Below are 72,089 nucleotides of genomic sequence, written 5' to 3'. Positions count from 1 at the left end.
GCACTGCTTACAACCTCAGGGGGCGGCACCATGCATTGCACGCTGGAAGGGAGACCCAGCTACTAATGCAGATAGATTGTCTGCGTGCTCCAGCCGAAAAATGACAAGAAGTTTGATGGAGTATGGGCGGTCACTGCGTGAATGGAACTCAGCCAAAAAAATAAAATAAAATCAGCTTTATTAAACGATAGTGCTGTACATCACAGAGAGACCGCTGACGCGTTTCGTCCCGTCGTGGGACTTTATCAAAGAGTGAAAGAACTCTCTACAGAGGCATCTTAAGTAGGCAAGCCCTTCCTTTCTATTGGCTGAAATTTTTTAACTCAATGGTAGACAATCAGTCAATCAGATTGAAAAGCCACATGTGGGAATTGAATTTGCCTACAAGATGACCTGTGTAATAACAAGTAGCAAAGTGACAAATATATATACAACAAAGGAAACAAAAACATTAAAATAATAAAAACAACTGCAAGTGATGTAAAGCAACAATAATATAAAATAATGAAGAAATGCACTAATGTTATCTTAACCCATTGGAGAAGTATCTAAAATTAGTGAAAATATATCTAAAGAAAATTTATTTTTATATATCTAATATATGCATTATATGTTCACACACTGCCAAATAATGACAATGTATAAAATAAAATACAGGTAAGTAATAGTATAATATCATATCAATACAATGAATTGACCATATTAAGAAAATGCACATAACCAAGGATACAATTTATACAGAAAATATATCTCCAAATATAATGTAAGGATAGCCGAGCATACAGCACAACAGTGTTTAATATATAGTATGTGCTATGATGTAAGGAGACACACTCCCAAGACTCCCCAACCATTAACCCTGAAGGAAGTGTTTTAACTCCCAATCAAGGTTAATACCATATGGGTGGAGAGTGTTGAGAGTGTATATCCAATACATCTCTTGTTTGTTGAGAACTTTCTCTCTATTGCCACCTCTAGGGTGGCAAGGTATATGCTCTATTGCTGAAAAGGAAAAGTTGTTAATACCACGTTTGAAACATTGTGCGAAATGTCTAGCCACTGGATGATTTAAATCTCTCTTTTTAATCAAACATACATGCTCGGCTATCCTCACTCTGAGGGGTCTTGTGGTGCGACCCACATATCTATGACCACAACCACAAAAAAGAACATAAATAACTAAACTAATATTACAATTAAGAAAATTCCTAATATAATACTTTCTAAGGTTGTCATTGTATGTAATGTATTTGGTTTGGAATGTATACTGGCACATAGAACATCTGCCACATCTAAAAAAGCCTTTTGGAATGCTTTTAATGTTAGGGAAATTAGATTTGGAATTAAACATACTAGGAGATAAGTGAAAGGCCAATGTTTTGGCCTTACGCTAAGAAAATCTTGGTCCATGTTGTACAATAGTACGAATGTCTTTGTCTAACAACAATGTGTGCCAATGTTTGGATATAATATTACAAATTTGTTAAGATTGAGAATTGAATGTGGTAATAAAGAATGGACTCTTACTATTGTCAGAGCATAATGATAACTCTCTCTCTCTTTTAGAATGATATTTTCTCGTTTTCTTATGAACAAGTGTGCGTCTGTCTATAGTATCTGCCTTAACAAATGCTGCTGATATGTCTTTGGCCGAGTAGCCTCTGGCCAGAAATCTGTCCGACATCTCCGTGGCTCGAGACAAGAACACTTCATTGTCTGAACAAAGTTTTTTTAATCTGATGAATTGAGCCTCTGGAATGTTTTTGATTAAAGAACGTGGATGAGAACTGTGTGCGCATAAAAGCGTATTTCTGAAATTCTGCTTCTTGTAAATGTCAGTTTGTATTGTCATGTTGCCGTCAATATACAGGAATAAATCTAAAAAATTAATGTGATTAATATTGTGCTAAAAGTAAACTTTATATTGTGCGTATTAGTGTTAAGATGATCAATGAAAGAAAATAGTGAAATTTCATCACCCTTCCAAATAAAGATCAAATCGTCAATACAGTATATCTCTTATAATAGACGATATTGTGACGATATGAGTTATTACTGTGATAAATAAAACGTGATTCCCATAACCCCATAAATAAATTCGCATAAGATGGTGCAAAACTCGTGCCCATTGCAGTGCCTAATTTCTGTAAGTAAAACAGTGAATCGAATAAAAAATAATCGTGCGTGAGTAAAAAAGATATAGATTCTAATAAAAAAGTGCAATGTGAAATAGATAGAGTGGATAAATCAAGAAAGTGCTCAATGGCCTCAAGGCCGTGCTGGTGTTCAATAATGGAATACAGGGAGGTCACGTCCATTGTGACCCACCTGTATTCCTGGTGCCAAGGAAATTCCTGTACGCTTTTATGCGCACAAAGTTCTCATCCACGTTCTTTAATCAAAAACATTCCAGGGGCTCAATTCATCAGATTAAAAAAACTTTGTTCAGACAATGAAGTGTTCTTGTCTCGAGCCAAGGAGATGTCGGACAGATTTCTGGCCAGAGGCTACTCGGCCAAAGACATATCAGCAGCATTTGTTAAGGCGGATACTATAGACAGACGCACACTTGTTCATAAGAAAAAGAGAAAATATAATTCTAAAAGAGAGAGAGAGAGTTATCATTATGCTCTGACAATAGTAAGAGTCCATTCTTTATTACCACATTCAATTCTCAATCTCAACAAATTTGTAATATTATATCCAAACATTGGCACACATTGTTGTTAGACAAAGACATTCGTACTATTGTACAACATGGACCAAGATTTTCTTAGCGTAAGGCCAAAACATTGGCCTTTCACTTATCTCCTAGTATGTTTAATTCCAAATCTAATTTCCCCAACATTAAAAGCATTCCAAAAGGCTTTTTTAGATGTGGCAGATGTTCTATGTGCCAGTATACATTCCAAACCAAATACATTACATACAATGACAACCTTAGAAAGTATTAAATTAGGAATTTTCTTAATTGTAATATTAGTTTTGTTATTTATATTCTTTTTTGTGGTTGTGGTCATAGATATGTGGGTCGCACCACAAGACCCCTCAGAGTGAGGATAGCCGAGCATGTGCGTTTGATTAAAAAGAGAGATTTAAATCATCCAGTGGCTAGACATTTCGCACAATGTTTCGAAAGGTGGTATTAACAACTTTTCCTTTTCAGCAATAGAGCATATACTTTGCCACCCTAGAGGTGGCAATAGAGAGAATGTTCTCAACAAACAAGAGATGTATTGGATATACACTCTCAACACTCTCCACCCATATGGTATTAACCTTGATTGGGAGTTAAAACACTTCCTTCAGGGTTAATGGTTGGGGAGTCTTGGGAGTGTGTCTCCTTACATCATAGCACATACAATATATTAAACACTGTTGTGCTGTATGCTCGGCTATCCTTACATTATATTTGGAGATATATTTTCTGTATAAATTGTATCCTTGGTTATGTGCATTTTCTTAATATGGTCAATTCATTGTATTGATATGATATTATACTATTACTTACCTGTATTGTATTTTATACATTGTCATTATTTGGCAGTGTGTGAACATATAATGCATATATTAGATATATAAAAATACATTTTCTTTAGATATATTTTCACTAATTTTAGATACTTCTCCAATGGGTTAAGATAACATTAGTGCATTTCTTCATTATTTTATATTATTGTTGCTTTACATCACTTGCAGTTGTTTTTATTATTTTAATGTTTTTGTTTCCTTTGTTGTATATATATTTGTCACTTTGCTACTTGTTATTACACAGGTCATCTTGTAGGCAAATTCGATTCCCACATGTGGCTTTTCAATCTGATTGACTGATTGCCTACCATTGAGTTAAAATTTTTCAGCCAATAGAAAGGAAGGGCTTGCCTACTTAAGATGCCTCTGTAGAGAGTTCTTTTACTCTTTGATAAAGTCCCATGACGGGACGAAACACGTCAGATGTCTCTCGGATGTACAGCACTATCGTTTAATAAAGCTGATTTTATTTTATTTTTTTGGCTGAGTTCCATTCACGCAGTGACCGCCCATACTCCATCAAACTAAATCTTGTATCACTCCGGTGCAACAGATTTGTGGCCTAGAGATTCCCAAGCTGGAAAAGCCTGTCCTACCAGAAGTGTATGCCAAATTTCTTGATGTCTTTGACAAGGTCCATTCTTAGGTCTTGCCCCCTCATTGCCCTTTTGATTGTCCGATCGATTATTGCCCAGAGCTGTTCTTCCCAGAACTAGATCCTATCCTCTTTCTCTCCCTGAGACCAAAGCAATGTCAGAATACATTCAAGAAAACCTAAAGAAGGGGTTTATCCGTAATTATTCTTCCCCAGCTGGGGCTGGTTTTGTCTTTGTCAAAAAGAAGGACAGGTCCCTTTGCCCCTGCATAGATTACAGAGGGTTAAACAAAATCACTTTGAAGAACTGTTACCCCTACCACTCATTTCTGAGCTTTTGGACCACTTGCAATGTTCCACCATTTTTTCTAAACTTGATCTCCAAGGGGCATATAATCTGATACGCATCCGTCAGGGTAATGAATGGAAGACGGCCTTCAATACATGTGATGGCCACTACACACATCTAGTTGTGCTAGATATATTATTTCTGATTCTGGATTTTCCATGGACCCTGACAAACTCAAGGCGGTATTGGAATGACCACAACCTACATCTCTCAAGGCTATTCAACGTTTTTTAGGGTTCTCTAATTATTACTGCAAATTTATTCGAAACTTTTCTCCTACAGTGGCTCCTATCACTGCTCTTACTAAAAAAGGAGCTGATACCTCTTCCTGGTCTCCTGCGGCTCTTCAAGCCTTCGACTCACTCAAGAAAGCTTTCGTGTCTGCTCCCATCTTACGCCATCCAGATCCCAAACTTCCTTTCACTCTGGAAGTGGAGGCATCGGATGTCGGGGCCTGGGCTATTCTCTCACAGAGGCAAACACCTCAAGGCAAGCTATACCCTTGTTGTTTCTTTTCTAAAAAGTTTTCTTCTGCAGAGCAAAACTATGACGTCGGCAACCAAGAACTCCTGGCTATTAAGCCTGCAATTCAAGAATGGAGACATCTTTTGGAAGGCACCGAGAATCCCATCTCAATCCTTACGGATCATAAAAACTTGCTTTACATTGAAAGTGTTCCTCACCTCGATGCTCGTCAAGCCCGCTGGTCTCTCTTTTTCTCTAGATTCAATTATCTTATTTCTTACATTCCTGGATCTAAAAATACCAAAGCTGACGCTTTGTCCTGCCAATTCTTGGCAGAAGACAAGGCGGAAGAGGTTTCCAAGACTATTCTTCTTCCAAGTATATTATTTCCGCCAATTCTTTTGACGTCCTGGATAGAATTTTGGCTACACAGGTGCGCATTCCTGGGGGTCTTGAGCTGCCGGAGTGTTGCTTGTACGCTGCTCCACAATTTAGCAAAAATGTTTTAGAGTGGGGTCATTCGTCTAAGTCAGCCAGTCATCCCAGTACCAGAAGAACTTCAGATCTCATCAGACGAACCTTTTGGTGGCCTACAGCAGGGGGGCGCAAACTTTTTTCCCTGCGCGCCCCTGCCGGCGGTTCCCTCTCTTCCGCGCCCCCCCTAACCACCAATGACCCGCCCTCCGGCGTCATGACATCACGTTGCCATAGCAACGTGACGTCACATGACCTCGCGGCGTCATTTTGACGCCGCGTTGCCGTGGCGACGCAAGAAGGAAGCCGCCGGAGTCACGGGTAAGTATGGTTTACAGAGGCCCTGCAGCTCCCCCGGCACTTAATTTAAGTGCCTTCGGGAAGTGCGCGGGGCCTCTGTAAACCCCGCGCCCCCCACCGGCAGTCTCGCGCCCCCCCTGGGGGTCGCGCCCCACAGTTTGCGCACCGCTGGCCTACAGTAATATGTTCAAAGACATTGAAGAATTCATCAAATCATGCTCTACATGCGCTCGGAACAAGACCACTTGCAGCAAGCCACCTGGTCTTTTACGCCCTCTTCTCATACCGGATCGTCTCTGGAGACATCTTGGAAAAGAATTCAAAGGTCTCTTGGGGAGGTTGTGCGCAGACAGAAGTCACAGGCTGATCGTCATCGCCATAAGGCACCCAACTTCAAACCTGGGGACAGAGTGTGGCTCTCATCAAAAAACATCAGGCTCAAGACACCAACGCTGAAATTCGCTCCAAGATTTCTGGGTCCATTCCCTATTTTGGAGCAGGTTAATCCGGTAGCATACCGTCTACAGCTTCCTCCTTCCATGAGAATTCTCGCTGTATTCCATGTGTCTCTCTTAAAGCCCATTTCCAGAGCTCTCAGTTTCCTGATTCTTCTTCAAGACCACCGCCCATAATCGTACAATCAATTATTGACTCTAGATGTTCCAGAGGAGCCATCCAGTACCTGGTTCACTGGAAAGGCTTTGGACCTGTGGAGAGGTCCTGTTTACCCCATCACCAGGTACATGCCCCTACCTTAAGATGCTTCCATGCCAGGTTTCCACACAAACCATATTGGAGACGTCCTGAGGCTGCTCCTCAAGGGGGGGGGGGGGTGCTGTAAGGAATCAGGGAATGCGTCCCCCGCGGCGTGTTCCCACCTTACCTGCTGCTGCACACACCACCTCTTACAGAGCACCCGCGCACACACAGCGTCTTGTTCCCAGCCACAGAAGTTGGCTCCGCTCCCCACCTGTGACACGTGCCTGTCACATGCAGGGTGCTCACATGACATTGTGCACCGCTCCCCAGCTGAGAGGCAATTATCTCCCACCTGTCCCCTGCACCATGCACCAATTTCTGTCTCCGTAGAGTTCGCGCCTCCACTCCTTCCCTCTCTCTGATTTGTCCAGCTCTCCTATTAACACCTAGCTCTCTCAGTTCCACTTTGCTGAGCATAGTTCCTGGTACATGTGTAGCAAATAAACAATTACTTAGCTCAAAGATTAACCTGGAACGACAGCGAGTCTCATGAAAATAATAAATATTGTAAAGTTTGATTGTAGTTTCAACAACAGATATGATTTGCAGGTAAGTAATATTGTGATTAACAGGTTAAAGCCAGTGCGGGTAAAGTTGGAGAAACGGAGAGAGAGGGGAGGGATGAGATATGTATGGATACACTATCTCTTAGCTGCAACACTTGGTGGGGGGTATGCACAACAGAGGAAAACGTAGAATTACCTCTGAAGCCCCCTCTCCAAGTATAGTGTTGATCCTGGCTTCCCTTCTCATCCATTGTCACGGTGCGGAGTATGGCGACTCCATGTGAGGCACCGTCTCCCCAACGTAGGGTAAACTCGAGTCCTATGTGATGTACAGCTGCAAGGCTGCTGTGCATCACACCAATCCGGAAACTAGGTGCAAAAGATCAACGTAGGATGGGCTGGATGCAAAAAACTATGTGAAAGCACTCCACAACTCACCGGGATGATGAAAAATGTAAAAAGATTTATTAAACTACATAAAAACAAATGGACATACAACAAAACAGGGATAGCACTCCCACGCGTTTCACGCTTCTACAGCACTTTCTCAAGGAGTATGCAGTAACACACAATGAAATGGATTATATAGCTCATCCTGTGTTAATTGAGACAACTGAAATCAATCACGCAATTATAAACCAACAATGAGTAAAACACATGAACCAATCACTATGTTACTTTGAATACAAAGAGTAAACAAGACAAAGACTCTATATATATAAGTGTATCAGTGATATAATAATATTATCACCAAGCATATAGGGAAAAGATCATAACCTGTGAAATGGTCAAGTAAAGGTATCTAAATATCAGAAACATCAGAAGTAGCAAAGATAAATGCATACAAGTTCTCATTATACTTTAAATCATCGTCCAGGATAGATGAAAAGATTTATATTGTCAGTGAAATACAATGTGCCAATAAGACACGATGTAATTTGTTAAGATAAAGAATTCTTACTAAGTGAAAGCAGAAGTAATGTGCTATTTGGAGGGCTGTTGTGGGGAGAAACAGGACAGGATCACAGGTTACCTTAGTTCTTGCTTGGTGCAGCACCTCCAGTCAGAATGGATCCTCTGTGATGGCAGGGGATGGCCCATACTGACACCTCTTCTTCTTTCAGCAGACAGTTAATGACATTTCTTTATATTTTCTTTATATTTCTTTATTGCATGCCGATCACATACTGTCGCGGCCAAGTTTATTAGAGCATTTGCCCGGTCTCGGCCGCGACAGTAACCGGGCGCGCGCCGGGGTGTCCCGTGCGCGCGCCGAAGCCTCGGAGGAGCGGCCCTCCGATCGGGGCTTCCCCCTCCCCTCTCTGGGTCCGCCGGGTCCCCCGGAACCCCCCACCGCCGTCCCCCACATCGCGGGACACCAGGGCTCCTTCGGGGAGCCCTGGGCACGCGCGCAGGGGGCGCAGGCACCCGATGAAGCGTGACCGCGCATCGGTGACGCGCAGCACGCCGAGGGGATTCGGCTAGCAAGCCGGGACACCTCCCGGCTTGCGGAACTAGCCGAATGCAAATAAAACGTGTCGCCTCTGTAAGAGAGCCATTACATTCTTCCTTACAAGCTGTGCCCTGACTCAGGCTTTAGTCCCAGGTCAGGCCTGTTGGACCTCTCCTCACATCTCCTTATGAAATGAAGGGCAGATGTTGCTCTCTCCACAGAGGGAGGAGAGAGAATGACAAGGACCCAGAATTTAGGAAAGTGCCAATATTTATATCCTTTGGGGAGTGGCTGCAACTCTTACTCATAACAAGCCAGATCTGGATACTGATATACCCTCACATCCAAGTCTTCAAAAGCACACAAGGCCTTATGAAGGATTTATCCCATCCACTGCCTGCACCTAACAGGGCTTACTTTGGTAGGGCCCAGGAAAAGACATAGCGGCCGGGAGGCTATGCTATACCAATATACATGTTTGCAGTTACACACCAGGAGAAACAACTTCCCTGACACGTTTTGTAACTCCCATAACTTTATCAGAGGGGAACTGATGTTTCTCATAGTCTTAGGGTTTTTTTTTATGTCTCTATTAACCCTTTTGTGCATACAGTACTTAGTAATTATGGTGGGAAATGCCTTTGCTGTATTTTTAGCACAACTACACGGAACGTACAAAGGGTTGACTTGGATTTGAACCATTGTAAAAGTCAACTTGAATTAAAAACTGGCCTGGGTATTTATTGGTCAATAAAACAAGATGTTTAGATAATAGTGAGTGTAACAATATCCAGAGTACCAGAGCTTAACCTGATTTTGTCCTTTATGACCAAACTAAACAATCTATTTATACTGTATTATGGATGTCTGAGACCCTGGTTCTAACTTCCAGGGGGGTCAAAAATCCCAACCTCCCCCCCCCCCTTTGATTAGGAGAGATGTTGACAAAAGTTCAATATTATTTTCCTTACAAATATAGAAAATATCAGATATTTACCATATGATGGGCCTCCCAAGAATGTGAAATATATATTTCTAACAAGCGCATACAGCTGTTTAAATTGCTATCAATCATTCCAAGGATATTTACTGTACGTGCATACCTCAGATACCTCTCCACTCACACAAAAGTAGAACTCACAAGTGGTAACTACACCTTCGGAATAAACATGCGAGCACACAGATGAAGGTAATAAAATGTAATAAAATGTAATAAGAACTGTCTTTGTGCTGTATTTGAACCAAGTACCTTTTAGAAAAGATTAACCGCATTTTCGGACACATTTTGCTACATTGCGTTTTTGTGTTAATTGTATTTTGTTTCAGTAGACAGGGGACCAAGAACTCCGGAGGTAAGACCTTAAATTATTCTTGGTGGTGGCGGAAGCGTAATAGAGGTTTAGTGTGAATTTTTGGGGGGAGATATTGCTAATTTTGAGGGCCCGGGGGGAGGTATATGAGTCAATACAACAGCTAGACGTATTAACCCTTTTCATATACACAAGTCACATGCTCACAGTCACACATACTGTACACAGACATGTGTAAACATACACACGAATGCATAGGCATACACTACAGACACACAGACATGCATAGGCATACAGTATAAACACGCACACAAACACACACGCATAGGCATATAAAACACACACACACACAGAGACATGCATAGGCATATAAACACACACACAAACACACACGCATAGGCATATAAAACACACACACACACACACACACACACACACACACACAGAGACATGCATAGGTATATAAACACACACACAAACACATAGGCATAGGCATATAAAACACACACACACACACACACAGAGACATGCATAGGTATATAAACACACACACACGCATAGGCATATAAAACACACACACACACACACACACACACACACACACACAGAGACATGCATAGGTATATAAACACACACACACACACACACACACACACACACACATGCATAGGCATATAAACACACACAAACACACACATGCATAGGCATATATACACACACACACACACACACACACACACACACACACACACAGAGAGAGACATGCATAGGCATATAAACACACACACACACAGAGACATGCATAGGTATATAAACACACACAAACACACAGAGACATGCATAGGTATATAAACACACACAAACACAGACATGCATAGGCATATAAACACACACACACACACACGCATAGGCATATAAAACACACACACACACACAGAGACATGCATAGGTATATAAACACACACACACACACACACATGCATAGGCATATAAACACACACAAACACAGACATGCATAGGCATATAAAACACACACACACACACACACACACACACACACACACACACACACACACACACACACACACACACAGACATGCATAGGTATATAAACACACACAAACACAGACATGCATAGGCATATAAACACACACACACACACACACACACACACACACACGCATAGGCATATAAAACACACACACACACACACACACACACACACACACACACACACACACACACACACACACACACACACACACACACACACACACACACACACACACACAGAGACATGCATAGGTATATAAACACACACACACACACACACACACACACAGAGACATGCATAGGTATATAAACACACACACACATGCATAGGCATATAAACACACACAAACACACACATGCATAGGCATATAAACACACACACACACACACACACACACACACACATGCATGCATAGGCATATAAACACACACACACACACAGGCATATATACACACACAGACATGCATAGGTATATAAACACACACACACACACAAAGGCATATAAACGCACACACAAACACACACACACAGAGACATGCATAGGTATATAAACACACACACACACACACATGCATAGGCATATAAACACACACAAACACACATGCATAGGCATATAAACACACACACACAGGCATATAAACACACACAGACATGCATAGGTATATAAACACACACACACACACAAAGGCATATAAACGCACACAGACATGCATAGGAGTATACATAGAGACATGCACAGGTATACACACATACACAGACAAACCGACACACACACAAACTGTACATAGAGAGAAACACAGACTCCCTCCCTCCGTTCTCCCTATTCCCCCTCCATCTCCTCCTCCTCCTCACCGTGTCCCTGCCAGTGGCGTGGAGCTCGGTCGCTGTGATCTCTATTATTCAGACACAACCTGGCAGTAACTGCCGGGTCACCTCTGATTGAATTGAGATCACAATGACCCAACTGCTCGGGCAGGACAGAGTAATTAGGAGAGTGTGCTGGATAATGCATCCTCCAGAGCATTTCTCCACGCCTTACACCTTTGCTGGAAACAGATGTTACATTTTATGATTAATCATACTTCTAGGGATTTTTCCAACAAGCCTGTAGCAAAGAGGGCAACAGTTTTGTTAGTTAAATGGGCTCTAAAGCATATAAAATCTTAGCACCATTTTGTTAATCTGGAGCTTAATCTATGTATATACCTGTACTGTCATGTCTGGCTAGAGAAAAGAGTTAGATTGTACCCCCGAAACGTTGCTGCTTTATCATACACCTCTCATTATATTATTAACATGGTGGTGATGCATTAACTGATTTTTTTCCCTCATATACTGTATGTGATTACATTATCCAGGGCCGCCGACATGGGGCAAAGGCGGGACAATTGTCCCGGGCCCGCTGGCCGCTGGGGGCCCAGCGTTAGAAGTTGGACCCGACCTCTGGCTAAGCCCAACTTCTTTGCCCGGTTGCTGGTCCTCTTGTTGCCGCCGGGCCCCAACTCTCCCCTGCTGCTGATGGTGTTGGTTTTTTGTATGTCTTTGGGTGGTGTTGGGTTTTTGTATGTCTTTGGGGGGTGTTTTATTTTGATGTATTTGGGCGTGTTTTTTTTAATGTATTTGTAGGGTGGGGGGTTGTATGTATTTGGGGGGTGTTATGTTTTTATTTGTATGTGTTTGGGCGGTTGTATGTATTTGGGGGATTAATCCCTGGATCAACATTCTTCCCATGTATACTTATTTGCTATATACCTGTATACTGTACCTTTCCTTTCTAAAAAGATGTCCAACCTTTTTTTTAACAAATTTATTGTATCTGCCATCACTGTCTCCGTGTTTAATGAATTCCACATTTTAACTGCCCTTACTGTAAAGAACCCTTACCTTTGTTGCTGGTGAAATCTCCATTCCTCCAACTTAAAGGGATGCCCCATGAATAGTTCTTTTGAAAGCTCCTTGTTCTGTTCCCAAATATATTTATATATAAGTATCATATCCCCTCAGACGCCTCTTTTCTAATGTAAATAAATCTAATTTAGCTAGTCTCTCCTCATAAGTTAGATTGTCCATCCCCTTTATTCATTTGGTGGCTCTTCTGTGCACTCTCAAAGTTCCAGAATGTCTTTTCTACGGAGTGGTGCCCACAATTGTACTCCATATTCAAGGTGTGGTCTTACTAATGCTTTTGTAAAGGGGCATAATTATGTTTACTTCCCTCAAGCACTTCTTGGTGGGGTAATGGCCAATATATGGGGAGTGCTCACAGTGTACACCCTAATACAGTTAGATGTGGGAGGTGTGGGGTGTTATGAAACCTGTTGATATATATTGTACTAACAACTATCCACATTCTGTAATATTGATATTATGTTTATAGGCTATTGATTGAAATTATAATAATATTTATCGCACTTTATAAGTAATATGTATATATTGTATTCATTATCTTCTGTCTAATTATAGTATTAATATTAATTATAGCACTAGTAATTTGAATAACCAGCTCTGTGTTTTTAATTTTTTCCAACATGTTCCATGTTGTTTTTTAATGATTTTGTCTAATAATATTTGTATATCTGTCTCTATGTATATGCCCACTGTCGTAGGGAGTGACGTGCTGTAGCCATTGATTTAATAATTAATTTGCAGGTGAGAGTAAAGGTCGATCCCTGTGATGATTGGAGGCTTTCACACGTCATCCCCTATATAAGGTCGGTCAATATGCATAGATAGCACTCTTTGATAAAGTCCAAGCCTGGACGAAACGCGTCAGAGTGTTCGTGCTGATGTTCGTTGCTAGTTGTCAATAAAGTTTTTTTACTATCCATGCGTTGGCTGTTGAAGATGCTGTGACCACGGAACAACCAAACTTTTTTTCTCCATGTGATGTCACTTCCGTTTGGAGCACGCTGACACCAGTAGCAGCGTGGACACAAGCTGCCAGAGGATTCTTCCTGTGCCAACGGGAACGGCTTTTGTGAGTGCAGACCGGCTGATTACCTCCATGCGGTGCACAAGGGAGACAGGTGAGGCGTTTTGGTGATCGGGCCGTGACTTACTTGGGGGCGCCCCCTGGGAGGTGTCCCCTCGTACTTCTATCCGGTTATACCATTGCCCAACTCCCTGAGTAAGTACCGGAGGTTTATTATTATTACTATATGAGCTCTTATTTACACTGGTGTCTGTCTTCAATCAAGTGGAGAAGTTATACTCTAAAGTGCCTAGTTTGTAGCCTCGGTATTTAGGGATTCACCCTATATTTTTTTCATTGTGTATACAACTACCTGATGGCTCACTGGGTGCGTATGTGATACAGTTTATGGACTATGATAAACATTTATGGAACAATCCATGATATAAGGAATCGAGCACTATACCATATTATTGAAGATTTTGGAGTATATATATACCTTTTCCACTACAGTTTCAGCCAACGCATGAGTTTTTACATTTATCATTAAACAATTTTTTATTTTTTATTGAAGATTATTGTACAAATTTGTGATGGAAGATGTGGATACGGAATTAGATCCTACAGATGTGGATACATATGTCAATGCATGCGGGGACAATGCCAAATGCTCAAAAAGAGCAGCTCATTTGTTTGATGAAAGTACAGAGGTTATTTGTGAGGAACCATCAGACCTCACACACTATTTTGTAAAGTTGGAAAGACTATTGGTGTTGAATATACGTTTATGGTGGGACATTACCTCATTGAACAACTACATTAGATGTAAAAGAATACCACGGGGTTTGCGCATCAAAAAGACACCAACATTCGGCTTTACAAATATGCAATTCGAACAGGACTGGACTGACACTTTAAATCAATGTTCCTTCAAATGGAACTAATTATTCAGCAGAAAACAAAAGAAAAAGAACTATTAATGTTAGAGATAAATGTTTTGAGGAATAACTTGAAGCCATTTACTAAAATGGATCAATTTATAAAAAACGACAAAACACTGCTGACAAATATTGAAACCATAGAGGATACAATAAGTGACAAAAAACACAACAAATTTGAGCGAGATCGCGCAGACTACATAAAAGGCCAAGTCTACTGTTGGCAAAAACCACAGACGAGAGAAAATACAGGGTCTAATATGTCAAGAGGTTTTAAATCTCAACCAAAAGCATGGTCCAAAAGTAATCCAAACAAATCTATTCTTAAGGGAAGACCAATTGATACATCAGGCGCTGAGTCTGATTATTCAGAATGTGAATTGAGGTCCCACTCTATGTCCTTTGAAGGCTCTACTGAAAGCATACGGGACAACCATGGGAGATCTAGGAGCGACAGCAGGTCCTCCATTACATCTAATGGGGCCAGAGCAAAAGTTCAAGAACAGGCTCCCTCCTCTTCTTCTTTTTTATCAACAGGAGCAAGACAATGCCGCGAACCAGACGATCGCATAGAAAACATAGAAACACGCGGGAGAACGAAGAGGAAAAAATACACATAGATGAGTGTGAAAATAACGTTATTAATCTCTCAGGAGTAGAACTATCCCATGCACAGTTGTCCTTACTTAATAAGGGATTGGGTTTTGCCCCGGTCCAGGACTTTCATCTTTTCCAGACGGTTATTGATCTCCAGAGGTTTACCTATAAATTATCCTTAAAAAAGTTTTTTTCATCTAGGGGACAATTTCAAACCATAAATCAGTCTGGTTCTGATATCAATGATATTGATTTGTCTATTGTTGTTACTAATGAAGATGATAATGACGTTATGACTAATGTTTCACTTGATACCTTTCAGGAAACCTGTGTATTATCAGACTTGGATGCATTACTCGAACAGCAAGGTGAACAAATTAATACTTTCTCCCAACCTTTTTTTGGTACCCATTCATCAGGTTTCAAAAAGAAGTCTATCTTCTGTCCAAATTCCAACAGGGGACCATATATTACGGCATTTGAAAGGTTGGTAGAAAGAGACTTGCAAATATTATCTAAAGGCTTTTCCTGCTCATCCATGCATGCCAACAATCTGACATACACAGAGGTCCAAGAACTTGACACCTTGAAGTGTAATAATGATATTATGTTTAGGAATGCGGATAAGGGTGGGGCCCTTGTGGTTTTATCCACTATCCAATATAGACAGGAGGCACTTAGACAGTTAGGGAACCAAGAACATTATAAACTCCTTAAAAAAGATCCAACAGCAGAGTTTATGTTACAATATGACGAACTTATTGAATTTGGTAAAATTTTATGTACACTAAATAAACAAGAAATTGAATATTTGAGAAACCCACATCCCGTGATTCCGGTATTCCACCATCTCCCAAAGATCCATAAGTCACTGGTCGATCCTCCGGGTCGTCCTATAGTGGCAGGCATTGGATCTTTGGGAGATGGTTTATCACGGTATGTGGATTCTTATCTAAAACCATTGGTATTTTCATTGCCATCATTTATCAAGGACTCTACGGATCTTATGGTGGATGTACAGGACCTGGTCTGGAAAAAAGAATATAGATGGGTCACGCTTGACGTGATCTCTCTTTATTCCATCATACATCACGATCACGGGTTATCAGCAATTGCACATTTTTTACAATTATCAAAACTTTCTACGTCACTTTGCACTTTTCTTTTAGAATCCATTAAGTTTTTATTAACTCACAATTATTTTTTGTTTGATTCACAATTTTATTTACAGTTATTAGGCACAGCAATGGGCACAAGTTTTGCACCTTCATATGCAAACTTATTTATGGGGTTATGGGAAGCACAACATATTTATCACAGTAATAATATATATCGTTCACAAATTATCTATTTCAAACGATTCATCGACGATCTCATCATGATATGGGATGGCGATGAACCATCACTGCTTTCATTTGTTAATACATTAAATACTAATAATGTAAACATAAAATTTACTTATGAACACAATATTAATTGTATCAACTATCTAGACTTGCTCCTGTACATCGACCATGACTTGCACATCCAAACCGACATATTTCGAAAACGCAATTCTAGGAACACACTGCTTTCAGAAAAAAGTTGCCATCCCCAGTCGTTAATTAAAAGCATTCCAAAAGCCCAATTTATTCGGCTAAGACGGATATGTTCCGATGATGACAGTTTTTATTCACAGTCAAAAGTACTGTCAGAAAGATTTCAAGCCAGGGGCTATAAACGTAAGGATATCCAGGTAGCATTTGAACATGCGATGTCCATGGATCGTACTGTACTTCTAGAAAAAAAGAAGAATAACAAACATTACAGGGGTAATGCGTAATTTCCCACAAGCTACAGCGATAAGAGTCCACTATTTGTGAGCACTTACAGTCGCCAATCAAAACTTATATGCGATATCATACATAAGCATTGGCATACGCTGTTACTTGATGGAGATATTGCAGAATTTACCAAGAATGGGCCAAAATTCACATTCCGTAAGGCCAAAACATTAGCGTCGCATCTTTCACCAAGTCATTTCCAGTCTAACTCTGAACTTAAAAATATTAAAGGAATACCTAAAGGTTTTTTTGCATGTGGAAATTGTTCCATGTGCAAATATGTCCACAGCACAAAATTCATTAAATCTGAAACGAATGGAAAAAAACACTTTATTAAACAAGTTTTAAATTGTAATACGGCCTACACTATATATCTTTTGAGGTGTGGCTGTAATAAAATGTATGTAGGACGAACAATAAGGTCAGTTAAGACTCGCATTGCAGAACATGTACGGTTGATTAAGAAAAACGATACCTCTCACCCAGTCCCTAGACACTTCTCTAGATGTCCTAGGGGAGGAATAGCTAATTTTTCCTATACTGCTATTGAACACATTCCCTGTCATGCCAGAGGCGGAAATAGGGAGGGGGTACTTAATAAACAAGAAATGTACTGGGTGTACACTCTGAACACACTCCATCCGGCCGGCATCAACCAGGAGTGGGAACTCAAGCACTTCTTGGTGGGGTAATGGCCAATATATGGGGAGTGCTCACAGTGTACACCCTAATACAGTTAGATGTGGGAGGTGTGGGGTGTTATGAAACCTGTTGATATATATTGTACTAACAACTATCCACATTCTGTAATATTGATATTATGTTTTAAGGCTATTGATTGAAATTATAATAATATTTATCGCACTTTATAAGTAATATGTATATATTGTATTCTTTATCTTCTGTCTAATTATAGTATTAATATTAATTATAGCACTAGTAATTTGAATAACCAGCTCTGTGTTTTTAATTTTTTCCAACATGTTCCATGTTGTTTTTTAATTATTTTGTCTAATAACATTTGTATATCTGTCTCTATGTATATGCCCACTGTCGTAGGGAGTGACGTGCTGTAGCCATTGATTTAATAATTAATTTGCAGGTGAGAGTGAAGGTCGATCCCTGTGATGATTGGAGGCTTTCACACGTCATCCCCTATATAAGGTCGGTCAATATGCATAGATAGCACTCTTTGATAAAGTCCAAGCCTGGACGAAACGCGTCAGAGTGTTCATGCTGATGTTCGTTGCTAGTTGTCAATAAAGTTTTTTTTACTATCCATGCGTTGGCTGTTGAAGATGCTGTGACCACGGAACAACCAAACTTTTTTTCTCCTTGGTTTTTTGTATGTCTTTGGGTGGTGTTGGTTTTTTGTATGTCTTTGGGTGGTGTTGGGTTTTTGTATGTATTTGGGTGGTGTTGGTTTTTTGTATGTCTTTGGGTGGTGTTGGGTTTTTGTATGTATTTGGGGGGTGTTTTATTTTGATGTATTTGGGCGTGTTTTTTTTAAATGTATTTGTAGGGTGGGGGGTTGTATGTATTTGGGGGGTGTTATGTTTTTATTTGTATGTGTTTAGGCGGTTGTATGTATTTGGGGGATTAATCCCTGGATCAACATTCTTCCCATGTATACTTATTTGGTATATCCCTGTATACTGTACCTTTCCTTTCTAAAAAGATGTCCAACCTTTTTTTTAACAAATTTATTGTATCTGCCATCACTGTCTCCGTGGGTAATGAATTCCACATTTTAACTGCCCTTACTGTAAAGAACCCTTACCTTTGTTGCTGTTGAAATCTCCTTTCCTCCAACTTAAAGGGATGCCCCATGAATAGTTCTTTTGAAAGCTCCTTGTACTGTTCCCAAATATATTTATATATAAGTATCATATCCCCTCTTAGACGCCTCTTTTCTAATGTAAATAAATCTAATTTAGCTAGCCTCTCCTCATAAGTTAGATTGTCCATCCCCTTTATTCATTTGGTGGCTCTTCTGTGCACTCTCAAAGTTCCAGAATGTCTTTTCTACGGAGTGGTGCCCACAATTGTACTCCATATTCAAGGTGTGGTCTTACTAATGCTTTGTAAAGGGGCATAATTATGTTTACTTCCCTTCCATCCATTGCCCGTTTAATGCAAGATAGGATCTTGTTTGCATTTGCAACTACTGCCTGACATTGGGCACTATTGCTAAGCCTGCTGTCTACAAGTACTCCTAAATCCTTCTCCATCAAGGATTCCCCCAATTTATCCCCATTTAATGTGTAAGTCGCCAGTTTATTGTTGTATCCCAAATGCATAACCTTACATGTACTGTATGCTTCCCTGTCTCCTCTGCATGACGTCACCAGGTCACACTGCCGCCCAGCAGCATCTGGTATAATCGTACCCTTAGGGTTAGAAACGGGATCTCTAGCCTACCCTACGTAGGTGTAGTGAAAGCGAGACAGGGATACAAAACGGCACAGTCCTGAAATTCCTAAAAGTGTGGGAACCATGGAGAAACTATACAGGGGATAGATTTCTCACTTGGAAAGCCATAAAACCCAACAAATTAAACATACAGTACAATTATTTAAGCAACTCAAGTGAATTGTGGTTTGAAATTGATCAATACAAACAGTGGGCCCTGAAAGGTATGTTGTATTCCACCAAGAGATTGGATTTACTGTATATTATCTAAACTCCAAAGTGTGGAAAATGTTATAAATGCAGTGAAGTTTTTTCTTTTCTCCTTTTTCTTTCTTTTATTGTGTATTTTTTGTGTTGTATTACAGTGCTGTTATTCATGTCTATACATTAAACGTGTTACATATGTAAGTACTGTATACAAATGTCTGTAAATTAAAACTTATTTTCTGTACCACCCCCATCTTTTTCGCAGAAATTTCAAACAAAGAAAAAGTAAAACATTTAAATTATAAAGAAGGTATTACAGCTAACTGGGTATCTCACTCTACCAGCACCCTTCAATGTCACATATAAGAAACCGCTTCCTGCATTTGATACAAATTGTGAGCCAGAAGAGTTTACGCCACTACAGACCTAGAAAACATGATGCATCGAATTATAACCTGTGCATCATATAACGGCCCAATTCACAAACTGACATACCTGGTGCAAAACATGGAGGAGAGACATTGATACATTGTCGCAAAGAGACACAAGATAAAATGATGCATTTTGTATCAGTTTTGCTCCAAATTTGCCGTGATACATCATCCTCAATGACTATTTTATGTTTCAGTTTTTACATTGATTTATTATTTCTGACGCTGTCCTACCTTTGTTAATTGTACTTTTAAAGAGTGGTGTAATAATTATATCACTTATTGATTTACACTTACACTAACAGCACAATTTTTTTTGAGATTTTACTTCATTTCATACTTTTTGGAGCTTACGCTCCTTGTTAGATACCGAAGACATGTAGCATTCATTTGTCTTTGCAAATTCATATATCTAAGTTGTTTATTATTTTTATTTTTCTTGGTACCACAAGAGGAGCCCCATGTTTAGAAGCTATCAACCTCTGTGTCCATCACAGAGGTCCACTGGTCAAAAATATCAATTCAGTGATTCAAAATATGCGAAACTACCCCAAATTCTGTTGCGGACAATTTTAATGATTTTTTTTTTTTTTTTTAATTCGATTCCTGGTGACATTTTGCAGAATTTTAAGGAGCTGAACATTGTTACAGACATCACAATTTCGCCAATGAATCGCTGCTCGGTCAGAGGTCTTAAGAGATTCGCCAAGAATAAGTCAATGTGCTTTGCTATCCTTTCCCCCATTGTCCAGGGCCTGCATTGTTCTTACCATATTAACTCCCTTGCCATGCTCATTGACTTCGTGCTTGCGGAATCGCCTGCAAACCTCAGAAAAGGCAAATGTCGCATGTTTTGCGACCTCGTGAAAGTGTTGCACATCTCTATCACTGATCAGTGACTTGGTTCTTCCTGATTGGCTCACCAGATTGCACCTGTCTGGTGTACATCTTGACAATTGTTAAGTGCTTCTTTCTCCAAAGTTTTTTTTTCTTCTCAGGAATCAGGAGAACTCCCAGAGTAAAAAAGGGGAGGAGGAGGAGGGGTGCTCCACCTGCTTTAAATCTATCATTAGAAATTTCACATGGACTTTTGAACAATTGGCCATAAACCATTGTTAAGTGATGTTTAAATGTTATATTGAAATGTCTTAAGTTAAGGTGTTAGTTCAAATATTGATATACTCCCTATGTTTTTGGCTTCTTGTTCTTTAGAGCATGCTTTTTGATGTACAAGCACTACATTTTGCCAAATTAAACATGCCCTATGCTATTTCTCATTTTTACATTGCTCTTTCAGTTTTTCCTATACAAAAACTCCTCCCTATGTAACTTTGGTGATGGTATATATAGCAGTCACCTGGAGGTTAGACAACGCTCTTACAAGGTTACAAACATGAAGGTGATCCTGTGTCTTGCTCTCCTTACCTGCCTGATCTTCAGGACCGAAGGGAAAAAGTATAATCGGTGTGAGCTGTACAAGATGTTCAAAAACACTGGGTTGGCTGGATATCATGGACATAGCGCTGCTGACTGTATGTATCATTATAGCTGCATATTATATATGTATTACTTGGAATGTCATTGTATGGTTATATTTTGTGTTCTTATGTACTCACAAACAACGCAAGTGATCATTCTCTCTCGCTAATATTTCCCTCTCTGTATATGTTTTGTAGTTCTTTATTTCTCTGTTTAACAAGCGTCTTTGGTTTACTCATAGATTCTTTGCTTCTTTTATCATTTAACAGGGATATGCGTAGCCAAGCATGAGAGCGACTACACTAGCACAAAAAAAACTAACCATGGTACAAGTCAGGACTATGGAATCTTTCAGATCAACAGCAAACATTGGTGCAAGGATGAGAAGCCTGCAGGGAGTCCAAATGGATGTAAAATGCGTTGTAAAAGTAAGTATTTCTACATTTAAAGTATAGTATTCAACTGCTGACACCACTGACTTAGGCTGCGGCCAGGCAGGGAACGGGCGCGCTGGCACTCCAGCGCTGCGCCCTGCTCGGCTGGGCGATTCGTGCCTGGCTAGGTGCGCGCTCGTTTGGGGGGGCGACCACGACGTCACGGAGCTGGTTCGCCCTCATTGGGCGAACCGCTCACGTGACCCGCTTGCGAGTAGCAAAATCAAATTTGCTTGCTCTAAGCGCCGAGCAGGCGCTCGCTCATGCTGGCCACACACATTGCCGCAATGTGTTTCATCGCAGCCAGCGTGAGCGCGCCCGCCCGCCCGCCCAGCGCCACCCTGGCTGAGGCCTTACTCTGAGTCCTCGAATCGCTCTAGGATGGTCAATTGAACATCTTTAAACCTTCATTCCAACCAAGTTCTATCTTGTCCATAGATCTGTACCTTTGCCCTGTTAAATTATTTGTTCCGGGGATTATGTCAGATAGGTTTTATATACTTCAACATGATAGATTGAGCTAACAAGTAATACAATGCTTGCTACTAAATCGATTGTGTAAAAATAAAATAAAGAGAAATAATAAGGTGAAGATTCCAAGTTTGAAATTAATGTGATATCTTTTGAAAACCGACTGAGTGTGATTGTGGAAGAAAAAAAAAGAAATGTACTAATAATAACACTGACAATGGAAGACAATACCACCACATCTAAAAAGAATATGAATTATTTTATAATAAATATGAAGACAATTCTTATGATATTCATCGAAAATTATTATTTCTAACTAAGGCCTGGGACATAGTAAAGACTTTTGTGCTGCTGCTCGCTGTTGCTTGCTGCCGCTCGCTCTACCAGGAGCTTTTTGCTGTCCTGGCAGAGGAGACAGCAAGCGCGCTTGGGAGGCGGGTATCACTGTGTGTGTGTGTCAGTTGGTAGCTGTCAGTGTGTGTGTGTGTGTGTCACTATGAAGTGGTCTGTGTGTTTGTGTGTCACTGGGGAACGTGTGTGTGTGTGTGTGTGTGTGTGTGAGTGTGTGTGTGTGTGTGTGTGTGTGTGTGTGTGTGTATTATATAATATTTAAAAAATTTAAAAAGACATGTTGTGAGAATAAATTATTTATTAACATTGTGCAACTTTGATAAATATATTCACACACATACATCACACACGCACGCACGCACACACACACACATACACACACACATACACAGACACATACACACACACAACACCACACACACACATATACACACCTCTGTGCTGCCTCTGTCTGGTCTGGTGGCTCTGTAGTTAAAATGCCGGGACGGCTGCAGCCCGATTGGACGGGCAAATTTCAAACTTGCCTGTCTCGGGGAAATTTCTCAGCCTCCGCACGCATCAGCACGCATGCGGAGGGAGAAACTATAGCCGTGCTGATTACAGATGCAGGGGCTTAATGCATCTGTTCAGCGCGGCTCAGCCCGCCTCAGCGACGCTGATTTCACTATGTCCTAGGCCTAAGGTATATTTCTGTAGAGCAACAACTATACATAAGAATTAATACATATAATAAATGTTTCCTCCTAACCTACTTTGGGTTCTAAATTATTGATTATTATTTCATATATTACACTTGAAATCAAAATTCACCTGAAAAAAGATGTAACATTAAAGTCTGTAAAGAAATCTCTTGCTTAATAATATCCAGAGTCTCAAAACTTTGGTGCGGTTGGTGTAGAATCCATCCCTCGGTCCTTCTATACCGGTATATTTTCAATGCCACAGTGCCTGCTACATTTCTCAAGGTTGCTCCAACCCTTAATCCCCCCCAAAAAAACAAAAATTGAAAAAAGTGTAAAAAACACTGTAGTGCATTATCCTTTTAATATATGAAATAATCAAGGAGGGAAGTAACGCTGTTACAAAAATACTTTAATAGCATGTCACCCAAAGCCTCAAAACGCCATTGCAGGCGTAAAATGCCTTGCTCCACCTCTCCAACATCTCCTCTGCAGACAGGGACCGTGAGTACCAGCACTCTCACCGCTGATGGTCTGGCCACGTCCGTTTCAGAGACAACGAGGGAGCTGGGAATGAGAGAGACTCATCCTTGTCCTGGATCCTTTTTTTTATATAAGGAGAAACTCCTCTGGTCCACAGAATCATATATTGATTAATCTTTAATAAATGGAATTAATTTTATTAAACCGTGAGGGGAGACACTACTCATATTAAAAATCCTTAAGGTTTTCTTTCTTGAGTTCAGCTGTGTTACCTCCATTTCTATTCCATTCCTTTAAATTTCACATTATGGTGGGGATTTGACAGAGCCAGTGAGTGAGCCACCTGTCCTAAAGCAAGGATATTCTTGAGGACAGGAGTTGGCTACCTCTGGCCTAGTGACACTATGGAGAGTGAAACTCTTCCTAATGTTTCCTATATGTTCTTGTAGTTGAACTTTTTATTTGGCCGGAGCTAACGCTGAATCACACATACAAAACAGAGCAATAACCCCACAAATAGATTTACGGGAGTAGTCCTAACTCGCTAGGCGCAGGATGCTGCCGAAGCTAGTTTACCCTGGATCCCGCCTCAATAGTCTGTCCCAATTACGAGAGAAGACCGAGAGAAGACCACCCCAGGTCCACGGTACAGTTTTTCTCTAGACACAGACTGCTGTCCATGTCTATAGTTTCCCGACCTCCATTTGGGTCAAGGAGGAATGGCTACCGACCAATCAACATAGTCCATTACTCTGCTGAACCTATCTGAAGTGAGAGGTCACCCAGAATAGACCAATCAGTAAAAGGAGATGGAGCCAGTGTTGGAGGACAGCCCCAAGGGGCAGCGCCTGGGAACATGGTAAATTGGAACTGACCAATGGGAAACACGATGATGGGGTTAAGACATGAATGACAGTTCCCAAGGTCAGTTCCAGACCTCCCAAATGGTTAGACGCCTCGCTGCCATGAAGAAAATAATGTTTTGGCTTTGGAGTGTGTGCTCTCCCAGAAGGAGGATGCATCCCTCCCTAGCTTCTCATTGCCCATAAGCACCTGGCCCACACAAAGGCTTGCACCCAACTCATTGCATGCTTGTTACTCAATGAATAAAAAGAAAATGTGATAAAAGCGCTAATGCTTGGAATATTAGTTAACTTAATACTAAAAGTGATTACAAAAAAACCATAAATATAAAAGGACTAGGCTGCCTGGTAACTATGATGGATACAGGTCACTAACAAAGTACACAGAACAACACAATATACCGGCGCCTAGATAATACACCCCATCCAATCCTAAGGTGATCACTGACCAATTGGTGATATTGTTCTTAGTGTCCATACAATGTCCAAAAAGATCTTGATAGAAGTCTCATTGCTTGTGGGGAGAAGCAAAAAGAAAATTCATAGTGTAACTCTGACATAAAACAGATGGACAAAAACACTGACCACAAACAGCACACAAAACAACATGAAACACAAAATAGCTGAAAAAATAAACTGGTAATCTTTAATGAAATTATAACAGACAAAATCAATGTCTAAAAAAGAAGAACACATGCTGAGGGGATCCCACCTGGAAGATGTGAAATTGGAATCCTACTCACGACAATATGATTATAAACCAGCGTGATATGCAGCTCAGTCTCTCCCTTGGTGCAAGCTCCCGAAGGGGGACTCCTCAAAGTACTTCCAAGCCCCGGACGCCGTCGTCACGTGCACTGACGCTTTGGTTCCAGTCCCGCTGATCTCGTCACATCCAGGTGACATGGCTGGAGCATGCGTCGTCGCTGATAGTCCCAGTGTAGCACTGTAGGCACGGCACTTAGCCGGAGACCTCTCAAAGCTCCACAGATGTTCAATAGTGGAATGAAAGCTGCAGAAAGTCCACACTAGTGTTCTCTATATTTGCAAAGAAACACCCTATGCGTTTCGTGACGCTAGTCACTTTGTCATGGCCAATGCACATGCCATTTTACATCAATTTAATCCATGTTATATTTCATCTCTTTAGATCTTCTGGACGAAAATATCCATGATGACATTGAATGTGCTAAGAAAGTGATAGAAGGCCCCAGTGGCATCTCAGCATGGTAACACAATATATGAGATATCTATCTATCTATCTATCTATCTATCTATCTATCTATCTATCTATCTATCTATATCTATATCTATATATATATATATATATATATATATATATATATATAAAAGTAAAAATCTGCTTGTGGGTTTGTTTGTGCGCGCTCTCATTGGCTGTCATTGGCTGTCAAGCTCTCTCATTGGCTGACTGCAGGGCGGTCCTTGGCTGTCATTGGCTCTCATGGTCTCTGAGTGCAAGGCAGGGTGATGTCATTATATACACACAGAGAGAGGGGAGATACATATATTATATACACACAGAGAGAGGGGAGATACATATATTATATACACACAGAGAGGGGAGATACATATATTATGTACACATAGAGAGAGGGGAGATACATATATTATATACACACAGAGAGAGGGGAGATACATATATTATGTACACATAGAGAGAGGGGAGATACATATCTACTATATATTTCTGGAAGCATTGTATGTATGTTTCACTGTGTTCCCTGTCCCTAGCGGCAATCTCATTGGTCCCTTGGCCCGCCCGCCCCCGCACACCTCTCATTGGCCTCACACAATCACACCACCCCCTTGGCCCGCCCCCCACACCTCTCATTGGGTTGAGGCGGAGTGACGGGCCAAAGGTCCAAAAAAAACAAACACACACACACACCTCTCTCTCTGTCCTCTCCCCCCCCATCACACTCACCTCCCCCCCTCCCCGGTGCTCCACTCCCTTCCGCTCCACTCACCTCCCTCCCGCTCCACTCACCTCACCTCCCTCCCACTGCACTCCCTCTCCACTCACCTCCCTCCACCTCCCTCACGCTCCACTCACCACCCTCCCGCTCCATTCACCTCCCGCTCCACTCACCTCCCTCCCGCTCCACTCCCTCCTGCTCCACTCAACTCCTGCTCCACTCAACTCCCTCCTGCTCCACTCACCTCCCTCCCAGGCACGGGGACAGGCAGTGGGCAGGGCAGCCTGCCGCTGCCACGCGGCACCAAAGATGGCGGCGGACTGAAGGACCCCCTTCCTCCCTCACGGACTAAGTAACATGGCGGCGGCCGGAAGGAGAGGTCCCGCTCCACTCACCTCCCTCCCGCCCCACTCACCTCCCTCCCGCTCCACTCCCTCCCGCTCCACTCACCTCCCTCCCCGGCGCGGGGACAGGCAGTGGGCAGGGCAGCCTGCCGCTGCCACGCGGCACCTAAGATGGCGGTGGACGGAAGGACCCCCTTCCTCCCTCGCGGACTAAGTAACATGGCGGCGGCCGGAAGGAGAGGTGACGTGTGTGTGTGTGTCACTGTGTGTGTGTGACACTGTGTGTGTGTGACACTGTGTGACAATGTGTGTTTGTGTGTTACACTGTGTGTGTGTGTGTGTGTGTGTGTCCACTCTCCTCCCCCTCCTGTCCACTCTCCTCCCCCTCCTGTCCACTCTCCTCCCCCTCCTGTCCACTCTCCTCCCCCTCCTGTCCACTCTCCTCCCCCTCCTGTCCACTCTCCCCCCCTCCTGTCCACTCTCCTCCCTATCCTGTCCACTGTCCCCCCCTCCTGTCCACTGTCCCCCCCATCCTGTCCACTGTCCCCCCCTCCTGTCCACTGCCCCCCCTCCTGTCCACTGTCCCCCCCCTCCTGTCCACTGTCCCCCCCCTCCTGTCCACTGTCCCCCCCCTCCTGTCCACTGTCCCCCCCCTCCTGTCCACTGTCCCCCCCCTCCTGTCCACTGTCCCCCCCCTCCTGTCCACTGTCCCCCCCCTCCTGTCCACTGTCCCCCCCCTCCTGTCCACTGTCCCCCCCCTCCTGTCCACTGTCCCCCCCCTCCTGTCCACTGTCCCCCCCTCCTGTCCACTGTCCCCCCCTCCTGTCCACTGTCCCCCGCCCCCCCCCCCCTCCTCCTGTCCACTGTCCCTCCCCCCACCTTTTCCTAGCGGCAAATTTAACTCACGTGCAATGCCGGGTCTCTCAGCTAGTATTATATACACACAGAGAGTGGGGATATACATATATTATATACACACACAGGGAGAGGGGAGATACAAATATAATAACCACACACAGAGAGGGGAGATACATATATTATATACACAGAGAGGGGAGATACATAAATTATATACACACACAGAGAGAGGGGAGATACCCCGCTGTGAAGGGGTCATGTGACCCTGCTCGCCGCTCCAAAGTCAAACTCTTTTGTCTCGCCAAGCCCCAAGCTTGGGAGAGCGTACGTGCCCGCGCATGAGCGTGCGGGCACAGCGTTAGCGTGGACGGGAGGATTACCATTCACACAGGTAACCGCGCCAAGCTCCAAGCGCAATCAGCTCTAGCGGGGACCGCCCTCAGGGGGGTTTGAGTAAATGCTCTCCAGTCTATGGAAATGCCTTTGTTTATAAAGCTGAAAGACTATTAAAATATAATAAAGAAAACCTTTTGTAAATATATTGGGACCCGCACATTATCACAAGAAATTGTTACTGATTAAATTAGCCAAGCATTCTTCTATGTTTGCGCATTAGGAAGAACATCACAAATAAAAAGCGTAAGCAGGTATTTAAATAGAAATAAAGAACATTGTGATCCACTTAGTCTATATTTACATTCAGTCTCATCCTCTCACCTATATTAACCTCTTTGAAGCCAGAGGGACAAACAAAAGATAGTAGAGAAATTATACATAAATGGGAACCCATAGCACTCAAAAAATGAAAGACTACCACACAAGTGTACGGAAAATGTCTATTTTCAAATAATGTAGTCAATAGATATACAGTACCACAGAAGATACGGAGATACAGTGTCCTATAATGCATCTAAAGAGATTACCCTAAGTGTCTGTCTGGGGTACACTGGACCCAGATGGACAATCAGGGTGATCTCTTAGAAGCAGTTGCAGTGGATGCCTTACCTCAATGGCGTGAGCTTCTGGGATTTAACATTATTTTTCTCCGTGGGTGAACTAGAGGACTCTCACAAGGAGAGTGCCACTGGAAGGTGAGAAAGGCTTGAAGGGCCTCAGTGCCCGAATTGTAGCCTCCCCTGATTGGACAGTTATTTTCCCATTGATTTGGATTCTATGTTTAAATTAATGTATTTATATAACAGTGTTTCCATTGGTGATTTATAGTCTTTGTTTCACCTTTTTGTGTTCCCTGTATACATTTCCCCATGGTTTTGATTTAGAGATTTGAGTGGGGTTAATGGGCCACTGTGCTCTCTGTATCTTACGTGGTATACTGTACCTCTTTACTTGACTACATTATTTGAAAATAGACATTTTGCGTATATACTTGTGCGAGTCTTTCATTTTTGGAGTACTGCGGGTTCCCATTTATGTATCTACAGGTAAAGAACAATTGGAGAGAAGAAGGCGGTGCAGCTGCCTACGTCAGTGAAACAGACCAGGAATCCTCTGGGTCAGCAAAATATACATTTATTGGCACATTTCAACAGCAAAAAACATTTTTTGCTGTTTAAATGTGCCAATAAATACCCAGACGATTCCCAGTCTGTTTCACTGACGTAGGCAGCTGCACCGCCTTCTTCTCTCCATTTGTTCTTTGCCAGCACCTCAGTAGGAGCACGCCGACAGCGCCAGGATCACACACACCAACAGTGAGTTATGCATTGATTTGTTCCGGTTTCTTCTTGCAAAGTGTTCCTCAGTGAGGAGGTTATAGAGGGGCAGCATACCACTGTGTTACAGAGTGTGGCTACGTGGGATTTCATTTACATTGCGTTGTATATATGTCCCAACATTGCATTTGCGCCTGATCTAGTCTGAGTAGCGTCGCTGAGGAAAATGGTGTCCCCATTTCTCCAGAAGTGTATGCACAGGTAGTCCTCGTTATCCAACGTTTCATGTTACAACGAATGGCATATCCAACGCTTTACAATGCAACCCTAAGGGCCGTTTTTCGACGCCGAAATGCGTTATCTGATGCTTACCGCCACTGATTAACATGGGACTCACTTTACAACGGTTTCACTATCCAACGCTACATCCAGAGCGGATTGCATTGGATAACCGAGGGCAGCCTGTATACTTCCGAGAATTAGGGGGGATTCTCTTACCCGCGTGCACCATTTCTAATTAAGTGCGAGTGGTTTATAGTTGTGCTGTCTGATTCCAGAGACTATTATTGACGAGCAATACTTTGCTTGTCCCCTCTGCCAGTGCAGGGCTTAACATGTTTCTATATGAACTATGCATACTGTTAGGAAAGAAGTAGCTGATTATGTCTTTTTCTGCTTCTTCTCCTCAGCTTGTAAAAACAACCGCCGATAACAGGAGTGGCCAACTCCAGTCCTCAAAGGGCACCAACAGGTCAGGTTTTAAGGATATCCCTGCTTCAGCACATTTGGCTCAGGCGTTGACTGAGCCACTGATTGAGCCAACTGTGCTGAAGCAGAGATATCCTTAAAACCTGACCTATTGGTGGCCCCTGAGGAGTGGAGTTGGCCAACCCTGGCTGAAAAACTGCCCATTAGTCAGCTGAAAATCAAAATGTCCTCAGCTTTCAGTCAATGTACTGTATTAGTATTGCAATAATTATCATTTTAACCATAATTCTGTACTCTATGTTTCATTTCTTTTTGCTACTTAGGCCTTCCTGGGAAAAGTATTGCAAAGGAAAGGATTTAAGTAAATATACTAAAGGATGCTGAAGCTGAAAACCTCAACTGAGAAGAACGCAAAGCATTGAAATCGTCTTCATGTGCACAAGCTCGCTCATAGCATACACATAGCATACACACGCTCATTAACTGTACCGCACAGGGCACTGCACTACTGCTACGTAGAATATAACATTTATCTTCAAGCAATATATGCACGGCTAATTTGCATTTACAGCAGCAAAACAGTAATAAAATATATCCTACAACCTAATAAATATGGCATTTTTATACTTTTTCCTCTATTCGAACGAAGCATACAAAATCTTACGTCTCTACTCAGTATGATGTGAAGACATTTCACCAGTGAAAGGAATGAGCTCAGCTCAATTCAAATGAACGAGATAAAAATATTTGCCAGCGTGGGATAGATGAATCACAGCATATTAGGGGGTCATGTTACATGCAAATCTAAGACTGATTTGGCATCACAATTACTGTAAATGACAAAATGAATCACTTTGTTCCAACGCCTCTGAACAAAACATCTGAGCCAACATCAGAGGCTGGGCTTGTGAGATACTTATTGATGGTTAAGTGCATATAACTTATTTACAGATGTTGTGGGCTTCAATGTTCCCTTTGGTGGAATATTGGTATTCACTGTAATGGCAGTTATGCAGGATTAAGCTCTGGTACCCCTTATCAGAGTTTAATTAATCCCCACTTATATGTCCATATGCACACATTTATACAATAGGATGGCAACTTTGGAAAACCAGATGTTTTCATGGTTCTTGTTTGCTTTTCTCTGGATTAATATAACTATAAATATGGCATGAATATCAAGTCAATTCAAATGTAATAAAGGTTGAACTTGATAGTCATATGTCTCTTTTAACCTACAGTAACCTACTATTTTGCTATGTTACTATATATAGTTTATCTTAACATACACCCTTCTTCAATGACACATCCAGTGTGTGAACAGCTTCAATTCTCAAACAAACCTGGCACCTAATATCATCCTTAAATCTTCTAGTTACATGAATTCTCAATATATATTATCATTTATTTGTAAAGCTCCAACATATTCCGCAGTGCAGTACAATGGGGGTCCAGAGTTATGTATATTACATAAACAGAATGACAGCAAATAAGGACAAACTAGTGCACACAGATACAGAAGGAGATGAGGTCGCGAGAGCTTACACTCTAAAGGGAATAAGGCCAATGTGGAAACAAAAGGTAAAGTGGCTGCTCATTGTGGGACGGAGTCTGCCTCACGAAGGTGTGTGGTCCAACCACACATCTGATCCCAATTAGGTTTGGGGTGTGTGGCTGTTAGAGTGTGTTTGTGTGGAGTTTGATCCAGCTGCACAGCAGGTCCTGTTCTGACAAGAAAATGACTTATTCAAGAGATTGATTTGGGTTGTCGATTTCAGCCACGAGTGCGAACATGAATAACGCCAACACCAGTTGTTATTAGTTAATACAATTTATTGGTTACTTAGCTTCGAGAATAAATCAGCATTCTATGGTACGCAGGATATCGCTCACATCAACCGAGCGACCTACTCCCTTCCCCCCCACCCCACATTAGTTATGGTGTATTCCTGGTAGTTGCATATTCCTGTGATCACCGCTAACTCAACCACAATTGAAGGTCTGGCCCATTTCTGTGCTGGACAAACTTATGAGGGAAACATATTCAGGCAGCCAGCCAAGAAAACGGGGGAGCCCAGATACCTTAGTGAGCTTCTCATAACATCTCTTACAGTCTAGCAGTTTTTTTCATCTCTGACTTTGGTTAATTAAAAGTTTTTTCATCTCCGTCTCACGCCTCACAACCCGTTTTTGTAGTGCTCCACTACATGTCCTGCCAACACTGCATGCAAAGACTGCAACATTCACGTGGCAAGGATCCTCTGCTGAACTCCACACAGGGACCCTCATACGTGCCCCTGTCACCTCTACATACAGGGCCTGCCACTCACACTGGCCCCTGCCTCCTCTCTCAGCAGCTGCCAGTCCATGAGTTCTCTCAAGTTATTTCAACTAGCGTTCCCATTCACAAAATGGAGTAGCTAATCCCAGACACAGATGTAGTCCAGTTTGGAGTAGGACAATGTCACAAATTTGAAATGCAAGTTCCCTCAGCAGGTGATCGACCTCTCCATGGACCTTCTTCACAATGGGCCTAACACTATCACAGTGTTCAGGTACACATAACCCAACAGACCCATACAGTTATATGCCCATACAAGGGCTTCCTCCTCCCCCTGGCAGAGCCTAATACATTTCAGTGATAAAGCTCCTTGTCAGGGAAATACCAGGCTAACCTCGGAGTGTCCACAATCTCCTGAACAATGCAGTATCACTGCTTTCACACATTGTAAAAAACAATATACAGTGGGAAGAGTGCAGTTCCATTGCATGCACCCATTTTAACATACATTACAGTATGTAACCCATGTCCCCCCCCCCCTCCAGATGCAGATATCTATCTAGGGTGTAGTGAGGGCTGGCTACATGTACTTGGGTGGTGCGTACCTGCTTGGAACAGGAGGGCCTGAGTCTCCCGCGTTGGTGATGGGGACAACAGGACCAGGCTTCTGGGGTAATCGCCTTCATTCTTTAGCAACGGTGCAGCGCCTCCATTCTCTATAATCCCCAGGGATGTGGGGTGGGACCCTTACAGAGAAAGAACCCTGGTCCCAGGGTGAATGCTCCAGAACTCACACACGCAGTCTTAGGTAAAACAGCAGCAATGTCTTTATTCTTTGGTAACACTTTGAGGTAGTACACAGCTGAACGCTCAACCTTCACAGGGTCATCTCTCTCTCAGCACTCTCAGGCTGACGGTTCTTCCACTGTAGAGAATAGACACACTGCTCTCCAGACTCTGACTCTCCAGCCAGACACTCCACTCCAACCAGTAAGCTTTCAGAACTCCTCAACCAAACTGACAAACCACACACACACAGGACAGCCCACTAAATAGAGTTCAGCCCCTCCCCTCATGATGTCAGCAGGACCTCCCCTCTGTCTAGGCCTGCACAGAGTCAGGGGGCCCCTTCTCTATCACTCCAGGCAGAGCTTGAAGGGGGAAAACCCATGGTCACTACTGGCGCCTGCCCTTACCAGGGCTTACTCCAGTAGGAGAAGGATAAGTAGCCCGTTCTTACTTACAGGGGGCTACACTCTCCCTCTGGTGGAATCCAATGGTCCCCACTTGGACCTACGTTTTGCAGCACCATCCTGCAGCGAACAAACCTGGGAACATGAACACAACATGGCAGTTTATGCATAGACAATACCCAGTGAGGTAACATCTCCGGAACACAGTTACTCCCAATGGGGAGAACCCTAATAATAATGCTTCGGATCAGGCTTCCGTATCCTTCTACCATTATGGTCAGTTATGGTCACATGATATGACTGTACCGACCCAGACTCAGGCCGGTATATAACATTGTGCATGTATATGCCCCGTCCTATACTCCAGATCCTGACCAACTCACTGATCCTTTCCTGATTATGGTAACCTGCTTTACCAAATTTCGTCCGCAAATACTCCTGTACGGCTTCTTGGAGCCAACTATCCCTGTTCTCCTCGATCTCTCGCATTATTGGTTCAGGCACATAAGGGTATTCATACCCATGGGACTGCTTATACCTAGCCACTATGGCTCTGTCTGCTCGGCTCAACTTAGTCAAGGTCTTCCGACCCGCCCTGCTTGGCAGCACCCAAAACTCCGGTTCTACAGGAGCAACATCGTCATATAATATGCTTGGTCCCTTTGGTAGAATGAGTTTCTGCTCTATCTCCCTGTACCGATGCTCTAGTTCATCCGCTACCTCCTGGGGAGTATAGGCACCTACCGCCCACCAATAATCGACTATGTTATTTCTGATGAGGACAAACCAGGTGCGGTCCATGCCTTCATGGTACCCGGTGAACAGGGGTGCCCACCACTTGTCACGGTGCTCATACTCTGTTAAGGGGCTACCGGTATCTACCTCCGACTCCACTTGCGATGAGACACCGGACGTACCCGCCTCTGTAGAGCGCGAGCAATCTATACTCCCTTTGACGTTGAAGTACCTTGTAGGGTTCATCTTGTGAACCACTTCACTTACAGGCCCAGCCTCTGCTGTGGTATGGGACCCACGGGCCCTTCCTCTAGACACGGGAGAAAAAGGTACATGTTTAGGTATACGTATCACAGCATCATATGGTACCTCCCCCTCAGAACCCTCGTCGCTCAATTCCCAATCCCTTACATCTCTGGAATATTTGGGGTACTTGCTCAATTTATCCCTGCTAGGTCCCGGTGACAACACTCATGACGGGGCAGGGGCAGTGGCCGGGGCGATGGGGCTAGGGGCTGGGGCAATGTTCAATTCAGTGTCCAGCAAGCGGGTAATACCGTGACCAGTGGACATCTTCTTGGTAGCTCTCTCCGCCGAGCCCCGTGATCTTCTGGGAGGACCATGGCCTCTCAGAGTGGCCATTGCAGCTGCCATTGCTGCTCTCCGTGGGGAGAACAATGCTCCCGGGCCTCTTTTCCAGTCGGACCCTGAAGTGATGTCATCGTCGGCGCCCGCGGAGTCTCCATCTGCTCCGTGGTCACGCACCGAAAGTGCATCGAGGACCGGAAGGGGCGGTGGTGGATCATTCGGTCCGCGGATGGTCAGGTAGGCCGCATCCCTCTTCTTCTCATCCTCTGCAGGTTCCGTCTTCGCCTGGCAGGGGTAAGGGGGTGGTGGAGTCTCCTTACTGCTCCGCTGCCGGCTGGTGATCTTTGGTTCCTCTGGAGCCGTGTCAGACGCCATCTCCGCCGCACTGGGAGTCACCACGGCCGTGGGACTTCTACGGGCCTCATGCCGCACCAGCGCTCGCCGTCGGAAGGTGTCCGGACTCGTCTGCTCCCTCTCTCCGGTAAGTGGACTGCCATCTTTGTTACAGCTGGGGTGGTTCGCCGGTAGGCGCATCGCCACCGATGGGACGCCGTCATCCTCTCCCGAAGATATTATGATCGGATCCTCCGCAAGGGAGTCACCGGGTTCTTGGGCGGTACCGCCAGTGGGTAGTGGTACAAAACGGGCTCACTCTGGTACCTCCACTGCGGTCGTGCTCTCCTCCGCCGATGGTTCTCTCGGCTCAGTAGCTGGCTGGGCCTTGGTTCCCACCGCCTGGGTGACGCGGGGAACTAGGGCAGCCTCGTCTCTTGTCTCCGCCACCTCCGTTAGTGTTCCCGGAGAGGCACCCCGCGGGGTCTCGATCAATGGCCATGGCTCGTTAGGCCACAGGTAGTACGTGCCACATTTAGGGCATCGTGCTTTCGTGCTTGGGACCGGTCCGGGTGTCCCGCAGTGGACGCACAGGCACCGGAGGTACTCGTGGTCCTCAATCTCCACTACCAGTAAGCCGCCCGGAAGCTGGTAAATCGTGGTGCTCAGTTCTGACATAGTTCAGGGGTGGAACAGTTCAATGTTTCAGCTACTTGCTCTTCTAATGTCAGACAGAAGTGAAGCTCCTCGCTCTCACTTCCTGTCCCTCCCTTCGCTGGGGAAGACTCCTCTGATTGACTCTCCTTGTGCCACCTCCCTCTGGTGGAAACAAGAGGAGGGGCACTCCTTCTCTCAGTGTGATGTGGCCTTGTCAGTTGGCCAGTCACAGCACAGGTGGGTGGGCTTTCGGCTTTCGCGCCGCTCCGCTCCTTTTCCAGGGAATCTGGGTTTGGCGCCAAACCCCTGCACATTTCCCTCCACATTTCTCTAACAGTCTCTTTGCATCATTCACGTGCGCGCTCCAGGATTGGCGGGAGTCGCCATTTTTGTTCTTTCTTGCTCCGCGGAGCACATGTAGTGACGGCCGCCATCTTTAATGAGCCCTCCAACTGTATGACTCCACTATTCTCAGTGTCTAGTGCAAACCTCGTTCCTAGACACTGACTATGCTCCACTTGCCCACTGAACACTCTCTGCATGCTTTCTCTGACTGTTGCCTACTAGTATGATGTGGCATACCCCAGGCTAGGCAGAACTCCTTCTCTGTGCACCGCACTCGCTGACGGTTCCTACAAGTGCTCTGTGGTGTGTTTTATGTGGGTGCTGGCTAGTGTACCGGGCATCTCCCTAAGTACGGGCATCTCCTACTTTTGGCCACTCATAGTGTGGGCCCTGGGCCATGGTCCCTGGACTAGTTAACAGGCTAACCCCCCCAGTTGCCTCACACTATCTGCCTCAAGGGACTAGGACAGCAATAGCCATACACCCATCTTACATCACCCATCTAGGGCACCCAGGGCGTACTGTGCGGGAGTCCACGCTCCCCTGACTACCCCTGGTATGATATGCCCTACCCTCCATAGCACTTGCACGGAAGGTGCACTTCACTCCTCCCATTCTGCTGCGCTGAAAGCCGGACCTGTTTGGGATCTCAGCAGCTCGCCTCCAAATGTAACCCATGTCCCCTCCCCCCCCAGATGCAGATGTCTATCTAGGGTGTAGTGAGGGCTGGCTACATGTACTCGGGTGGTGCGTACCTGCTTGGAACAGGAGGGCCTGAGTCTCCTGCGTTGGTGGAGGGGAACACAGGACCAGGCTTCTGGGGTAATCACCTTCATTCTTTCGCAACGGTGCAGCGCCTCCATTCTCTATAATCCCCAGGGATGTGGGGTGGGACCCTTACAGAGAAAGAACCCTGGTCCCAGGGTGAATGCTCCAGAACTCACACGCAGTCTTAGGTAAAACAGCAGCAATGTCTTTATTCTTTGGTAACACTTTGAGGTAGTACACAGCAGTTCATACACTTCAGCAGTGCTCCCAATTGTAATCCCTCCTTCTCTCCTCTCCCAGACTGTATCCCTGCAGGATTGTCTGGATCGGGCCTCAATACCCCTGCCTCCACTCCACAGGGTAGGCCCTAGGAGTGAGGCTAGATATCCTTCCCCTCACCCCCTAACCAGGGTGAGGGGCATTGGTCCACCTCTATAGTCCTGTCCGCTCTACTCAGAGGGGCTCTGAGGTCTCTTCCAAGCACGTTCTCACTCTACTGTACATGTGGTCTCTCAGTTCATTCATAGCTCTGCTGGGCCCTACTGCGCTTCAGACCAGCATGGCACTCCTAGCTCGCAGGATATCACTCCACAGACTGACAGGTTGAACGCTCAACCTTCACAGGGTCATCTCTCTCTCAGCACTCTCAGGCTGACGGTTCTTCCACTGTAGAGAACAGACACACTGCTCTCCAGACTCTGACTCTCCAGCCAGACACTCCACTCCAACCAGGAAGCTTTCAGAACTCCTCAACCAAACTGACAAACCACACACACAGGACAGCCCACCAAATAGAGTTCAGCCCCGCCCCTCATGATGTCAGCAGGACCTCCCCTCTGTCTAGGCCTGCACAGAGTCAGGGGGCCCCTCCTCTATCACTCCAGACAGGGCTTGAAGGGGGAAAACCCATGGTCACTACTGGTGCCTGCCCTTACCAGGGCTTACTCCAGTAGGAGAAGGATAAGTAGCCCGTTCTTACTTACAGGGGGCTACACTACATTGAACTACACAGAAATACATGGGCAAACCACTGAGACCCAACATTAACTCTAGGGTTACCCACAGTAACTCTGACAAGAACGGATAGCTCTGAGAATGAAAGTGTCTCTGACCTGGCCCCCTATGTCCATGGAGGTGGTACTACAGCCCCACATGTGATTTGCATATAACATGGTATCCCTTTGTTTCTCACTGAAGTTAACGGAAATGTTATAAATGCAGAATTAGTCATAAGATGTTACAAAAAGAATCTCTGAATAAACGGAAAGGGAAAGAAGAATGGGTCCTGCTCAGCTGAAAATTTAAACTTGCTGGAGTGGTGCTATCAGGGATAAGGTAAGGTTTGTGTACAAGGAAGAAAAGATCCCCTAAGATGCACTCTACTCCACTAATATTGTAGAATAAATAAATTTTATTATAATTTACATAGAAGACAAATTCAGATTAAAACCTATTACTAGCGTGAATGTTTGCAGCTATGTCCTGAGTCAACTACTCAATGGCAAATAATGTCTGTATGATATACAAAAGTTAACAAGACACAAAACCCCAGCAATCTCTTTTTGGGAACCCCTGAGCCCCCACAAAATATATATATGTATATATGTGTCAAAATGGAGTGCTATTGAGCGTGGCATATGTATACAACAGACGACAGAGAAGCCCAATGCTACATCCAACATGACAAAAATACACAGTAAAATACTTATATATTCTCTTGAAAAAGGGTAATTTAGTTTAACCCTTTGGCCAAAGCGTTGTAAGCTTGTGAGCCACGACAAGGCAGACCCTGATCGCAAGCCCTAACACTACCAGATAAAATACTAATATACCTCTATTAGGATTAAAATTCTCATTTACCTCTATTAGGAGGGAGAAGACCACATTGGATCTATATCCAATAGAATGAAAGGACCTACTAACTTGGGAAGTGGGGAGGGGCGGGCTTAAAACCTGGGAAGGAGGAGCCACTAACCTCCAACAGCTGAAACAGCTGAGAATGGGTTAACAAAACACAGAACCCCAGCAAGCTCTTTTTGGGAACCCCTGAGCCCCCACTATATATATATATATATATATATATATATATATATATATATATATATATATATATATATATATATATACACTGCAGCTTATGTCTGTGTCTATAGCTAGTTTAATAGATGTGTGCCACTTGACAGGAACCCACTAGTGTGAGAGGGAGACCCCGCACCATACTCTAAGCTATTAGACTTACCTCTGGAGACTCGAGAGCTAGTCAGCACAGCCAAGGCTTCAGACTACACTGACACACAGTGGTTGCAGTTTCATCTAACCGGGCTGTCCATGTACCGAAGTTTGTATCCACTCTGCAGTTCATAGGCAGCTTTAAAAAGATGTGGGCTGTTTGAAAGGAACCCACTAGCTAGAGAGCTGTACTCTTTGCCACATAGACTACCCTACTAATCTTATACAGATACTGGGAGGGACAGTCAGTGCAGCCAACAATGTATGACTGCATTGATACATAGTGGCTACATTGTTTCACTTACCCTGGGTGGTTTCACTTGGCAGATAGTTTATGATGTGGGCTACCTTACAGAAACCCACTAGCCAGAAGATGGGAGTACACACCTAATCTCATGTGAATAAACTCACCTTTAGGGGGTAAGTCAGGGCAATTTATACTGTGTGACAGAGTGGACATACTTAGGTTACTCTGTCTCCTTGACCTGGGAACACACTGTGGTTCTTACACCACTGTGTTTGTGAATGCTTTTTTACAGTGATTAGGGACAGCATGTCACATCTACCTTCCCTTTGACAGGACTGTACAGTAGCCCGCACCCATTCTGCAGCCAGCTTTGGAACAGGAGGCTGTTTGCTAGGTATTCACTTGCCATTTACAGGAACTACATGCTGTAGTCTATACGGTTAGGTTCATTTCCAGAGGGATAACAAGCACAGTTTACATCATACAAAAGCGCTTTTTGCGGGTACCTCGCTGTATCCTTTCTGGTTTATATTGTGGCTTATTTTGCCCCAATATACTACCACCTCTGCCTAATTGATTAATGGCTACGAGTCACATTATCAGCATTGGATTACTATATGCACAGATGCGTGAAGGATACGACATATCCAATGTGAGATAAGATTTTTCACCACATGCATAGTAGCTCTAGTAGAGCCAGAAGTCCCTCATCTTGTGTCAGATAGGCACCTTTGAATATCATAGACATTACTTGCCATTGAGTAGTTGACTAATGACATAGCTGCAAACATTCACGCTAGTAATAGGTTTTAATCTGAATTTGTTTTCTATGTAAATTATAATAACATTTATTTATTTTACAATATTAGTGGAGTAGACTAGTAGAGTGCATCTTAGGGGATCTTTTCTTCCTTGTACACAAACAAAAAGAACCTCACTATATACTGTGTTAAAGTGATTATAACACACAATCAACGCCGGTCTCAGGTATCCACCTAAAGCACGCGGTTTTTAATTCACTGTATTATAGCAAATAGCAGCATTGTTATTTTGAGGCACATAAAGTTATCATTTTAAAGGAGCATTCCAAGATTCTTCTATTTTAAACACCACCTGAGTAATTCTGCTTGTATAACATTTCCCTTATTTAGCTTCAGTAGGAAACCAAGTTCTACCATTGTATATGCAAATGAAGAGTTAAGTCAATGAAAACAAACAATAAACCCCTTACCCCAAACTAGAACTTTCTTGTCTAGAATTTAATGTAATTCTATAAACACAGTCAAGGCCAGTGCCGGATTACCCACTAAGCACGGGCCCCAAAAGTGATAGGGCCCTTGTACCTTGCGGTAGGCTGGTGCTGCAGCTCACCATGCAGCAGCCCAGCGGACACTGCCTGCTATACTCCCGCCTCCTGTTGGTGCCAGGATCCAAGCATGTGTTCGTGTCTCTAACCTCCTCCTGCAGCGGACTTCCTCCTGCAGCTTTGCGTTGTCATGGCAACCCCTACGTGATGGTGACGCGTGATGACACCACAGTAGGAGGAGGGCTACCTCCAAGAAAGGCCCACAAAGTCTTGATGCCTAGGGAACCCAGAGGGTCTTAAATTGGCCCCTGGTCAACGCACTTGTAATGATCAGTAATAACTAGCAAATAGCATGACCCCGTGTAAAATAACAACGTTTTCCACAGCAGGAGGACAGAACATCAATAAACTACAGTGTTTTTATTCTTGAATATTCCTTTTATCCTGATAAAACAACAACTGGGGAGAACCAAACCAAACAGATGCAAGAGTTATTTACACCTGCAGCCAATCCACTTTACACTCGCCTAAACGCCTCTGTGCTATACTAATTCAAGAGGAGAAGAAAATCAATTAACTAAATGTTGTCCTTCATGGGTGATGTTGGCAATACCCATCTGCATGAAGGAGTGGCGGCATCTAACCCCTACCTTCACATGCAAGCCAAATGTTATGCCAACATGCCAGCGTAACCCTTCACCCTTCACATATAATGTGTCATCTTTTCTCTATGGAGTGAAGGAAATACAAAGGACAGTAAAAATAATAATAATTGGTAGTGTAGGAATCTGCTGAAAGGGTTTTTCTTGGCATGGTTTCAGGCTCAATTTGTTTTGGCTAAAAAGATTGAACTCAAAATGACCAATATGTATGACATATAGACATGAATCCAACAATTGCCATAGCGGATGTGCATTGGGGCTTCTTTGGTTAATGATTTATATTTGAAGAAATGTCCCCAGTAGCACATTGGGACAATTGCATATAGAAATATATACTACTGTGGGACTTCGGGTTGAACTTGCTAATATTGTGTATGTAATTGTAAATTGTTTGGCGGTAATGTGGCCCCAACTGTTAAATTAAGCTCACCCATCCCAACTCCATTTAATCACCAGGTCCAAATAAGTACACACAGGTAATTATAGCTCTCTCTTGCCCCAGGAGAAAGGTGGAGATGGCCTGGAGAGGAGAGAAACTGTGATCCTTAATCTAATGGTGGTGTTTAAATGTCCCACATCTCGTAGGTCAATAGGAAGCCGTGACATCATCCGGTGCGGCTTCCTAATGGCCCACGTGACCTTGACCTTTAAACTTCACAGAGATACCAGCACCCCCTATCTAGACTTGAATGAACAAAGCAAAGTCCCGTATCATGCAAGTTTGCATACAATCAGCAGTCAGACACTTAGCTGGTATTGAGAAGGAAGTAGAGACAAAATCAGCTGCTGCAGGATAGCGAGCTGTCCTCCTGTCCATGTCTTCTCCCAGAACCTCTCCTACACAAGCACTTTGACGGGATTCGCAGTGGACGCACCCTATCCTGCAGCAGCTGATTTTGTCCCTACTTGCTTCTCAATACCGGCTATGGATCCGACTGCCGATTGTATGCAAACTTGCAAATCTACATACTTGCATGATACGGGACTTTGCTTTGTTCATTCAAGCCTGAGAGTTGTTCATTTGACCTCTCAATAGTGGGGACACTATTCATATCCACAGCTGGCTTTGTCTGTTTTTATGTCTATGCATTAGTACAGGGGTGCGCAATGTGGTGGGCGCAAGATTTTTCGGGGGGGGGGGGAAACACGGCGGTTAGAGGTCCCGCGCTCTTCCCCACAGCATTTAAATTAAACGCCAGGGGATCACGCGAGGCCTCTGCAATGTCTCCTACCTTGTCTTCGGTCACGTGATGCCACTGTTCAGGTGAGGGATTTCTTGTTCCACCATTTAGTTACTGCATTGACCGGCTAATTACTGCCTCGCCCCTCCCTGTTTCTATATACAGTGACTACTATTAGAGAATTACTTATGCTCCCGGACATTACCTTTTGTCAATTGTGCTGTATAGTAGGAGGTTTAGTCATTTGGTTCGGAGGGATTGTTTTAATGTTTTTAGTGATGTAGTGTAATTAATAAATGTATAATTCTTTTGTACACCAGAGTGCTTCTTGAGGGATATTTTCTGTGTGTGTGTGTGTGTGTGTGTGTGTATATATATATAATATATATATAATATATATATATATATATATATATATATCTCAAAGACAACACAAAAATTAAGTAGCGCTAAAGAGGATGTGAAATAACCCTAATAAATGATAAATTATAATAACATATTTAAAATATTAAAATAAATTAAAATTACCACAATTTAACCTAATAATATCTACAAACCATAACGTGATAGTGAAAAAAAAGGAAATCCAAATTGAATGTTCCAATCAAACAAAAAACCCAGAGAGAAATATAGTCCCAATAGAAGATCCAGGGAGCGTCTTTGCAGCTTTAAGGGGAGTGGTATAGCCAACCACTTTTGGAATCTATGAACAAAAAACAAACAAAAGCGCAAGCTCCATAGCACGTAACTGAGTAAAAAATAAGGTACATTTATTTTAAAAAAAAATGAAAATGTGTGATGCTTCTAAGAAAAACCTTCAGAGTTTGAATATTCAGTACAATAATATGTAATGTTCCTGAGATGATGACCCCTGATGATGGGATAAATGGGAAACAGTCCAATATAAATCAATTCTCCATACAATCTGACTAGTGGGCTAAGGCCCCCACAAACACTGAAGTAAGTGAACCTGGGCTGTTTACATCCACTCTGCAAACCTGGGACTCACCCTATCACCGCAGATGACCACAATAGAGATTTCTCTCCCACAAATGGTTCTGTTTGAAATCCTGTAAGTGCACATTCTTATGGGTTGCGGACTTTTTAAATAAATGTACCTTATTTTTTACTCAGTTACGTGCTATGGAGCTTGCGCTTTTGTTTGTTTTTTGTTCATATATATATATATATATATATATATATATATATATATATATATACATACATACACACACACACACACACACACACACACACACACACACACACACACACACACACACACACACACACACACACACACACACACACACACACACACACACACACCACACACACACACACTGTATTTGCCTGCTGAGTAACACTGCTGTTTTTAATGAGAACAAACCTTTATTGCATATAACATTAGCAGCTATCCTCTAGAAAACAGTACACTGTCTCAGATGACTTCATATCACTGCAGAATCATAGACTAAAAGCGTGTTTGGGAAATGCATAAAGGATTTAATGAAGACAGGAAAAGCACAAATAATTACATGACAGGAAAAAAAATATTTCAAAAAAAATATTTCAAAAAAAATCATGAAACGTAAACAAGCTTTCTTATGTAAAACCAGCATGAGAAAAAGATACAGGGCCATATTTACTAAGCATCCTTCTGCCATAAGCACAATTTGCATGCGGTGCATTGCTGATCAAGAAATCGAGGTGAACTTCAGCATGTATTAAAAAAAATACATTTTTAATAAGCCATGGTTAAAAACAGAGGGACCAAAAACCTCCTACGCGTTTCAAGCTCGCAAGCGCTTTATCAAGGAAACCATAAAGTAGTCCTTGATAAAGTGCTTGTGAGCACCAAAAGCTTAGGTTTTTTTGTGCCTCCGTTTTTAACCATGGCTTCATAAAAATATATTTTTATACATGCTGGAGACCACCTCACGATTTTTTGATCAGTAGTGCTCCGCATGTTTGCAAATTCTATTTTCCTGTTCCAGTTTCTGGTGGATACATACACTCTGGAGCCCTCATCTGTGGGGGAACAGACTGCAGATGCTCATTTCCAGTAGAGATGGAAATCCGCCCAAATCCGTTTCCTGGATTTTCTCACATTTTCCTATAAAAATCCGTTTGCGGTGTAAAATCCGCAGACGGATTTGGTCAGTTTAAATCTGCGCGGATTCATCAAAATCCACCATTAGATACAATCCGTTGACGGACTTGTAGAATCCAATCTAGCAGATTCTTTAGAATCCGCCAACTGATTGCTGAATCTGCGGATTGAATTCTGCAAGTCTGTCTACGGGTTGCGAAATCCGGAGAGTGGTGGTGATAAAATATCCACAAAACGCAAATCGCCCTTTTTTTTGAGAATTGCCCATTTTTAAGGCTGCGCTTATAGTGCCGCGACGGCGTCAGCGACGTTGCGTCAAAACAAATGCATTGCCGCCGACACATGCGCTTATAGTAAGTGCGACGCGACGGCTTGGTCGCGATTGCTGGAAGTCATCTCAATTTGATTTTCCAGCGCCCGCAGCCTGACGTCACCGTTGCGTCATCGGCACAATAAGCGTAGCCTAATTGTGAGTACATAAGTCGTGGATAGATATATCTTAGGCTGTTCTGAATAATTGCACATATTTGTATTATGGTGTGTGCTTAGCATCAAGAAACACACGCCTTTGCTCCTGGTTACTACAGAAGGCAGTAAAATATACCTTTCACCATAAAGGTTCCAGGTAGGCATTAATTCAGTCTAAGATTGATTATTGACCTACTATCAACATAGAGTGCTCCTAAATGTATAATATATTAATAAAATGACAAGGTGATTGTTTGTCAATAATACCTGTGAGCACCGCACACAACGTTATATATTCTGCCACAATAAGCCTTCCGTCACTGAAAGACACCATACAGCCTATTTAAGTCAATGTAAGGTGTCTGCAAGCACTGGGAGGTCTTTTATGGCAGATGACGGCTACGTTAAAACGGGCCACAGACACTGTAGCGGTCCGAGAGGGGGAAGGAAATGGGGTTAAGCAGAAGTGTATATTTACATCAAATGCTACGGCTGTCGGCAGGAGGAGAGGGAGTGGGAGCCGCTATAAAGCTGTACGATTTGTCTAGTGTTGCTTAAAGAATGACAGTACTACAGGGAAACCTGCAGTGTGATTACATATTTAAATATACTTTACAACATCAGCCAATCACAGGATATATTTTCTTGCAGCACAGGCTTTAAATATCAATCCACATAGCTTTGTTTAATCCATTAAAAACTTTTGATCCCTTTCTCTTGAAAAGTGCAGTTCCCATGAAAAGTATTATATTGGAGAAAGAGTGGCTCAGCGAGTAAAGACACTGACTCTGCAAACAGTGACACTGTCATCAGACGAATCTGGTTCAATTCCTGGTGTGTCCGCTCCTTGTGACCTTGGGCAGGTCATTTTATCTCCCTGTGCCTCAGGCACCAAAATCATTGTTAGTAATCTCATCTCATGTGGGCAGGTCCGGGTGCTGGATGCTGAGTGCCATACTGTAATTGTGAAGCGCTTGGAGTCCCATTGGGAGAAGAGCACTATATGAAATTAAGTTATTATATATAAACAATTGGGAGGTCGGTGTGATGCCCTTTAAAGCAGATGACCAAATCTACGGTTATTTTAATATTTATTTTAAAAGGTTCAAAGCCTGCAGCAGAGACTCCACAGGCCAACTTCTGCTTCCTCTTCTACCTTAGTACCCGTTCCATGAAGACTTCAAACGGCTGCGTCGGGGACGCTGTCTTACCCGGAGCTTTGTAAATATTTTAGAAGTCGAAATGTCACTAAGTGAAAAGAGCATTTTTTTATTTTATTTAGGGATTTCTTAGCAATAAAATAGTTCAAAAATCAGCAACCAGCCAAAAAAAAGCTGAAGAGGTGAAATTGGACACAGTGAAGAACTCTTTAAAAATAGAAAATGACCATGCACGGGGAACTTTTAAACTCGTTTTCAATGTTTGTGTTGTTACAGTATGTTCTCTTCCCGAGATACCAAGCCATCAAAATAACCACCAGGGATTTCCACAGAATCCAAAGATCAAAAGGTGCACTACACTATGAACGGAGATGTCAATGCGTTTCTGATGGGGGCTGCCGGCTTAAAACCACAAAGAAATTTAATATTAGTACTAGTTCTACTGATCTGCAAGGAAGTCTCACAGAAAATTAAAAAATGAATGGCTAAGACCATATATGGAATAATATTGCAGTTCTCCATAAGGATATTACAACCTTGCCAGACTTCTATTATTATGGCCCTTAGTTCTGCATGTTGGATACGCTGCTCATCTACAGACGTCAACTCTGACTGATTTAAATTCAGTCTCCCTGATTTTTAGCATTACCTGTGTCCCAAATTTCAACCCCAAATACATTATCATTAAAATGACATTTTCTGCCACAGAATGCTCAAATCCCAGATTCCAGTCCTTTGGAGAATGCCATCTCTGCATCTAACAGAAAAGCCCTTTCCAACATACGACGTAGATCTGTTTGCCAGGAAATTTTCGCCACCACAGATGATATGGCAGAGATGGTTTCCGTAGGTAAATAACAAGTTGCTGCCTTTGATCTAAACCTTGATATATCTCATTGTAATATATGTGCCCTGTAACTCCTGCTATCCCTCTACTTCACCACTCCACAAATTGTAAGCCAGTGAAAGAATACAAAAGGGGATAAATAGTTGGATATATTGGTGATAAGAGACATGTATAAAACATCCACGTGGCTTGTTTGGAAATATAATGTAATGTCCAAGGCTTTGCTCACCCTCACTCCATGCAAGATATATTTACTGTGTTGTCCGTGGAAATAAAATACATATGAAGAACAAATGCATTTTCCACATCTAGCAGAAATATATATGATTTTTTTTCCAAGTTTAAATCGTAGCTTCCCGATTCTGTAAAAGTCTTGAAACGGTCATTAGTTCTGGAAGTTCCCTTCCATGCTCCTTCCAGTTATAACCGTTTACATTTGTAGCAGAATATGATACTTTTCAATGGACCAATATGAAAGTTTGATGTAGCTGTACAGGGTTTTGACGACATCACAAGTCTCTTCTTCATTCAGTACATACACTTGGCTTTTCTCTTGTGTGAATTTTAAAGTGTGTAGTAAGATGTGCCTTACGAGTAAAGCTCTTGCCACATTCAGAACATGCATACGGCCTCTCTCCTGTGTGGGTTGTCTGGTGTCTAACAAGATCTCTGCTAAGAGCAAACTTCTTATCACATTTATTGCAAGCATACGGCCGCTCCCCTGTGTGTGATCTTTGATGTAGATTAAGATTTGAGTAACAAGTAAACCCTTTCCCACACACAGTGCATAGATATGCCCATGCTCCTGTGTGAGCTGCCTGGTGTTTAGTAAGTCTTGAGTTGTCAGCAAAGCTTTTCCCACAATGAGTACATGTATACGGCTTCTCTCCTGTGTGGGATCTCTTGTGTATAACAAGAGCGGAGGTGCAAGAAAAGTTTTTCCCACATTCAATACATATATATGGCTTCTCTCCTGTATGTGTTCTGTTGTGTATAAACAGAGAGGAGTTACTAGTAAAGCTCTTGCCACATTCCCAGCATACATATGGCCTCTCTCCCGTGTGGATTCTTTTGTGTGTAGAAAGAGTGGCACTGCTAGTAAAACTTTTCCCACAATCAGAACATGTATAAGGCCTCTCGCCTGTGTGGATTCTCTCATGTATTACAAGAGAAGATCTTCTAGCAAAACTTTTCCCACAATCAGTACATGTAAAAGGCCTCTCCCCAGTGTGGGACCTCTGGTGTATAATAAGATGTGAACTAGAAATACAGCTTCTGCCACATTCAGTGCATATATATGTTTTCTGTACCTTGTAGGGTGTATAATGAATTGTAAATTTTGATACATCCAAAGAGTCTTTGCTATGTTTTCTGAATTTGTATTTAGATTCCAGCGTGGTGTTACGTATATGAAGAGTGTTTGTACTCCTCTTGTCATCACATTTATATGGAGTCTCCATACTTTCTTCTGGATAATACACATTATCAGCTGCGAGATCGTGTCCTGCACATGGAGTCGATTTCTCGGGTAAGATTCTAGCAGAGTATCGTTGTTTTCTCAGTTTCCTGCACTTTTCTTTACCATGGGAAGGTTGGGGAATATCGTCTTCTGTCAAAACTGGGGACTCTTTTGGCTCCTGTCCCCTCGGAAAATCACCATCTGTTAAATGAATAACAAAAAAATTAAAATAGCGAAGATGTTACAAAACAAATGTCTTGACCGTTTAACCCTAAGGGAGTAGTTTCATGTTGCCACTTCATCATAGGGTTTGGTACTACATATTGTAGTACAGGGGAAGGCAACTCCAGTCCTCAAAGTCCACCAACAGGTCAGGTTTTCAGGATATCCCTGCTTCAGCACAGGTGGCTCAATCAGTATCAGCTTCAGCACAGGTGGCTCAATCAGTGGCTCACTCTTTGACTGAGCCACCTTGCTGAAGCAGGGATATCCTGAAAATCTGACCTGTTGGTGGCCCTTGAGGACTGGAGTTGGCCACTATTGATGTAGTATCCACATCATATTGCATTTGCTGCTATTTCTAAGGGAGACATTTATTTACAAAAGGATCCAATTAAGATGCACTCAAATACCTCACAGAATAATAATTATTATTATGCAAGGTCTTTGAGTGCATCTTAATGGGATCCTTTTGTAAATAAATGTCCATGGTAACCAATTCTCAGATAGCACCCCTCCAGTACCAGTTACAGTACCTAGCTGAGCAGGTACATTTTCACTACTTTATTTCTAAGTGAGATCACATTCTTCGATCCTTCAGTATTTCCTGCTCTTTTGTTGTTGTTGTTTTTTTATTTTTTTACAGTTTCTTGGTGGCATTGCAGAGTTGTCCATGTTCCACTGGTTGCCATATACCAAATGTGCTGATTTAGCTCCTGCTTTTGATGAGCCTCTTATCATAAGGAAAAATTGCACTTGCATTGCTGCACGTATAAATCAAGGGTATCCATACAACTGGTCAACTAAAAAGTTAATGTTGTACTGTACCTACTCCTACACACTCACACCACTGAGCGGTTTCTCTCCGAGGTTCTATTAATTACTCACCTGTGCTGGTATCTGCAGGGACGTCGTCCTTCTCCCGAGTTTCCTGGTCACTCATTACACACGGCTCCTCTTCTCTCTCCGTCTTTGGTATAATCTCAGGATCCATGTTGTGACTGTCTGCTCACGTCAATGGAGACATAATTCAGTTTGATGAAAACATATCCTGTACTATAAAACGGGCATTCTATACCTCCACGCACAAATACTCGGAATAAGATATTCTTAAATTACCAACACAATTGAATTATTTTTTGTTTTGTTTATTATGAACACTAACCTTAAAAAGTAAAACCCAACAATTGGTAACTATATTATAATCAGTAATTTGTATTGAAACAGTGACTAATGTGTGCTGCACTGTGCATAGCTAAAAAGAATCCTAATCCAAGGAGTTTACAAATCGACAGTATAGCAGATAGATTTTACCTGTGTACAGAGCTAGTCTTCAAACATTTTCCACTTCACAGGCTTGTCCCTTAACTACATGACAACCTCTGCATATTATACGCTCTTATTTTTTTGACTGAAGAATTTACTCTGAAAAAGTTTACTGTAATTATTATAAACTTCTGTCATTCAACCAATCAAGCCTGTATATTTAAATATCAGAATAACAAGGGGTAACTTCAGTGCAAGGTAATAAGGTTAATGTAGCAACAAATACTAAGCACAGAGTATCTTACTTATATACTGTATTACAAACAATACAATTACTGCTTCTAACAATACCATTTCTACTATACTGACACAGCTGTCTTCAGGCAGCACATTTGTATATTGTACCCATGTTATCAGTCTACTAAGCAACTCAAACTAAACAAGAATACTACAAGTTTTCAAATATTACTGTTTCCATATATTCTTTGCAATATAAATCCATACGCAATATCAAATAGTAATCTACACGCACTCCATGCACAATATAAAACATGTTCACTTTCTCTGTGCACAATATCCTGCCACACACAATACATAAACAATAATATCCATACACAATATCAATAATAATCTATCATGAATAAAACGAAAATAGCCGTGTTAGTCCTGTTGCGATAGTGCAGAATAAAGGAGTTGTTCAGTATTAGGTGATACCTTTTTAATTTGGCCTAACAATTTATGTCATAGGATAAGCTTTCGAGAGATCTCCTCCCTATCGCAACTGGACTAACACGGCTATTTTCGTTTTATTCATGATGGAAGATACGGCATATAGCCACACGCAAGAGACACTGACCAAACTGATTACAAAGGAATCACAGCTAAACAGAAAATCTATTTTAGCCTTAGATTCCCTTGTTAATCAGTATTGCCGACCTGAGGAAGAGAGGACAACTCTCGAAAGCTTGTCTTATGACATAAATTGTTAGTCCAAATAAAAAAAAGGTATCACCTAATACTGAAGTACTCATTTATTCTGCAATAATAATCTACACATACACCATGAACACTATCCATTTATACCCAATATAAATGCACACACACTATTTATTTTTAAAATGTTTTACCAGGAAGTAATACATTGAGAGTTACCTCTCGTTTTCAAGTATGTCCTGGGCATAGAGTTAAGATGACAAAAAAAGACATGGTTACAAATACAGTTACATAAGTGAACAGGGTATACATTATATACAAGACATTGCATGCACAGTTAAGATACTATATATTATAGGCGTATGTAACACTATCCATATATACCCAATATAAATGCACACACTATACATATATACCCAATATAAATGCACACACACACTATCCATATGTGACCTGGGTTCCCCGACTGGCCCCTTATCGCCACTGCAGCTCGGGAGAAGGGGGGTTGTTGTGGAAAGCTGCCGGAGTGGCGAGCGCATCGCCGGAGCTCCGACGGGAGCAAAGGATCAGGGCGCTGCCATCTTGCCTTTGCGCGCGCCTACGCAGTATCTTCACCTGGTGCGGCGGCCATTACAAGGTTCGCGCATGCGCAGGGAGCATTGCGGCGGCCATTAGAGATAGCGCATGCGGAGCCAATGTTAAGGGGGTTCCGCAGGGATTACAGCCCCCAGAAGGCCACATGACTGGGAGTCAGTAGTCAGGCCTGGCCAATGAAGTGACAGGATTCTTCTGTGAGGCAGTTGATACATTTGGAACTCTGAGGGTTGCTGGCAGTTGGAGCAGGGACGCAGCAAGAGGAGGTTGTACAGGTGCAGGGGTCTGTGACCCTCTGCACTAGGCCAGAGATCCCCTAGGCCCCAAGTCATCCAAAGCTTGTGGCTGCTGTAGGGAAGGCCCTTCAGTTAGGGATCCTGCCCCTTTAGTGGTTAGCCAGCTTAGAGCCACAGTGGTTTCATTTGAACTATTGCTGCAGCAGTCTGGGACCAGACTGCCAGAGAGCGAGCGAGCATCACTGTGGAAGTAACTCCAGAGGGAGACATCCCATCCAGCAGAGGATATTGTTGGATCAGCGGATCCCCTGCTTCTCGTTGTTAGCGTGCCCAGGTGTGGACACACCCGGCAGGTACCGTTCACCAAAGTGCACAAACACCGGTATAATAAGACGCTGATCACGCCTAGAGGGGTGGGCATCTTTTGGGGACACTTATTGGGTGAAGTGACCAAGGGACACCTCTGGTACTGTGGACACGGTGTGGGGATACACGGTGGTGGGACAGCGCCCTGCGCGGCGAGGTTTAGATGTAACCATTAGTATTGCTATTGCCTGTATGTGGTTTATGTTTATTGCTCACAGTAAATGTTATTATTGTTATTCTTATAACCTGTGGACTGTTATTAACTGTTCCTGCTCGGGGTTATCCCATGCAATTGGGATCCCGTGCGGGTGGAGGCGCTGCCACTCAGTATATTCCTTACCCCAGGCTCCCAGTAGCGGAGGCTCAGATCCCTGTGAGCTGACAGGTAACGCAGCACTAGTAGACCCTTCACATTAGAGGGAAAGAGGGCTACACATATATACCCAATATAAAAGCACACAGACACTATCCATATATACCCAATATAAAAGCACACAGACACTATCCATATATACCCAATATAAAAGCACACAGACACTATCCATATATACCCAATATAAAAGCACACACTATCCATATATACCCAATATAAATGCACACACACACTATCCATATATACCCAATATAAATGCACACACACACTATCCATATATACCCAATATAAATGCGCACACACACTATAAAAGCACACACACTATCCATACAGTATATACCCAATATAAAAGCACACACACTATCCATACAGTATATACCCAATATAAAAGCACACACACTATCCATACAGTATATACCCAATATAAAAGCACACACTATCCATATATACCCAATATAAATGCGCACACACACTATAAAAGCACACACACTATCCATACAGTATATACCCAATATAAAAGCACACACACTATCCATACAGTATATACCAAATATAAAAGCACACACTATCCATATATACCCAATATAAATGCGCACACACTATCCATACAGTATATACCCAATATAAAAGCACACACACTATCCATACAGTATATACCCAATATAAAAGCACACACACTATCCATACAGTATATACCCAATATAAAAGCACACACACTATCCATACAGTATATACCCAATATAAAAGCACACACACTATCCATACAGTATATACCCAATATAAAAGCACACACACACTATCCATATATACCGAATATAAAAGCACACACACTATTCACTGTATAACCCTGTCCTTTTAATGTAACCATGTATTTTTTATAACTCTGTGCCAAGGACATACTTGAAAACGAGAGGTATCTCTGAATGCATTACTTCCTGGTAAAACATTTTTATAAATAAATAAAAATTCATATATACCCAATATAAAAGCACACACACTATCCATCCATATATACCCAATATAAAAAGCACACACACACACACACACACTGTCCATATATACCCAATATAAATGCACACACACTATCCATATATACCAAATATAAATGCACACACACTATCCATATATACCAAATATAAATGCACACACACTATCCATATATACCAAATATAAATGCACACACACACACACACATACACACACTATCCATATATACCCAATATAAATGCACACACACACTATCCATATATACCCAATATAAATGCACACACAAACACTATCCATATATACCCATTATAAATGCACACACACACTATCCATATATACCCATTATAAAAGCACACACACTATCCATCCATATATACCCAATATAAAAAGCACACACACACACACACACACACTGTCCATATATACCCAATATAAATGCACACACACTATCCATATATACCAAATATAAATGCACACACACTATCCATATATACCAAATATAAATGCACACACACTATCCATATATACCAAATATAAATGCACACACACACACACACACATACACACACTATCCATATATACCCAATATAAATGCACACACACACTATCCATATATACCCAATATAAATGCACACACAAACACTATCCATATATACCCATTATAAATGCACACACACACTATCCATATATACCCATTATAAATGCACACACACACTATCCATATATACCCATTATAAATGCACACACACACACACACACACACACTATCAATATATACCCATTATAAATGCACACACACGCACACACTATCCATATATACCCAATATAAATGCACACACAAACACTATCCACATATACCCATTATAAATGCGCACACTATCCATATATACCCAATATAAATGCACACACTATCCATATATACCCAATATAAATGCACACACACTATCCATATATGCCCATTATAAATGCACCCACACACCATCCATATATGCCCATTATAAATGAACCCACACACTATCCATATATACCCATTATAAATGCACACACACTATCCATATATACCCATTATAAATGCACACACAATCCATATATACCCATTATAAATGCACACACAATCCATATATACCCAATATAAATGCACACACTATCTATATATATCCATTATAAATGCACACACACTATCCATATATACGCACTGTATATGCACTGTCAGTTATATTAACCCTTGGCACATCACTGCAGGAGACATTAACCCAGACACTGCCTGACCTGGGAGCTGAATCAATGTGTTTCTATCTCCTGATCACTGCAGCTCAGTAATTACATATGTAACCCCATAATACACTGCATTTGCTTCTGCCCATATTACAGATAAACTAATCACACATATAACCGGCTCTGGGAAGTTTTCTGCCCAATTATATAATGCAGCAGAAACCCAACACCTACCTGATACAGACCCGTGTGCGCATGCGCGGAGAGGGCCGCAAACAGGACAAAGGAACCTCTCTGATTCTCAGCACTGATTGGCTGACGATTATCACGTGGTCTCCTTTTCTCTCAGCATTCTGGGAGTTATAGTTCTGCTTCTGATGAAATGCTGTACAGCTAAAGGCAGCAGGACCAGATGTCCCAGAATCCCTTCTGTTTACAGTGTCACTGGTCATTGAGAGCCTCCCACATACTGCATATAAATTCAGATTAAGAGCTGCAGTACCAGCATGTACAAATTGTTTATAAACTATATATTTACCTATATACAGATTCTGCATCTCTTGTTTAATGATGATTTTTATTTGACTAATTTCTTTCAATCTAAAATCCACATGACAGGATTGCGTTGAATCAGTAGAAATACATTGCATTAACTCCCAGTCGAAGGCTGTTTGGCTGATATTTACTGGATTTAGTCATGTTTTATGGGAGGTTCTTTTACCATTTACTTACAATCAGTGTATTATGTTGTAAACTGATGGAAATATTACACAATAAAAGATTGTTTATTTTTAATGAGTAGTGTAATGTTATGAACAGCATTTCTTGTGACTTTAAGGCATATCATTTTCTCCCTGTGTTGTAGGCTAAGATTATACTACTCGCGCACGCCTGCAGCCCCAGCGATGTGTGAAGTGAGCTGAAGGCGATTGGGGGGAGGGAGCGGGGACGCGTGTCTGACGCGTCACAAAGCTAGTTCGCCCTTATTGGCTGAACCGCACACATGACGTGGACGTCACGAGGCTGCGCTTGAAAATACAACATTTTTGTCTTTTCAAAACGCAGTTGCGCCATCGTGCTCCAGCGTACGTGCGCGCGCAGTAGGGGCGGCCTCATAAGCATTATGCAATTTGTGCTTGTCGCGCATGCGAGCGCAATCGCACTGATTATATTTTTAGCCTTTATATGGTAAAATCTTCAAGACCAGTTATCATTTTTAATTTCCCAGCAATAATGTAGCAACCTGCTAGAATTGCATTTGTCCGTGCATGTCAGCCCTGGTAGCTGGAGGCAGTGTAGGGTTTAAATCCGCACCAGGCCTCAGTTATGTAGAATATTGTTACTATAGCGTTGCACTTTCAATGCACATCTGGCCATGCCGTAGTTTAGAACTTGCTGGAAGGGTCACCTGACATGAGGTGATCCTGGTGCAACAATTAACCAGCCCAGTTACAGGGGCAGAGTGTTGGCCACACCCTGGGTGGAAAAGGTGGGGACCCACCATTTTGACTCCAGACCCCAGGGAGGATCCCAACAACATCAGGGAGGACCCCATTTAACATCAGGAAGCTCCTGTACCACCTAAGGATTCCAGGGAGGCCTCCAGACTCTCCTAGCCTGTAAAGCAGGCAACCACTTTTATTGTCTTCAGCAAAGGGACAGTATCCCAGTGTTAGGGACTCACTAGAAAAGGTGCTGAGAAGTCACTACACTGCGGTAGTTAGTAGTTACATCCTCAGGGCTAAGAAGGGACCTGGGGTGGACTGCCAGTGATCCCTGGACAAGGGTCTGGATCTGCGACTTGGCAGGGCAAGAGGTTCCAGGGAAGAGTTAAGCCACTATGTGACTCGCCAGTGAGAGAGACTAATTAGGACTATTTCTGAATGCTGAAACCCAGTCCTGTTGATGCCTCTGTTGCTGATCAATAAACCAGTTAAAAGTTCCTGGCGGTGTGGTCTGGAGCTAGACCAAGATGGCCGTGTAGATCCGCAGCTCTCTAACAAAGAATTAGCAATCCACAACAATCCTGATTTATAACCAGCCAAATTAATTAAAAAAGCATACATTCCGATAAATAAGAGAATAAGGAATATTTGAATACAAAAATGAAACAAATCGGCCAATATTTGGTTAAACAATTTAAAATGTGGATATGTTCCTGGCGACCTGTCCTATTATTATACTCCGGTAACGGCAAGAGAAAGAACCCCAAGGAGAGCACTCGTCCACTCAAGATCACAGAGACACTGGTGGATGAACATAAATGTATGTAATGTGTGAGGAATGAATTAATTAAAACACTTTATTAGGAGTCAATAACTCAAATAAAATAAATTGGAACACTAGGGAATCAGGATAATATGATTCTAGTGAGGTCAATATAACAGCGAATTTAAAAATCGGTCGGATGCAGCATTGGTGATTGCCAATAGGCTACCCTCACAGGAAGGAGGGTAGTGTTAGTACAATGACTATGGCAATGTTTATCTCTGTGTATGTCCTATTTCCCACCTGAATAGAGTCTAGGGTAGCCACTCAATATGGTATAGTAATGACACTAATAGTCTAGATGGTTATCTAACACCATAGAGTGGTTTAACCTCCAGGGTATAGGGCACTGAGTAAAATCTATAGTGTGTCTATAAATAGTACTCACTTAGGTCTGGATAAAGGATTAATCTATATATAGCTAATCTTTAGTCCAAGTGTAACCCGTGTTCAGATTAGCTGGTGGTAGAGGTGGCGTGCTCCTGCCCGTGGTAGATACAGAAGGAGAGAGGAGAACTCGGCGGTCACTGCTCTTCCGATAAACCAACCAAGCGCATAAAATAAAAAAGCTTTATTTAATCAAAACAAAAAGACTTCTTCAGAGAGTAAGACCACTCTGACGCGTTTCGTCCTATGGCAAGGACTTTATCAAAGAGTGAAAACCCTTATCAACGGCTACACCCTAAATAGGCAGTGCTGTAGAAATATTGGTTAAAATTATCACGTGTGCAAACACAACCCTGTAGGTTTAACTGCAGAGACAGAAAAAAAGAAACAACTTTAAACACACACAGCACGCTACTCAGAGTAAATAGCTACACATAGAAAGATACACTCAATGTAACATAAACATGTGATACAAGTAACACTGTATGTAATAAACACAAACGACAAGGTTAAAAACAAGAACTCTATGATGTCTCAAAAGATAAATACAGTGACCATAACAACAATCCAATGATAAATATACGTATGGAAATAAGTATAAAATTATCTAATTAGCCCAAAAAGACGAATATTAATGATGTTTTAGAGTCAAAGTATTGATCAATATACATGTACAAAATATAATGATGATAATAAAAATAATATAAATAGTGATAACCGCTGAACAGAATTACCTCAAAGAAATGAGTAGCAGAAAATATGTGCAATGGTGGACCCATACTCTGAACACTTTTCATGAAGCAAAATCAAACTGAATGAAAATGCTTAAGCTCCCAGTCTAAATTAATTCCTGAAGGGTGAAGAGTATTCAGAGTATAGATCCAAAACATCTCTTGTTTATCAAGAGTGTTTTCCCTGTCACCACCCCTCGGATGGCAAGGAATATGTTGTATGGCAGAATAAGAAAAATGAGATATGCCCCCTTTGGGGCACAAACTAAAGTGTCCAGACACTGGATGTGATTCATCTCTCCTTTTGATTAGTCGCACATGTTCTGTTATTCTAGTCTTTAAAGGGCGTATAGTTCGACCTACCTACTTTTTGTCACAACCACAGCTCAGGAGATATATCACAAAACTGGTATTGCAATTCAGGAAATTATTGATGTCGTATTTAGTCTTACCATGATTATACAAAATAACTTTGGTGGGATTAACATATCGGCACATGGAGCAATTGCCACAAGCAAAAAAGCCATTTGGTATTGTTACGCCGATGCTCGCCATAAACCGGGACCGGACCGCGGGGCTGATGTGGGGTTATATAATCACCGACCTTAGTCCACGCAGACTGATCCGGAGTGCGCAGTTCGTAGTCGTACATCGCAGGGTCAGGATTGGGGAAGGCAGCATCGTCGTTAATGAAGCAGGAGTTCGGCAACAGGAAGTCAGGAGTTCCCCGCTTCAGCTTAGGAGCGTGAGCGCGGGGGTGGCTTCTGCGCGAGGAACGGCCTCGGCCCATGACGCCGATCTAAGCAGGAGGAGACAGCAGGCTGGCCGAAGTTCACCGCAGGGCAGCGTCGGGAAGAACCAACGCTTCAGCGCAGAAGTCCAAAGCAGGCCACTGCAAGAGGATAGCAGCAGGCCGCAGGCAAAGAAGGTAACCACTGCCAGGAGGGAATGCAGCAGGTACCAGTGCTGGCAACAACGCTTCCGCACAGACGTCCAGGGCAGGTCACTGCAAGGAGATAGCAGCAGGCCAGTGCTGGCAACAACGCTTCAACACGGACGTCCAGGAACAGGCCTCTGGATACTCAGGAACTTGGAAGGTAAGAACGCTAGGAGAGAGGCCTGGGGTGGTTTGTGGCAGAGACAGTAACATAGAGGTAGGAATGGTTATGCTCGGCACTGGTTCAGTGCCGACGCCTAGAATATAAAGGGCGGAGATCCAATCACAGGAGGAGGGTGTGTGAGTATTCCTCCAATGAAGTAGCACAGGGCAGAAGCTGCAATGAGAGGCAGCACATGTGCCTTAGATTGCCAGGGAAAGCTTGCAACAGCATAAGTCTGCAAGGAAATAGTCAAAGCCAGTAGTGGATTCCTTACAGTACCCCCCCCCCCCCTTCAGGTGAGACCTCCGGACGAACAGAGTCATTCACAGATTTGGGGGACATGGAGTTGTTCCTAAACCTCCTTAGGTCGTGAGGTGGCGCTGAAAGTCCACAATTTGTTGGGATTCCTTACAGTACCCCCACCACTGGGTGAGAAGCCTGGGTGGTCAGAACCATTCATAGGTCTGGGAGACATTGAGTTGTTCCTGAAGTGTCTCCGGCAAGAATTAGGTCCACAATCCAGGTGTACATTGGCGAGTGCCATAAAAGACAGTGGTGGTACTGCAGTTCTTGGTACATGGACAATGGGACCTGAGGGCTCCGGAATGGGAACATCAGAAGGGCAGTAGCCAGGTGTCCGGTGCATAGTAATAGTCCAAGAGTACGGGACACAGGACACAGATTGTCGGACAAAATTGATAGAGGGATCTTCAGAGAAGGCAATGTCTTTGGTGAAATCAGCACGGAGGAAGTTGAGAAAGTCTTTAGCTTCCAAGGAATTCCGGGTGATGGTTAGCGAGGGAATGGGGTGGGAGGGTTCACTACACACTATAGCAGCGATACTTTTGATACAAAACAGGGTTGCTATCCCAAGCAATTTGCAAGAGTCTGTAGCATTGTGTATGCAACTCTTGGTCATGGTACTGGCAGTTGAAGAAGGATCCGCTTCCTTTGGTTTGTGATCTTTAGAGAGAATCAAATCCGAAATTGTGGCCTTGGCAAAGGACATAATAAGCATGTCTATACCCATAGTGGACCCATAGAGAATAGGGACGGACGCTTCAGGTAAAGCGACGAGGTCCAGTAAGGGTATCTTCATCTTAGAGAAAGGCCAAATGCCATCCAGAAAGGGAACTTTGGGCACCGCACAGAGACCTGCGAGTAAGGAGTCTGTTTGAAAGGTGAGAAAACAGATTTTATCCAAAAAAAAAGGCAGGCGGTTAAGCGGTGCAACAGCCTTAGGGAAAAAAGTCTTGGGGTTAAAGCTGGGTACTTCCAACACAGAGAAAGAAGACAGAGAACTAGAGCTTGGCTTCGGAGTGGAGGTCCCAGGTACCCAGGTTTCACATGATACTGTGGGAGAAGCAATGCAAATTGTTACTGTTTTAAACATAGGGTTTTTAACATCGGTAGCTCCAGGCACCTTCTTGAGAGGTAACCCTAATTTTGGGACAGGACAGTCAATAGCAAGTACCCCAAGTATTGTGGAAGACACCGAGAAATATAAGTCCATCTTCAAGACGGAATCTTTTGAAAAAAGGGAAAGTTCCAAATGCGATAACCCTGAGTTCGTGGTAGTAGACATACAGTCAGTAGTGGATACCCCGAATACTGTGGGTGAATCAGCGTGAAACAGTATTATTACAGGAGTGGGCATCCCAGACTTAAAGTCATTTTTAATGATCCCGGAGGCTGTGGCATGATCAGTGAGAGAAACTGGGGTAGACTTTCCAATAGAAACAAGGGTCATCTTGCTTGTAATGAAAACAGAAAACATTGCGCTTGTTTCAGAATTGGGTCCCAGAGAATCCCTAGTGAGGGCATCAGACTCCATGGGAAACTTAGTGACAGGGTTTTCGGAACCAATTAAAGGAATTGCAGGTATCACAGAGTTAATAGGAGAAATACCTTGCAAAACAGAAATTTTAGTAAAGGTGATAGGCATCACAGAAAGGACAGACAGAAGTAAGCTAGGCAAGATTGCTTCTACAACAGAAGTTTTTGCAGCGGCAGAGCTTAACTCAGCGGCTGCTTGAGAACCTTTAACTACAGTGAGAAGGGACTGCAGGTTTACAAAATCAGGGATAAAGGGAGTTTTACATGTGAAAACTTGATCCTTCAAAAAGGGGGACCCTGACTGTAATTGTACTAAGGGAGCAACAGCAGATATGCTGATCTCAGAAGGGGTCACTTGGAAAGGGACATAATATGTACTGTTCACTTTAAACCCTAGGATTTGAGAAAAGGGAACCACAGACAGTGCAAGTGGGGCAACCACGACTGTGCTGGTCTCTGAAGTGGGTATTTGGGAAAGAGTGTCTGGGACATCAGAAACGACAACAGATTCCACGAAAAGGGGTCTATGCTCAGAAGCAGGGGTTTCAGCTCTCTGAGTGACAGACGGGGTCAGTGAAATACCTAGGAGTAGGGATTCTGTGAACAGACTTAGAGAAACAAACGGCTCCAAAATACTCTTAACTGGAGCCAATATTATTGCCGAAAGTTCAGGGGGGGTAGCCCCGAGAATTTTAGCCGAGTCAGAGGACATAAGGGGTTTATCCTCTGAAACTAAGGAGGTGTCCTTGACTGACGAACTATAGGGATTTTCCAAGGGAGGTTCATAAGGCTGACCTGCAGGGGTTAAATTACTCTGTACCTGAGAATCAGAGAAATAGAAGCTAGTCTCCGAAAGTGGGGTCATAGGGGGTTCTGCTTCTTGCCCTAGGGACCTAACATTAGATTGCGGAATACTAGGGTTAGCAGTAGGGACCTCACAGAGCAGACTAGCAGGGGTTAAAACAGAAAAAACCTCAGAAACAGAGCTTAGAATTTTAGGGTTAGAAAAAGAGGGCAAACAGGATTCATTCTCTGGTGCTAGGGAAGACACACTGACCTGGGAAATGCAGGGATTTACAATGGGAGACTCATAGGCCTGACTAGCAGGGGTTAAGACCGGAATAACCTTGGGGACAGAACCCAGGGAGGTGAACTCAGGATTGGGGAGCGTGGCAGCTTCTTCCTTAGTGGGCAACGACAGAGAGCTGGTTTGACCATTCTTAGGAGAGGGAGGTACCCCCACAGGTTTAGCAACAGGACTGGCAGCATAGAGAATCTGCCAAGCAGCAACGTAGCTGGCAAGGAGGGGATCCTATTCTATTTTGTGAATGTCTAGTGTTGAGGAAAGTACATGGAGTGTATCTTGAGACTGACCCAACATGAGGAGGGCGTCCTGTTGTACTAGGTGAATGTCCAGTGATAAGGCCAGGAGGTAGAGTGCCTGTTGGGCGTCGGCCAGTTCCATAGGGTACACGTTATCCCAGGTTATATGGAAATCAGGAGAGCGAATACAAGCGGCCAGAGACTGTTTTAAGTTCTGGATGCAGTAAGCCTTAATTAAGAGATCACAACGGCATTGTCTTTGCAAAGGGGTTAAACCTTCATAGGTATACAGTTCATCAATCAGGGGTAGTACTTCACACAAATACTGGCCTTCAGAGTGGGACTGGTACGCAGGCCGGGACATAACTTCAGTTGGTAAATTGCCATCCCCCGCCACGGCGCGGTCCGGTTTTAAAGAGCCGAGCATACTGTTACGCCGATGCTCGCCACAAACCGGGACCGGACCGCGGGGCTTAGTTCGTATATAATCACCGACCTTAGTCCACGCAGACTGATCCGGAGTGCGCAGTTCGTAGTCGTACATCGCAGGGTCAGGATTGGAGAAGGCAGCATCGTCGTTAATGAAGCAGGAGTTCGGCAACAGGAAGTCAGGAGTTCCCCGCTTCAGCTTAGGAGCGTGAGCGGCTTCTGCGCGAGGAGCGGCCTCGGCCCATGACGCCGATCTCAGCAGGAGGAGACAGCAGGCTGGCCGAAGTTCACCGCAGGGCAGCGTCGGGAAGAACCAACGCTTCAGCGCAGAAGTCCAAAGCAGGCCACTGCAAGAGGATAGCAGCAGGCCGCAGGCAAAAAAGGTAACCACTGCCAGGAGGGAATGCAGCAGGTACCAGTGCTGGCAACAACGCTTCAGCACAGACGTTCAGGACAGGCCACTGCAGGGGGATAGCAGCAGGCCGCAGGAACAGAAAGGGTAGCCACTGCCAGGAGGGAATGCAGCAGGTACCAGTGCTGGCAACAACACTTCAGCACAGACGTCCAGGGCAGGCCACTGCAAGGAGATAGCAGCAGGCCAGTGCTGGCAACAACGCTTCAACACGGACGTCCAGGAACAGGCCTCTGGATACTCAGGAACTTGGAAGGTAAGAACGCTAGGAGAGAGGCCTGGGGTGGTTTGTGGCAGAGACAGTAACATAGAGGTAGGAATGGTTATGCTCGGCACTGGTTCAGTGCCGACACCTAGAATATAAAGGGCGGAGATCCAATCACAGGAGGAGGGTGTGTGAGTATTCCTCCAATGAAGTAGCACAGGGCAGTAGCTGCAATGAGAGGCAGCACATGTGCCTTAGATTGCCAGGGAAAGCTTGCAACAGCATAAGTCTGCAAGGAATTAGTCAAAGCCAGTAGTGGATTCCTTACAGGTATACCCCGAATACGGGGATAACTGGAGCGAGAGTCAAAGAGGCTGGGTGACAAATGGGACGCAAGGGTTTTAGCTTTACGGTATGTGAATCTCGGTCCACATTGGACAATTTTAGAAATATCCTTGTCCAGTATCCCCGTATTCGAGGTATACCAAAGGGCTTTTTTGCTTGTGGCAATTGCTCCATGTGCCGATATGTTAATCCCACCAAAGTTATTTTGTATAATCATGGTAAGACTAAATACCACATCAATAATTTCCTGAATTGCAATACCAGTTTTGTGATATATCTCCTGAGCTGTGGTTGTGACAAAAAGTATGTAGGTCGAACTATACGCCCTTTAAAGACTAGAATAACAGAACATGTGCGACTAATCAAAAGGAGAGATGAATCACATCCAGTGTCTAGACACTTTAGTTTGTGCCCCAAAGGGGGCATATCTCATTTTTCTTATTCTGCCATACAGTACAACATATTCCTTGCCATCCGAGGGGTGGTGACAGGGAAAACACACTTGATAAACAAGAGATGTTTTGGATCTATACTCTGAATACTCTTCACCCTTCAGGAATTAATTTAGACTGGGAGCTTAAGCATTTTCTTTCAGTTTGATTTTGCTTCATGAAAAGTGTTCAGAGTATGGGTCCACCATTGCACATATTTTCTGCTACTCATTTCTTTGAGGTAATTCTGTTCAGCGGTTATCACTATTTATATTATTTTTATTATCATCATTATATTTTGTACATGTATATTGATCAATACTTTGACTCTAAAACATCATTAATATTCGTCTTTTTGGGCTAATTAGATAATTTTATACTTATTTCCATACGTATATTTATCATTGGATTGTTGTTATGGTCACTGTATTTATCTTTTGAGACATCATAGAGTTCTTGTTTTTAACCTTGTCGTTTGTGTTTATTACATACAGTGTTACTTGTATCACATGTTTATGTTACATTGAGTGTATCTTTCTATGTGTAGCTATTTACTCTGAGTAGCGTGCTGTGTGTGTTTAAAGTTGTTTCTTTTTTTCTGTCTCTGCAGTTAAACCTACAGGGCTGTGTTTGCACACATGATAATTTTAACCAATATTTCTACAGCACTGCATACAGTATTTAGGGTGTAGCCATTGATAAGGGTTTTCACTCTTTGATAAAGTCCTTGCCAGAGGACGAAACGCGTCAGAGTGGTCTTACTCTCTGAAGAAGTCTTTTTGTTTTGATTAAATAAAGCTTTTTTATTTTATGCGCTTGGTTGGTTTATCGGAAGAGCAGTGACCGCCGAGTTCTCCTCTCTCCTTCTGTATCTACCACGGGCAGGAGCACGCCACCTCTATCACCAGCTAATCTGAACACGGGTTACACTGGGACTAAAGATTAGCTCTATATAGAGTAATCCTTTATCCAGACCTAAGTGAGTACTATTTATAGACACACTATAGATTTTACTCAGTGCCCTATACCCTGGAGGTTAAACCACTCTATGGTGTTAGATAACCATCTAGACTATTAGTGTCATTACTATACCATATTGAGTGGCTACCCTAGACTCTATTCAGGTGGGAAATAGGACATACACAGAGATAAACATTGCCATAGTCATTGTACTAACACTACCCTCCTTCCTGTGAGGGTAGCCTATTGGCAATCACCAATGCTGCATCCGACCGATTTTTTAATTCGCTGTTATATTGACCTCACTAGAATCATATTATCCTGATTCCCTAGTGTTCCAATTTATTTTATTTGAGTTATTGACTCCTAATAAAGTGTTTTAATTAATTAATTCCTCACACATTACATACATTTATGTTCATCCACCAGTGTCTCTGTGATCTTGAGTGGACAAGTGCACTCCTTGGGGTACTTTCTTTTGCCGTTACCCCTGATTGTAGCACCGTCACTCTCATTTACCTTCAAAAGCAGTAGCGAGGGTCCCCCTCCCCTTCCCCAGCCCCCACTCCCTCCCCTACGTTCGTGACTATTATTATACTCCTCATCAAGAGCCAGCGCGGATCCTCAGCCCTGAAAAGGCTAAGGTAACCACTGAGCAATTCACCTGCACTATAAAATAGCACCGCTTAGTAAATCTTTAATACAGTACCAGACTTATAATGTCTGCCGGCTATTTTACAGTGTGTCCCGTCTATATGATACAATAAATCCATCAGCAACACATTCAAACAGATTCCATTCTCATGCAGCTCTCCATGTATTATAATGATTGGATATATAATTGCTGCCTAGTACATTATAATCTTTACAGTAGCTGTTATTCTACAGTGGCCAGGAGTCATCAAAGCCCAATCTGTGTTATCGCACCCAAATCAGCAATACCTGCCATTAAAGTCAATGGCAGATATCGCTTGGTCAGGAGCGATAATGCAGATGGCACTTTGATGACTCGCAGTCAATGTATTTTGTATACAGCTGCAGCCGCCGGTTTTAGACCATTTGCCATGGAAAATCTGTGGCTATCTCGCAGTAATCCTGCGAGATTTCTGCAGCTCGCTGTGAGATTTCTGCAGCCAGACTAATGGCCCATCGGTGTAACACGGCGGGGTCCCTGCATTTGAATGGGACTCACTTTGTGTGAATCCTACCTGGCTGTGAGTCCCATTCAAACGCAGGGACCCCCGCTGTGTTAATCCGATGGGCCATTTCAGCCTGCTCTGGACCATCTCGCGAGTTAGGCCTCGGCCAGGCTCCCTGCTGGCGTGCTGAGGCGCGCTGAGGCTCAGGAAAAGCGGGTGCTTTCCCTGGCCTTGAGGTTGCTTACCGCACGCGCCGTCAGGGGGCGGTCCGGGAGCGGGCACGTCACTGGCCGGGGGCGGGCCAGTGACATCACAGAGCTGGTTCGCCCTCATTGGGCGAACCGCTCACGTGACCGGCCTGTCGCGTCGGCAAGCGGGGTAATTTTAAATTCCCCTAAGACCTGCGCTTCCTCGCGCTTGCGGAAGCATAGGCGAGCCCCTACTAAAGCCGCTCTAATTGTGGCTGTAGGGGCTCAGTGCTGAGCGGGAGTGCGCGTCGGCGCGCTTCCGCCAGCAAGCAGGGAACATGGCCGAGGCCTTACTGAGATAGCCACAGATTTTTCAAGGCAAGTGGTCTAAAGCCGGCGGCTGCATCTGTATGTTTTACAGTACCTTGAATTTCACAACAATACAGCCCAAGGTGAGTTGAGTTACCTGCACATACTATACAGGTGGGGTGTGTAACTTCTTCATGCCTATCTTCTAATGACTGGCTTCTTCTCAATCAGAAAAGTAGCAGGGAGAATATCTGTGACCCCCAGAGGGCTCAGTACTGTGCGTTCCTCAGCAGGTCTGATCACAACATTTTGAAATGTTACGAGATAATTGTCCAATTTTGTTTTCTAATAAATTGGCAACTTAAATAGGTGATTTTTCCTTTGTTAGTACTGTACTACTTTCTCTCCTATATATACTGAATCTGGTGACTACAAGAAAACAAGATTAAATACTGTACTTATAAAGTGAGACTGATCATATCTCTTTGTGAAGTTCATATATTGTTAAAATTGCTTTGGTTGTGAAATGAAAATGATTTTAACCAGTCACTTAGATATAATCATATTGATTCACTTATAAGTGTAATATCTGGGTCTCAAGGAAGAAACCCTGTTGATGTCTCGGCAGCTGACGCCTCAATATTTTGCACCTAAAAATAAGTCCTGCTGTAGTTCTTAAGCTGGATGGAGGAACTTCCAAGCAATTTGTATAGGAGTCCTCTAACCAAGGGGTGTGCAAACTATTTGAGCTGTGCTCCTCTTGCCTGTTCCACCGCATGCTCGCGCCCTCTTACTTCTTTTTCCGGGGTCTTATGACACCGCGTCGCCATGGCAACTGGCGTCAAATGATGCAGCGGGGTCATGTGACTTGACGTCATGTCACATGACCCTGCGGCGTCATTCGACACTGCATTGCCACGGCGACGCGTCACACTGAGCCTCTGAATCCCGGTAAGTTGAGTTGCAGAGGCCTCGCGTGATCCCCCGGCATTTAATTTAAATTTCTTGGGGAAGAGTGCGGGGCCTCTGCAAACGCCACCCCCCCCCCCCTAGAAAAATCTCGCACCCCCGCAGTTTGCGCACCCCTGCCCTAACCTATACAACTTTCATACACACAAAAGACTTTCTGTGTTATAGCTGATCTAATAGGACCTAAAAGCACGTAGTGTTAAATAGGTACATTTGGAGGGTATGGGGTAGTATTTTTTTTTTTTTTTTATAACTTAAATTTTATTGAATCAAGACAGCATAAAATACATTACAGAATACTTTTGTCTTGTATGCAAACAATATTTTAACAATTATATAAGTAACAACGAGGCCCTGCTGTGCTTCGGGACCCGGTCTTCTGGGTACTTTGGTGTGGACTATATAGTCCAAGCCGACTCTACTTAAATGGACAAACAGACACATATAACTCAACTTAAAAGGGGAGACAATACATACTCTCAGAAAAAAAAAAAAAAAAAAAAAAAAGGAAGGTTGAGGCGGGATGGGGAGGGGAAAGGGGTAGGTTGGGGGTGAGGTAGGGGGAGTGCGTTGGTAGTAGGTGCGACACGTGGCTCCGTGCTAAGCATCACATATGTTTGCAAGCTGCGTCGTCTCTCTTATTACTTATGTTATAATGCTGCTATAAGGGGTCCTGGGTGAATAGAATACTTCCTGTAAGCCCCTCCCAAGGAGAACGCACCTACTGTTATTAGAGCCATATTGAGGACCTCTCAATCCCCGGGATATCTGTCTGTGCCAGCCAAGGCGTCCAGACTTTTAGAAAATTGTCACCAGTATCATTAACTAAACTCGTTAATTTTTCCATCTGGCAAATGAACCAAATTCGATTCCGAATCTTTGGGATGGTTGGAATATCAGATTGTTTCCATAATGCTGCGATCTCGCACCGCGTTGCAATTGCAAAATGGGCAATTAGTTTGTTATTTGTTTTGGAAAGGCCCGTCAATGGCCTGTTCAGTAGGAACAACCACGGGTCTGGGGGAATGGTGAGATCGAACAGTATCTGTATCCAATGTCTAATCGCCTCCCACAGTGGAGAGATCCGTGGACAAGACCACAGCATATGTAACAGGTCGGCTGTTCCTCCGCACTGGCGGGGGCACAGGGGAGAGGAACCCGGCACAAACCTTGATAATTTCAGTGGGGTGAGGTACCATCGCATTAGGACTTTATATGCGTTCTCCTTGAGCGTGGTGCATATGGAGCTCTTCGCTGTGGCCATATATATGGCGCTCCATTCTTCATCTTCTAAGTTTTCTCCCAGATCTGTTTCCCATTGAGAACGGAATGAGGGTATCTGCTGCTCATGTTCACCAGAACTGATCACTTCTCCGTATAGCTGAGATGTAAGTCCCTTCGTGTCGGTCTCAGCCAGACAGAGCTTTTCGAAAGATGTTAATAGGGGGTATGGGGCAAGTTTGTTATAAAATGCCCTGATCTGGAGGTATCTAAAGAATTCTGAGTGAGGGATCTCTTTTTCTTCCCTGATATGGTCGAATGTTTTGATTTTTCTGTCGTGACCCTCCAGATCTCTAATCCGATTGTAGCCCCTCTGTCTCCAGATTGAGATATTACTGACTGATAGACCTGGAGCGAAATCAGGGTTATTCCAAATGGGTGTTGCCATAGAATTTTTTGTCGTAAGGGAATGCCGAAATTTCGTAGACTCCCAGATTGACACCGAGTTGGTCATCGAGGAGAGCGGCATGGCGGTAAATTTTCGCGCCGTTTTAGGTAACCAAATTAAGCTGCTCAGTTCCAGAGGTGCACATGCAGCATTTTCTAATTCCACCCATCTCTTTAATTTTGGGTTAGAATGCCATTGTACAATCTGACTTAATTGTGCCGCCTTGTAATATGATACCAGGCAGGGTACAGCCAGGCCGCCCGCCGCCACAGATCTTTTCATATTTAATTTACTTACTCTCGTTTTTTTACCTCCCCAGATGAATTTGGATATTTCAGATTGAAGTGAGTGCAAGTCCCTCCAACTGAGTGGCACTGGGAGAGTTTGGAAGAGGTATAATAAACGGGGGAGTAAATTCATTTTGACACTATGGATACGTCCAATCCAGGATATCCTTTTGGATGTCCACTTCCGTAAATCAGATTTTAAGGTCCGAATCAGGTTGGGGTAATTTGCATTGTACACGTCTTTTACAGTTTTGGTGATGTGGACACCCAGGTATTTTATGTGGTTTTGTTGCCAATTAAATTTGAAATTTAATTTTAGTAATTTCTCCATGTGTCTAGGGAGGTTGATGTTGAGGGCTTCCGATTTAGAATGATTGATTTTGAAGCCGGAGACCTTAGAAAATCGATCTAGTAGGTCGAAGAGGTTTGGTAGGGATGTAAGGGGTTTTGTGATAATCAAGAGGATGTCATCCGCATACAGGGCCGCTTTATGGGTCTGGGAGTATGCGTTTAACCCTGAGATGTCTGGGTTTCCTCTGATTTGTGCCGCCAGTGGTTCGATACATAGGGCAAATAAAAGCGGGGATAATGGGCAGCCCTGTCTCGTGCCACTCTTTATTTGGAATGGCAGAGAGGGGTAGCCTTGGTGTATGACCCTGGCGGTGGGGCCAGAGTACAGCGATAGAATCGCCTCACTCACCCGATCTCCAAAGCCAAATGTCGCAAGCGTCTCTTTTAAATATGGCCAGTCTATCCTATCGAAAGCTTTTTCTGCATCCAGACTTAACAACATGCTTTGAGTTGCCTTACTATTTGCCAAATCCAACAGATCAATAAATCGTCGTGTATTATCCGCTGCTTGCCGGCCCTTGATAAATCCGACTTGATCTGGGTGTATAAGTCTGGGTAGGATTAGACCAAGTCTATTGGCCAATAATTTAGCGTATAATTTAACATCAGTGTTAATTAATGATATAGGCCGGTAACTTTTGCAGTCTAGCGGGTCTTTCCCAGTTTTATGAATTAGTGATATTGACGCCTTTAACATCTCCTTGGGGATGGGGGCTCCCGCTAAAATAGCGTTAAACAAGCGGAGCAACCTTGGGGCGAGCAGCTTTATAAATTTCTTATAGTAAAGCCCTGAGAATCCATCAGGCCCTGGGGCCTTTGATGGCTTCAGTTCTTTAATGGCCTGAGATAGTTCTTCCATAGTGAAGTCAGCATTCAGAACTGCTCTATCAGTGTCCGTCAATCTCCCTAGTTCCGAGCTGGCTAAGAAATCTCTTAGGGCACCGCTCGTTGTAGAGTTATGTGCCACTTTTTCACCGTTATACAGTGTTTCATAGAAGGAGCCGAATTCGTTTACAATTTTCTGAGGATTAGACGTGGGGGTACCAGATTTTAAGCGTATAGCTTGGATGTTATACTTAGCTTGCCTGTCCTTTAGCATGCGGGCCAGCATTGTATCCGGCCTGTTCGCTTTCTCGTAAAATTTTCTCTTTGACCAACTCAGTGAATTGTCAGCTCTGGAAGCTAGTAGCATGTTAAGTTCAATTTTGACATCTTTTACCTCTTGTAAGGTTTTGGGGTCTAAATTCTTTTTATGGTTAGAGGAGAAAGTCTGTAATTTGTTTTGGAGATTGATAATTTTGGACTCTCTTTCTCTCTTTCGTCTGGCTGTGATGTTTATTAACGTGCCGCGTAACGTTGCTTTATGGGCTTCCCATAGGACAAGCTGTGAGTCAACAGAGCCCGTATTGATATTGAAGAATTGGTCAATCTCGTTGCCAATAACATCACATATTTCCGGTATTTTTAAGATTGATTCATTAAGTTTCCAGTTCGTCCCAGGTCTATCAGTTCGGATATTATTGCACCTTAGCTCTATTGGTGCATGGTCTGACCATGAAATATCATGGATCCCTGCTCGGGTAACCTTAGGAA

At 43.1% G+C, this 72,089-nt stretch overlaps 2 protein-coding genes across 3 annotated transcripts; one reads left to right on the top strand and one right to left on the bottom strand.

The window, feature by feature from the left end:
• Positions 1-21,508: 21,508 nt before the first annotated feature.
• LOC142498881 (lysozyme C-like) lies at positions 21,509-30,954 on the top strand. The gene is made up of 4 exons (XM_075607503.1): positions 21,509-21,647; positions 21,864-22,022; positions 26,027-26,105; positions 30,720-30,954. Exons 1-4 carry the CDS (start codon positions 21,509-21,511, stop codon positions 30,778-30,780), a joined length of 438 nt encoding a protein of 145 aa, XP_075463618.1. The 3' UTR covers positions 30,781-30,954.
• Positions 30,955-44,367: 13,413 nt separating this feature from the next.
• LOC142498867 (uncharacterized) lies at positions 44,368-55,605 on the bottom strand. Of its 2 annotated transcripts, none has more exons than XM_075607480.1 (3): positions 55,392-55,605; positions 50,076-50,192; positions 44,368-49,169 (listed from the first exon to the last, which is right to left on the bottom strand). In XM_075607480.1, exons 2-3 carry the CDS (start codon positions 50,179-50,181, stop codon positions 48,034-48,036), a joined length of 1,242 nt encoding a protein of 413 aa, XP_075463595.1. In that variant the 5' UTR covers positions 50,182-50,192; positions 55,392-55,605; the 3' UTR covers positions 44,368-48,033. The 2 variants fall into 2 exon arrangements, with proteins under 2 accessions (XP_075463595.1, XP_075463596.1); XM_075607481.1 differs by lacking the exon at positions 55,392-55,605 and adding an exon at positions 50,502-51,199.
• Between the last annotated feature and the right edge of the window lie 16,484 nt (positions 55,606-72,089).

This window comes from Ascaphus truei, chromosome 7 (assembly GCF_040206685.1).
Source record: "Ascaphus truei isolate aAscTru1 chromosome 7, aAscTru1.hap1, whole genome shotgun sequence".
Classification (NCBI taxonomy): domain Eukaryota; kingdom Metazoa; phylum Chordata; class Amphibia; order Anura; family Ascaphidae; genus Ascaphus; species Ascaphus truei.
The sequence above is the reverse complement of the archived record's forward strand: the minus strand, read 5'-3'. Positions and strand labels throughout refer to the sequence as shown.

What these genes read in the sequence shown, in the direction of transcription:
- LOC142498881 (XM_075607503.1), top strand. Translation starts at nt 21,509, where the DNA reads ATGAAGGTGATCCTGTGTCTTGCTCTCCTTACCTGCCTGATCTTCAGG. An exon ending in TGGACATAGCGCTGCTGACT is followed by an intron (nt 21,648 to 21,863) that starts GTATGTATCATT and finishes ATCATTTAACAG; the next exon opens with GGATATGCGTAGCCAAGCAT. An exon ending in CCCAGTGGCATCTCAGCATG is followed by an intron (nt 26,106 to 30,719) that starts GTAACACAATAT and finishes TTTGCTACTTAG; the next exon opens with GCCTTCCTGGGAAAAGTATT.
- LOC142498867 (XM_075607480.1), bottom strand. Translation starts at nt 50,181, where the DNA reads ATGGATCCTGAGATTATACCAAAGACGGAGAGAGAAGAGGAGCCGTGT. An exon ending in CCCTGCAGATACCAGCACAG is followed by an intron (nt 49,170 to 50,075) that starts GTGAGTAATTAA and finishes TTCATTTAACAG; the next exon opens with ATGGTGATTTTCCGAGGGGA.